At 35.1% G+C, this 72089-nt stretch overlaps 5 protein-coding genes and 1 pseudogene across 5 annotated transcripts in view; 5 read left to right on the forward strand and 1 right to left on the reverse strand.

The window, feature by feature from the left end:
* The window catches only part of LOC131395736 (olfactory receptor 8K3-like), a 942-nt gene extending 34 nt beyond the window's left edge, over positions 1-908 (forward strand). Inside the window, exon 1 of the mRNA XM_058527572.1 lies at positions 1-908. This exon is cut by the window's left edge and continues 34 nt beyond it. Within this exon, the coding sequence (XP_058383555.1) occupies positions 1-908 (908 nt within the window).
* Positions 909-8541: 7633 nt separating this feature from the next.
* On the forward strand, positions 8542-9483 carry LOC131395737 (olfactory receptor 8K3-like). Its single transcript, XM_058527573.1, has one exon. It carries the CDS (start codon positions 8542-8544, stop codon positions 9481-9483), a length of 942 nt encoding a protein of 313 aa, XP_058383556.1.
* An 8366-nt stretch (positions 9484-17849) lies between these two features.
* Positions 17850-18774, reverse strand: LOC131395738 (olfactory receptor 1052-like; annotated as a pseudogene).
* A 10443-nt stretch (positions 18775-29217) lies between these two features.
* On the forward strand, positions 29218-30159 carry LOC131395739 (olfactory receptor 8K5-like). The gene has a single exon (XM_058527574.1). The coding sequence runs from the start codon at positions 29218-29220 to the stop codon at positions 30157-30159; it is 942 nt and encodes a 313-aa protein (XP_058383557.1).
* Positions 30160-34504: 4345 nt separating this feature from the next.
* Positions 34505-35462, forward strand: LOC131395412 (olfactory receptor 8K1-like). The gene is given in 2 exon segments (XM_058527295.1): positions 34505-35047; positions 35049-35462. Coding segments are annotated over 2 exon segments (957 nt in total).
* A 22059-nt stretch (positions 35463-57521) lies between these two features.
* LOC131395740 (olfactory receptor 8J3-like) lies at positions 57522-58562 on the forward strand. Its single transcript, XM_058527575.1, has one exon. It carries the CDS (start codon positions 57531-57533, stop codon positions 58560-58562), a length of 1032 nt encoding a protein of 343 aa, XP_058383558.1. The 5' UTR covers positions 57522-57530.
* Positions 58563-72089: the final 13527 nt, after the last annotated feature.

Raw genomic sequence — 72089 nt, forward strand, 5'->3', positions numbered from 1 at the left:
TCATTCTTATGGGAGTCACAGACCGCCCAGACCTGCAGGCTCCATTATTTGTGCTGTTCCTCATCATCTACATGATCTCAGTGGTGGGCAACTTGGGCATGGTCATCCTCACCAAGATGGACTCCAGGCTGCAAACACCGATGTACTTCTTTCTCAAACACTTGGCTCTCACTGATCTTGGTTATTCAACAACTGTAGGCCCCAAAATGTTAGCAAATTTTGTTGTGGATGAAAATACAATCTCCTATTATTTTTGTGCCACACAGCTGGCTTTTTTCATCATGTTCATTATTAATGAACTTTTTATTTTGTCAGCAATGTCTTACGACCGCTATGTGGCCATCTGTAACCCTCTGCTCTACACAGTCATCATGTCCCAAAGGGTGTGTCAGGCACTGGTGGCAATCCCCTATCTCTACAGCACATTTGTTTCTCTTCTAATTACTGTCAAGATTTTTAATTTATCTTTCTGTGGTTATAATGTCATCAGACATTTCTACTGTGATGCTCTTCCCTTGTTATCTTTGCTCTGCTCAAATGCACATGTAACTGAATTGATTATTCTGATTTTCTCAGCTTTTAATTTGATTTCATCCCTTCTGATAGTTCTTTTGTCTTACCTGCTCATCCTTGTAGCCATTCTCAGGATGAACTCTGCTGAGTGTAAACGCAAGGCTTTTTCTACCTGTGGATCCCACCTGACAGTGGTCACAGTGTTCTATGGGAGTCTGATATTTTTGTATGTGCAGCCCAAGTCTGGTCATTCCTTTGACACTGATAAAGTGGCTTCCATATTTTACACCCTCATTATCCCCATGTTGAATCCCTTGATCTATAGCTTGAAGAACAAAGAAGTAAAATGTGCTCTACGAAGGATATGGAAAAAACTATGCAATATCTTTTCTTAAAGCTCACTGTCCAACGTGATTCTTAGAAATCAAGTTATAACTTTAAGACTTGTTGTGTGTGGCTTCAGCAGCAAGACAAACACAAATAATCTCATCATATATTTAGATAATGTCTTCTATGTGCCAGTCACACTTATAAGTGCTATAAATACATTACTGAGCAGAACAGTAAAAATCTTTGCATTCTTTTAGGGGAAGAGATGAAATGTAAGCACAAAAATTAAGTAAATTTTATAGTACAGTAGAATGATTTAAGACACATAAGAACAGGTAAAGAGAGTGAGTGTGCTGTGTGAGAGTGAGGAAGAATAGTAGATACAGAAACGGCATTAAAATGACTTGTGGATTATTCTGTTAGAATTAAACTCCCAGTGTCTATGTGTGTGCTTGTGCATGTGCATGTGTTTTTGTGTAAGCATCCTTCTGTTTTAGGCTTCATACTCTTCCATGGCATGCATTAAAATCAAACTCACTGTGGTTTCAATCAGGTTCAGTGTAGTACTATGATTTGAAATCATCAGTCACATGAATTTGCTCACATGCTCCCATACCATGTGGTCAAACTTAGGATCCTGCTCCTTTCTCATCAGTGCAGTTGCTTTAATATATGAGCCTTAGAAAGTATATTGTCAACATACTTAACAATTCAGTAACTCACAAGATCAGTGCAATGTCTTTATTTTTCTGAATCAGTCCATTTCTCTATACCAGTGGATATACCAATTAAGATAAATTTCCTTGATTATAGTTGACAATACTGTACTGTGTCCTTGAAAGTTACTAAGGGAGTGAATCTTAAATGTTCTCACAACAACAACAAAAAAATGGTAAACGTGAATTGATGGAGACGTTAGAGCGCTATGTTGTGATCATACTGCAGTATACGTGTACCAAATCAATACACTGTATACCTTAAACTTACACAATGCTATATGTCAGTTATATCTCAATAAAGCTGGAGAAAAAAAATTTCTTGAGTCTCCCATGGAAGCTTCCAATTTTTTTTTATTTCGTATTTTATTGAGATCTTAGTTGTAAACTGCTTGTTTTTGTCTAATGGGATTCTTACGCTTCCTTATCTTTCTGAAAACCTAGAATACTTCTTGTTTAAAATTCATATTCTCATTGTTTTTGTATCTTTGCATAAAAGGTCTACTCTATGTTGAATTAAGTTTTTGCCTCTTTCATGGGGTGACTTTCCTCAATATTGGTTCATATGAGTGTAATATATTCTCAGGAGGATTCCTTGTTTGCATGGATTTGACAATCCCTCTTGTAGAAAGCAAGAGGAGATAATTGCATCACTTGGTCTATTCTATATTCCTAGTGAAAGTAGTAAGATATGTAGCAATTTATATATATGCTATGTCTTCTGGACAAACTTCCTCTTAACCCTCTTAATTTCAACATTTTTGTTTATTTTTTACTATTTTCCACATTCATGCAACTTTATTTACATCATAGAAAGACTGGACTGTTTTCTTTGTCCTCCATCATAGAATAAAATTTTCTATGTAGTCAATCAAATTTAAATAAAAATAATTTATTGGAATAAAAAATGTATATTTTCATGGGTGGATAAGTATTACTAAAATCGTACAGTTGATTTTTTTAATTATTAAGAAAAAAATTCTACTGAAAATATGTATGTGCTTTGCAAATATAAATATTAGAAAATATTTTTGCTTTCTAGAAAATGTATGTTGGACAGAGAAACAGTGAAATATTACATTAGTTATTAGTGGCCACTAAGATTGCAAAAATGTTTAAATTAATATTTTTTGGTTATATATTTTCCCAAATTATCTTCAGTGAATAATTACGACTTTTGTAATAGGAAATGGTAAAAGTCTCAATTATCAGGATTTAAGAAAATAAACTGTGACTAAACATATGTTGGAAAATATCTCACATCTAAAAAAATATTGGTATGCCTTCTATATAACTTTGATATTTTATGCATTTTAAAAGCTAGTCTTCATTTCATTATTAAGTCCACATATAAGTTATTTCAGAAAGTTTTATATTTTTCCATAACATATAAAAAATTCAAAAAATCAGGAATTGGTCCATACCTGAAATTTTTAATATGATATTATGAAGACTATAAGAATTTAATATATTATGCAATAATCATTCAGAAAGATTAATAAAACAGAATAGGAAAAGTACAGAGAATTTAGAGATGCTAAAGACATCTATAAAAAAAAATCTGTGCTTTCGGGTAGGATCATAAGAATGGGTGTACTATATATTTTCATATATATGGACACTTAGAAATACAGTATAAAAAATCTATGATGAAAAGAATCTCAATATGGAAATATGTATGAGAACTAATCCTCACTAATTCAAAATTGTTCCAGGTATCTTGACTGGGGAACTCTACTAAATATTTAGGGAAAATGAAGTAACCAATTCTAGTTTTCTTCTAGAAAACTGAAGTGGAGGTGTATATCCCAACTTTCTTTATGAGGAGAGATTTCCCCTGATATCAAAAGCAGACAACGGTATTATAAGAAAAGAAACCAACAGAACAATATCAGTCATGACCATTTATGCAGCAATTCTAATAAAAATTTTAGTAAATTTAATCTAGCAATATGTAAAAACAATAATGCACCATGTTAGGTTTACCTCAGAAATGTACAGTTGGTTTAATATTCAAAAATAAAATCATCTGGGTAAGCCCCTGAGTGTAGTGGTTAAGTTCAGCACACTCTGCTTCAGCGACCCAGGGTTTGCAGGTTCAGATCCCGGGCGTGGACCTACATCACTCGTCAGCCATGCTGTGGCGGTAACCCACACACACAATATAGGAACATTGGCACAAATGTTTGCTAAGGGCTAATCTTCATCACACAGACACGCACACAAAATCATCATATTAAGAAACTAAAAAGGAAAAGTTTTCAGACATCTCAATCAATGCGGCAGACAGAACATTTTAAATTTTCAATATCTGTTAATAATAAAAATTTTGACCAGACAAGTATAAAATGGGACTTGGTAAAATTGATAAGGGGCACCAGTAAAAAACCTACAACAACATCATATACCATATCAAAAAATCAAATACAGTTCCACTAAGATTAGGAACAAGATGAGCAGTATCTTCTTTCTAATTCTATTCAACATTGTACTGGAGGTTGTACCCAACACAATATGGCAAGAAAAAAAAGTAATAGAAAGTATCCAGTTGGAAAGGAGGAAGTAAAACTGTGTTTATTAGTAGATGACAAGACTGTGCACCTAGAAATCTAATGGAATCTATAGAAAAAATTGATTAAACTAAAAAGTGAATTTAGTAAGACCAGTATACAAAACAATTTTTATTTCCATACACTACCAATAAAAAATTAGAAGTGAAATTTTAAAATACCTGTTACAAATGTATCAAAATTATAAAATACTTAAAAATAAATCTGAAACAATATATAAACAAGCCTGTACAATAAAAATTAAGAAACATTTTTGAAAGACAGTATATAAATGAAGGATATACCATATTCATTTATTGGAATATTCAATATTGTTAAAATATCAAACTTCCTCAAATGTATCTATAAATTCAATACAACCTCCGTAAAAATCCCAGCAGATATATTTTTTTTGGTAGTAATTGGGAAGCTGAAGTAAAATATTTAAATAAACAGAAAAGATCTAGTATAGCAGAGTTAACTTTATAAGAGGAACAAAGTTGTAATACGAACACTAAGACAAACACTGATTTCCAGTTTTATCCCAAGCTATAGTTATCAAAAGAGTGCACACCAATGAAACAATATTCATAGACCAGAAATAGACTCATGTATATATAAAAAATGAATTTTCCACAAAGCAAAAGAAAAAAGATCATTGGTCAGGAAAAAGACATTTTAACAAATAGTGATGAACTAATTAGATATACAAACAAAAATATTGAATATTTACCCATAACTCATGCAAAGATTCACAGAAAATGGATCACAGATGTAACTGTAATACCTAAAAGTCTAAAAATTTCAGAAAAAACCATAATGGAAAATATTCATGACCTTAGATTGTGTAAAGTTTTCTTAGATACAACACCAGAAGTAAAACTTATAAAATTAAAATTTGATACATTTGACAACATCAAAATTAAATCTTTAACTTTTCAAAAGATACTCTTTGGAGGATGTAAAACCAATGTATATTCTGGGAGACAATATTTTCAAGTAATGCATCTCAGAAAGGTCTTGCTCCACAATATGTACAGTGGTCTCACAAGTCGATAATAGTAATAACAATAAAAAATGGGCAAAACATTTGAATAATCTCTGTACCAAATAACACATAAAGGTGGTAAATATGCACATAAAAAGTTGCTCAGCATCATTATTTATTAATGAAATTCAATTTAAAACCTCAATGAGATAACACTATATACCATATAATGCGTGTATGATAACGTATATATATATACACACACACACACACACACACACACACACACACACCCACCCACCCAGAGGAACAGGAACTTTCATACATTGGTGGTGGAAAAGTAAAATGGTATAAATATTTTGAAAACAATTTGTTATAAACATCAGTGTCTTAAAAATTAAACATACATCTAATATAATATTTAGCCATTCCATTCCCGTGTATTTACCCACGAAAAATGGCAGCATATTTCCATATAAGACTTGTATACAGATGTCCATAGTAACTAAAGGAGTACAGGACCTGTCACTCCAAAATAGATTGTTTTGTCATACTGATTATTTTGAGCTCAAGACACTTGAAAAACAGCAGGAGCAAGAAGGACACTCTGAACTCCCTTTTCTTCTGAAAGCAAGAGATGAAACTCTCATGTCAGAGGTACCCTCTTTCTATCAGGAGAGAAGAAACATTGCACGGGAGATGGAGACTTGAGGCCAAGAGAAATCTGTGCAAACCCATGGTTAAAATATCTTATATGCCTGTAGTCTTCCCATATATTTTAGTTACTTTTCTACAATTGTCACTTTTGTTTCAACCTCATATATAAGCACTTAGGCTTAGCCACTTCTTTGGATCTTCATTCTTCTTATGAGGACTCCCACATACATGTACAAATTCGTAAATAAAGTATGAATGCTTTTGTCCTGTTTATCTGTTTTATGTTAGTTTAATTCTTACACCCAGCTAGAACCCCTAAGAGTGTAAAAAGTAGAAACTTTTCTTCCCTTTCAGCTTTATTGAATGTTTATTTGTAATGGCCAAAAACCAGAAACAGTCTAAACGTTCATCCACTTGAGAATACAAAAACAGATTGCAGGATATACAAACAAATGAATGTCACCAGCAATGAAAAGTAATGAATTATGGTACACACAAATATATAGATGCTCTCAAAATAATTACACTGAGTGAAGGACATCAGAACAAAAAGATTAAATAATTTATAATTACTTATTCAAAAAAAGTCTAAAAATGCAAAATCATCTACAGTTACACAAAGCAGATCAAATAGGATTTCCCAGAAAGTGCAAGAAAAGGACATAAAATATATACAGCTTGCTTGAAAAGGAAGAAATGAAAGCTTCCTTATATGCAAATGATGTATTATCTAATAAAAAAAATTCCACTAATCTGAAGAAAAAATCTGGGACAAACATGTGAGTTCAGCAAGGTGACATGATACGTGATTAACAAACAAATAATAATCAGATATATAGAGAGACATGTAAAAAACAACTAAAAAATAAAACCCTTTATGTTCACCCCATATATACTATAATATGTAGGTAGAAACCAAAAAAACAAGTATAAGATCTGTACACCAAAAAGTACAAAATACATATTAAGGAAATTAAAGATGATCTGAATAAATTAGTAGACACATTGAGTTCATAGATTAGAAGACTCAACATACTAAAGATATCAATTCTTTCCAAACTGATCTATAGATTTAATGCAAATTCAACTAAAATCCCAGCAAGATTTTTTATACAGGCTACTTTTTACTGAAATTTATACAAAGGGCCAAGGACCTAGCATAGACAAAACACACTTAAAATTAACAATAAGAAAATATTCTATGTTGAGATTTACAATATAGCCACAATAATCAAGACTGTGGGATGTTGGTGGAGATACAAACACATAAGTCAACAGAACAGAATAGACCATGTAGAAATAGACCTTTGAGGTAGTTCAACTAATTTCTCATAAAGGTCCAAAAGTAATTCAATAGAAAGAAGATAGGCTTTAAAAATATGGCACTGATGTAATTTGGAGTACACAGGAAAAATAATAAACAAACAAATAATGTTGACCAAAACCTTATACAAAAATTAACTGAAAATGAGTAACAAATGTAAAATGCTAAACTATAAAATGTTTAGATGTAAACATAGGGGGAAATCTATATCCAGGACCAAGGGTTAGTGAGGAGTGTATACATGTGACATCAAAAGTACAACCTATAACACATAAACATTGATAACTGGACTTCATCAAAATTAAAACAACTCGCCAATCACACTCTTGGATACTCATCACAAGGGAGTGAAAACTTATGTTCATGCAATCATATTCTAGTGAATGTTTATGGACGTTTTATTCATCATAGCTGAAAACTGGAAAGAATCCAAATGCCTTTCCATCATTGAATGTTTGAACAAATGTTATCATCAATACCATGGAATACTACTCAACAACAATAAAGGAATAAATGATTTATACACACAAAACCACAAATGAATCTCAAAAGAATTACATTGAGTGAAAAAAGCCAATCCCAAAAGTTTGCAAATGGTATAATATTATTTATAAGACAGTTTTCAAATCACAAAAAGTATAATGATGGAAAACAGATTAGTGGTTAGTGATTAGGAACAGTGTCAGAGGAGGATGAAGTGGCATCCTCAATTCAATGGCAAAGCCCTAGCAAAATGTGACCACTTCTGATTCAGTTCTCTTCACCTTCCTCTCCTCCATAACGCCTGAGCAGGAAGAGGACCCCTCTCCTTTTCTCTTCATACTAAATTTTTGAGTATTTTCACATGGGTTGACAGACTAAATGCTCAAAAGCATCTTTGAAAAAGTCATCATGCCATTGCTTATAAAATATTTGTTTCATATAAATAATTATATCTTTAATGCAGGCCAAAACTGAGAACTAATGAAACATAATTAAAGAGACATGAATTTTTTTAATTGGTTAAATTAAGAAGCTGCAGGTATTCAGTCTCTCTTTTTGATATTCTTCCAAATTCTTAGTTATTTAGTGACTCTAGGCTCTCTTTTGTGACTCTCTCAATTAAATTTAATATTTCATGATTATTTAAATAAATCTATAAATATGGTTCTTTCCATATATCTTGATGAGGCAAAAGAGGATTTTCATTTCACATTGAAATGTGAAAGCATTACTTGGCTATTGATAGACTTTAAGTACCCAATTTTACAGTAATGGTACAATGTTCAGCATGTTCTTCAATTTCAAATGGTATCTGACAGAAAGCAGATATAATTATCTCAAAGAGTGTAGCTCTAAAAAAACAGCAATTGGCATTCTACAAAGATGTTAAACTGTAAAAAAGCAATCTGGTTCTTTCTGCAGAATGCTAAAGCTTGTGAGGAAAAGAACACTTGTTTTTGTTTACCTTACAGATAAACGTGCATGGAAACACCAAATCTAACAGTGCCAAATGAATTCATTCTCATGGGAATCACAGGCCGCCCTGAGCTGCAGGCTCCACTGTTTGCGCTCTTTCTCATCATCTACGTGATCTCATTGGTGGGCAACTTGGGCCTGGTCATCCTCACCAAGATGGACTCCAGGCTGCAAACACCCATGTACCTCTTTCTCAGACACCTGGCTTTTACTGATCTCGGTTATTCAACAACGGTGGGACCTAAAATGTTAGTAAATATTGTTGTGGATCAAAATACAATCTCCTATTACTTTTGTGCTATACAACTAGCTTTCTTCCTTATGTTCATTATTAGTGAATTTTTTATTCTGTCGGCAATGTCCTATGACTGCTACGTGGCCATCTGTAATCCTCTGCTCTACCCAGTTATCAAGTCACAAAGGATTTGTCAGGTGCTGGTGGCAATCTCCTATCTCTACAGCACATTTGTTTCTCTTCTAGTCACTGTAAAGATTTTTAAGTTATCCTTCTGTGGCTACAATGTTGTTCATCATTTTTACTGTGACTGTTTCCCTTTGTTATCTTTGCTCTGCTCAAACACACATGAAACTGAGATGATTATTCTGATTTTAGCCAGTTTTAATTTGATTTCATCCCTTCTGATAGTTCTTGTTTCTTACCTGTTCATTCTTGTAGCCATTCTCAGGATGAGCTCTGCCGAGGGTAGGCGCAAGGATTTTTCTACCTGTGGATCCCACCTCACTGTGGTCATAGTATTTTATGGGGCTTTGATATTTATGTATGATCAGCCCAAGTCCAGTCATTCCTTTGACACTGATACAGTGGCGTCCATATTTTACACCCTTATTATCCCCATGTTGAATCCTTTGATCTATAGCTTGAGGAACAAAGATGTAAAATATGCACTGCAAAGGATGTGGAAAAAACAACTCAATCTTTGTTCTTAAAGTTTGTGTACTATATGATTTCCAAAAATTAGGTTATGGGACTTAAAGTTTGCTCTAAGTGCCTCCAAAAGAAACAGGAGGCACAAATGTGTTCAACATATATTTGTAGATTGTTTTCTCTATGCCAGGCACTTCAAGTTTCTGCAAACAGATTAATGCACAAGATAGTAAAAATGTTTACCTTCTTTGAGGAAGAAGACGGATTACATATATAAAATAAGTAGATGTTACAGTACAGCAGGCTGTGTTAGATGAATACAGACAAAAAAAAATGCTCTCAAGGATGCCGGTGTTTTTCTCATTTACTATAATAAAATTATACCATCTGTGTGTATGTGTGCGTGCCTGTGTGTCCGTGTGTGTGTAAGTCTTTTGTGTTCCTTCTGCTTTAGCCTTCATACTCTTCCTTAGTATGTTTTAGAATTATACTTAATATCGGTTGTTTCTGTGATATCTGATGATTTGAAGTAAGTACTCAGTCATATTAGTTTGCTCAAATACCCTTATTCTAAACATTGGGATCCCTCTTTTTCCTCATCAATGTCTTTACTTCTATATATGAGTCTGTTACCTGAACTTACTTTGGAATTCAGAAATTTGTAGGTGCTGACTGATGCCTGATTTTGTCTCAATCAGTCCATTTTGTCGACATCAGAGGATATTCAAATTAAGATAAATTTTTGAGGCCCCTCAGAATGTCCCAGGTTTGTACTTTTCCCCTCCAAGTGGCTATCTTGCTTAATACTGGCTATTTGGTTCAGAAGACTGTAACGTTTCCTTATTTTTCTGAAAAAAAGTATTTGTCCATGTTTAAAAGTTATGTTGCAGTTGTTTTGGGTAAGAGGACTATTCTATGATGAATTAATTGTGTTGTCTCTCTTTCCTTCGGTTGATGTTTCCCAATTTTTATCAATATTGATTATGCACTGTATTTTAATTCACTTTCATTGTTTAACTATAGCTCCAAATCACTCTCCACATTTTCCCATGCGCTCATTTTTATTTTTTATTTCCTTTTGCTTATTTTTATTTTTCTTAATATTTCTAGGATTTTATTGAAACTATTAGTCTACAATATTTGCTTTGTTCACCATCATGCAATAAAGTTCTCTGTTTTACCAATGAACGCTTAATAAAAATAATATATTAGAATAAAATTTAAGAAGCACATGACACAAAGCAATCAAGATGTCCTTCAGTAGGTGTATGGGTAAATAAACTAGGGTAATCCAGACAATGGAATGTTATTTGGCACTAAAAATAAATGAGCTATTAAACCATGAAAAGATAAAGTGGAAACTTAAATGTGTGTTGCTAAGTGAAAAAAGGCAATATGAAAAAGCTACATACTGTATGATTCCAACTCTATGACATTCTGGAAAAGGTAGAACTATGGAGACAGTAAAAAGATCAGTGGTTGCCAGGAGTTGGGGCAGAGGAAGGGATGAACAGAAGGAGCACAGAGGATTTTTAAGGCGGTGAAAATATTTTGTATGAAACTATAATTGTGGATACAAGTCATTATATATTTGTTCAAACCCATAGAATATACAACACCAAGGGTGAACCCTAACGTAAACTATGGAGCTTTGGTGAAAATGACGTATCAATGTCGGTTCATCAATTATAGCAAATGTACCCCTCTGGTGGGGATGTGGATAATGGCATGGGGGAAGCTATGCCTGTGTGGGGCAGGAAGTATACGAAAAATCTCTGTACTTTCTTCTCAATTTTGCAGTGAAGCTAAACTTCTCTAAAAGGTCTACAGATCCAACAAAAGGCGCACGGCACGGTGTCATGGGAAGATGAATGTTATCAAAGTGTTGAGGCAGTTAAAAAGTATGTTTACAATAGTCATAAAGACTGCCGGGTAATAATTTCTCACACTTTGGAGTACTGTATGACATGCATTCCTCATATCTTGATGAATTTAATCATCACAACAGCTCTGTGAGACAGGTTCTATTAAAATTTCCATTTTTCACTCTATCAAATGGTGATTCAGAGAGGATAAGTAAATTCTCAGTGTCCACAAAGGTACTAAGTGTTAGGACCAGGTTTGAAAACCAGGTGGTCCAGTTCATGCTTGAGGACTTATGCTCTTAACAAGTACCCTATATTGTCTCTTAATGTCATTTTTATACTTTGCTTCTGTCATCCCAGAGATGACAGAGAGCAAAACTTCACTTTCACAGATGTCAGACTAGAAGAAGAGAAGATTAAAAAAAGAAACATGAAAGCCATTTCTGGCACAGAAAGTAAATTCAAGAAAGATATAACTAGTCAATTAAAAATAAATAAATTGACTCAGAAATATAAATTAATCAGACAATTTTGGATGAGTTATTTGCTCAAATAAAAAGCCATAACAAAGTGAATGTAAGAAAGAGTCTGAGTAGATCCATAAAAAATTGGAGGATGGGCAAGAGTCAGTATTAGGTTGTCAGGAACATGCTGAAAAAGAAATAGACAAGGAGGTTCCCATTTTAAGAAATGATTCCTGTTCTAAGAAGTTCAATTGCCACTGAGAAATGAAGATTGAGGAGAAGCAGAATTCCAAAAAAGCCAAATGTGTATTGCTAATGATTTGTAGGAGGAATTCTACCAGGGAAAACCTAAGAGATACATGTTCTTTCCCAAAAAAGAGAGATCTGTGTGAGAAATATTCAATCTCCATCATCTTCTGCTTCTCAGAAGGAGAAGATTTTGTTTGAAGAAACTTTTCATGTGAGCTTCAGCCATTTGGGAAATTAATTTAAGGATAAGAGAATATATTGACTCCATTATTGTTGAGCTACCAAACCAATGAAAGCCATGAGGCCCAACATGTGATCACTTTCTTTTTTAATTGTCTTATTCTTATTCCTTGAGCCAGTATTTGTTGAGTGACCCCATATGTGCATGAGAAAAGCATTCCTATATGACACAATGGGGAAAGGCAGAGTGCCACACACAGTTGTGAAAGTCAGGCACCATATTATTTTAGAGTGCATCAAGCATATGGACTAAGATGTGAAAAACACCTCCCAAAGATGTACAATATGTGAAATATATCCTTGATTCATGTGAACATCCAAAAGGCCACCCACCACAGTCATTAGACAGATAAAAGCAACAACATACAACTCATGAATATCTACCAACTTCATGAAAAGAAACTTCACTAATCAATCTAAGAGTTTGTCATTGAAAGAGACCCTGAAAATATGAGAGAAAGAGAATACTAATTAAAAAGTTTGAGTATAAAAGTTAAACGTTATTATCTTTAGGATAAGAAATAATCTGTGATTCACTAAATGTTTAATAAGCCGCAATAATCATAATATTCCCAAGTGCCAAATTGCATCTGCATAGGGTTTATTAATTGGAGAGAGGTATCCCTGGGAAAGGAGAGATGTATAGGAAATGACAAATTTGTACCACATATATCTTGGGATTCCCTGGAGACAGAGTAACCACTGGAGAGCTGAATGGGGATGCCAGGGGAGAGAGGTCTCAGAAGTCATGTAACAGGAGGAGCTATACTGTAATTTCCTCTATATGTGAATGGCACAGCCTGGAACTATGAGGGGCATGCCCTTCCGAAAGGCATGTGGTATTTCTCTCATTGCCTACTGTGTCATATTTGAGCAGAAGTTTACATTGTATTTACAGTTAATCTTACTTTTATTAGCCCCTTGATGATAAGGAATAAAATATTTTCTATGATATTCTTTAAATCCCAACAAACATGCATAACATAATACATGAAATACAGCAAAATATATGATCAGATGCATCTGTCTGTTTATATAATTCATAGCTCAATATATTGGTTTATAACTCAGAGTAGTAGAAATCAGTCAACCATAGAACAGACAGAGTAAAATTTCAGTTTTTATTGTCATAGAATATGTTGACGTTTTTAATACTTAACCTCTTCATGGAGTTATTCCTTGGCTATCACAGTCCACATCAATTCTATAAAAATTATGGATGTATTTTCAAAAAAATCGAAATAGAAATAGAACAATATGAAGATTTCTTTCAAGATTTTATTTTTTACAAAGTTATTAAATTTTCACATATTCTGTCCAGCCATGAAGAATTTAATATCTATCGAATAAACATGGTTTCTGACGCTTGCAGGGTGGATTCTACATAGATTAAACTTTTGATTCCAGATCTAGTAATAGTCATGTAAATTGACTTTTCTTCCTATTGCTAATTTTATTTTTATAGTAGTTTTATTGAGCTATAACTCACAGACGATACATTTCACCCATTATAAGTGTACAATTCAGTGATTGTGGTATAGTCACAGAGTTGTGCAACTAACACCACAATAATGGGGCTGAAATCAGGGGTCACTAGACCTCTGCTGTGGGGTTATCCATGCTGTTATGTCTGTCCTGTATAGTTTCTTAAAATTAAGTAAATTTAATGCTGACATCACTCCCCTACAAATATTAAAAGTATAATGTGGGAATGTTATGAACAAAGTTTTGCCCATGAATTTGAGCCCATAGATGAAGTGGGCAAATTCCTTGAAAGACTCAAACTACAAAATGCACTAATTTGTTATAGAGAAACTGAAGGGCTATTCACCTATTAAAAGGATTGAATTCATAACAGAAAAAATTCCAAAGGAAACTAGTGGTCATAGGGTATCATTGAAAAAATTCTACTAACATTTAATGAAAAAAAATCCATGTTGTTTCGTCTAATAAGCAGGAGAGGACAGATCACTTCCCAACTAATTTTTTGAAGTGAGTATCATTTGGACACCCAAACCAGAAACAGACAGCACAAGAAAAGAATATTACAGATCACTATCTCTCATGATCATAGACATAAAAATCCTCAAAAAAAATTAGCAAATTTAATCATATACATATTTATTCTGTTGATATAATATTACATTATCAATATTTGAACGTTGAACTAGGCTTATGGTCCTACAGGAAATGTAAAGAAAAAAGAAAAAAATATGAATTTCTTAATTGATGCAGGAGAAACGTGTTAAAATTCAGTATCCACTTATAGTATAAAATAAAATTAAACTCTGTTATCTGGAAATAGAAAGGAACTTCCTCAAAAAATGATAAAGGATATCTACTATAAACCTACAGTTTTACTGTAAATAAATGAAAGGAACAATGTTTTCCCACTACAATTGGAAAAAGGCAAAGCTATTTTCTCTCATTACAACTATTATAGGCCATAATGGAGATACCATCCTGTGCAGTAAGATGAAGGAAATAAATAAAAAGACATATAGATTTGAAACAAATAAATAAAACTGTCCCTATTTGTAGATGACATGATTGTTTATGTAGAAAATGAATCTGCAAAAGTTACTAGAACTAACAATTAAATATAGCAAAATCACAGCATACAAGACCAACAAACAGAATTTCATTGTATTTTTGTATACAAGCAATAAGCAATTGGAAGTTTCAATAAATGTATAATTTATTACAATAAAATCAAAAGATTTAGATTTATAAATCCAACAAAACTTGTGAAAATTGACATGTTGAACATGGCAAAACACTGATGAAATAAATCAAAGGTATGTAAATTTAGAACAATATTTTGCTCATGGATTGGAAGACACAATATTGTTAAGATGTGAAACGTCTAGTAATTGAATGGGAGAAATCTACAAGCTGATTTTAAAATGTAGATGGAAGGGTGAAGAAATTAGAATAGGCCAAAGAATTTGCAAAAAGATAAGAACAAAGTTGGACAACTCACATACTACCTTTACTTTTTTTCTTGCTGTATGTATGTAACACACTTAGAGTAAGGCAAAATGGAAACTAATTATTCAAAACATAATAAAAATAGCAATGTTAAATAGTGACTGAAATAGAATAAGACTTCTAAAAAGATTGGGCAAATTGATGTTTTGTTATCTGAGGGTCAAATTTTATACATATGTTGCTCTACCTAACATCATGATGCAAGGCTGCCAGAGCATAATGATATTTTATTGTCAGTACCAAAATCTGAAGTGTTTTATTCTGGTATGTATATTGCCATTATGCTTTATTAATAATATTATAAATATGATTGTCATTATTATTGTTGGAAATAATTCTATGGCGTTAGCTTCTTATCCCTCATGAATGATTGTCATATATATTTTAAATCTATCCATATCCATCTCATATACATTCCAAAATATATTTGTAAAAATAATCATTTTACAATTGTATTTTATATTATAGGAATGCCTAAAACTAGTTTTTCTTATTTATATAGAGAGATTGTTAGCAAGTTGAATATGCTTGACCTGTCAATTGTAAACTAGCAACAGTAAAGTTCTTTGAATATTTCTTCAACTGTCTCATGCACTTTAAGAATCTCCGATTGCCTCTAATAATCTTGATAGTAATGGAACTCAAAAATACAGAAAAATGTATTTAATTAAATTTAGTGTTAATGCAAATATACTTCCCTCCTTTTGTTTGTTAATGGTAAAGGTTGACATTATTAAATGAAGAAAAATTATAGAGTGAATACTTACAGAACTAACTCAATAAGTAGATATTAGTTTATATAGTCTGATTTTAAGTGTATTCAATGGAATTTCTGTAAATGATAAATTTCCAGAATGTGAAATATCTTCTTGGCAATTTTTTGTTTTAAATCTTGCCTGAAGAGGAAAAAGATGCTTAAAAGGAGAGATGGAATTGGTTTTAAAATTTAAGTACTCAAAAATTACTCTTTAAGACATCCTACTGTATGTCACTAACATTTTAAAATCTGAAGTTTAAATCTTGAGGCTTCTGTTATAATCTCAAAAGTAATCATAGGTACACCCACCCTAGTTTTTCAGAGATTAAGACCTACAAAAAATAAACTAATGACATAATATGATTTAGGAAAAGCTGAAGTTGAAAGTTCTCATTATATTTGTGTGGGGGTCTACCACTAATGATTCTGCACCTAAATTCTGATGTGTGTGTGGGGGGTTCCCACATTTTTTTCACAGTTAATGGCTTTATGTAATCTGCAGCCAGAACATCACATACCAGTGGACAGAAATGAGCTCTTCTGGCATTAATCAGATAGGTTTTGGCAGCCTGAGAGGTCTCTCACTCTTTTCCTTTTAGCCTCCACTGCTGTTCTCTTTCTGCTGCAATCCAGGCAGCAGCAGATGGTCAGCCCAGTTCTGCTGAGGTCAGTGGCAAGAAATTCTCGGACAATAGCCAGGAGTCCTACAATTCAACCCAATTCTGACACTATCTACCTGGAGACAGCATCAGATTCCACAGGTTGAGGGCTCAGTCCCACAATGCTGCTCCCCCCCCTTCAGATGCAAATCACAAGTCCAAAGGTTGTGCTTGTGCTTCTGCCCTGGTGAGAATAATTCAGAGGTTTCCATGGCCTCCCTCCTTGGGTTCCATACATTTGCTGCAGTGGCTCACAGAACTCAGGAAACCAGTTTACTCACTAGATTACTGGTTTATTACAAAGGATGTCAAATGATATAAACCAACAGTCAGATGAAGAGATACATAGAACCAGATATGGAGCAAAGAAGCTTCTGTCCTCATTGAGTTTGGGGCCCAGCACATGTGGAAGCAGTCTGGTTCAACAACCTAGAATCTCTCTGAACCCATTCCTTTTGGGGTTTTATGGAGGCTTCATTACACAGGCAAGATTGATGAAACCACTGGCCATTGATGATTCATTCAAACTTCAGCCCCTCTTCCCTCTCTGGAAATCAGGTTGAGGAACTGGAAGTCCCAAACATCGATGAATGGTTGCTTCCTGCAGTAACTAGACCCATCCTCAGGTGCTTTGCAAAAGTCGTCTCATTGACATAACAAAAGACACCTCTATGACTCTCATCACTTAGGAAATTCCAAGGGTTGTAGGAGCTCTGTGTCAGAAACTAGACAAAGACTAAACATATATTTCTTCTTACGAATTGTAATATCACAACCATTCTTTAGACTAGTTAAAATATAAGTCAATGAAGGCAAATTTCAGCTATATAATTATATCTACATTCTTGGAAACTTAAGAATAAATTATTTTTCTCTTAGTAAGTACCCTATTTCTATGTCCTTAAATACAAGTATTATTACACAATTGTTTTCTTCAAATAACAGAAATATATAAATGTAACACTGTCTTTTGTATTGATTCAGAGATTCATAACCTAGAATATCAGAACTACAGGACAGGCTATTGTTTTTGTGATGCAGATTTATGAATTAAACAGCTTTCCCTTTCTGGCTGCCTCCTCATATGACAAATAAGTGTATAGAATGAAAAATCGTACAAGCCATAGAAGCTTTAACATTTATGGAATTCTTGGAAATAAAAGCCAATTGATAGAATGTTGTAGGATTAATAGGGACTTGTAATTAACAGGGGAAATGTTTCATTTCTATGGCCCTTCTCACAGCAGCCTTTATCTCCTTGTTTCTCAGACTGTAAATCAGTGGGTTTAACATGGGAATCACTAGTGTATAGAACACAGAAACCACCTTCTCCTGTTCTACAGAAAATTGAGAACTTGGTTGAATGTAATTAAAGCTTAAGGTACCGTAGAATATGGTCACAGCAGTCAGATGAGAGGCACGGGGGGAGAAAGCTTTCTGTCTGCCTGATGCTGAGCAGATCCTCAGGATAGCCACAGCAATGAATATGTAGGAAATGACCACAATCAAGAAGGTAGTTATGGCAATGACTCCAGAGAAAGTTAAGAGCAACAACTCATTCATGGAGGTGTCAGAACATGATAGCTGTAGGAGGGACAGAACATCACAGAAGAAGTGGACCCACAAAAGGATAGTCTCCCTAAGCTCACTGTGTGTGTCCATGAGTTAATCATTCTACCTATGGATGACCCAATGAGCAGCCCTACACACTTCCTCTTAGACACGGCTGCAGTGTAAAGCAAAGAGTTGGCAGTGGCCACATAACGGTCATATGCCATCACCGACAGCAAGAAGACTTCTGTGGAGATAATACCCCCCAAAAAAAATGCTGCACTATGCAGGCAGAGAGTGAGATGGTTCCCCTCACAACTAAGAAGCTGATCAGCATTTTCGGTGCAATAGCAGATGAACAGCAGGTGTCTAAAATGAAAGGCAGTTCAGGAAAAAGTACATGGGTGTGTGGAACTTGGGGGTGACTTGGATTAAGAAGATCATGCCCAGATTCCCCACCAAGGTAATGGCCTAAATCACCAGGAATGACACAAAATAACATGACTTTCAGTTCAGCACGGTCTGTCAGTCCCAAGAGAATAAACTCAATAACTGCCGTAAAAGTCTCTTTAGCCATTTGTTTATTCCTTATCGAGAAATCTGAGATGAAAATGATAAGGGGATTAGAATGGACACAGGAGACTCTGATATTTATTAAAAGCAAACAGAGACATTTACAGCCTTGGGTACTTGGAGAAATACATTATTTTGTTGAACCTAAGTCTCCTCATTTATAACAGTAGGAGTTGACTAGATTGTCTCAACTTTTCTTCAGTGCTAGCTATGATTCTATCCTATAAGGAAATATGTGAAAAAGCATTTTGACTCTCAAAAATTTTAGTGTCTCTAAAGTGCCTGCCTCTACAGGAAGATGATACCTACATGAGGGACAATGATGGAGAGTAAAAAGAATCTGCAAAATTAAATTTAAGCCCTTTTTTGAACTCTTCATTTTGGATATAAAAGAATTAATTTCAAGAAGATCTAAAATTAGGCACACTATTAACTGTGCAGTTAATCCACAAAAGCACCATGATGTAACGAGAGAATTGGCAAGGATTATGAGGCAGTGAGCCTGACCTCCAAAGATGATGCCATGATACTCTGTAAAGTGCATAAACCTCTGACCTCTTCTGACACCTCCTTATCAGCAGCATGGAAGGAGACTCTCAGTGGAATCATCCAGTGATGAGACTCAGAGCAGAGAAAACTATGTCTTGCTTAAAAGAAGCAATTAGAAGCATTCATAAGTTATCTGAGGCCCTGAATAAATAAATTATATACTTATTTTTGCTATTAACTTGTTGTCATATAAATGCCTATGTAGATGTTTGCTATGTACATGCATATACAAATATAAGTATATGTATTTATACACTCACATACACACATATATAGAAAAGATAAAATTTAAAATGGATATAATCACAATCACCTATTGCTCTGGAATACTTTCTCATATCTTTCATGTGATGATACTTGTGTAATGACTATTACGGGTTTCTAAATCCAGTTTTCATTAGATAGTTTGGTTACTTACGCTTTTTATTCTATTATATTATATTTCTATAAGAATTGATACGCCCGTAATAAAACTCTCTCTCCCATATTCTATATTTAGGAAAGAGAGTGTAGTTTTAGAAATAAAGAGATAAAAACAATGATAAATTTTGGCTTATATATGTCAATTCTATCAATTTATTTTAATTAAAATGTTTTAATTTACCACAAAAGGAAAATGGTTAGCAGTAGCTCAACCTGGGATTAAAATATGTTGCTGTCACTTTTTGACTCATTGACTTTGGGAAACCTCTTTATCTTCTTTCAGCCTGTGCATGTTACACCCACATCTCATGATCGTTGAAAAGAAAATAGGAGATATCGGAAGCAAAATGCTAAGTGCTGCTTTGGTGTATAATAAGTACTGAAATTATAGGTAGTAAGATAGTAGGCAGATAAGTAGGTAGATAAGCAATATATTCATCAATGATTGATACATGAGTTTCTTTAGGGAGGGTGTAGATGAGTGTAACTCCTGAAAAAATGTACTATAATTAACCAATTACTTTCCCTCTATTTTAAATCTCTGGTTCATTTTATTTAAAATGATAATTAAGTGGAAATGCAGAGGGATGGTTTACAACTTTGTTTGATAAATTATTAGCCTGTAAATTTTCACAATTTTTTCACAGCTGCTTAGAAACTACCAAAATATTTGCTAAAATGCATGAGTTCTTTCAACAAATAATGTTAAGCCAGAACATTTCAAAACTGAATATAACGTCAGTTCATCGCATCTGAACTGTCCAATACAGTAGCTAGTAACTTCATGTGAATATTTATATAGAAATTGAAACTACATAAAATTAAATAAAATTAAAATTGTATTTCTTTGAACTAGTCCCAATTCAAGTGCTTAACAGCCGTATGTGACTAACAGCCACTATATTTAACAGCAAAGATTATAAACGTTTCCATCACTGCAGAAAGTTGCATTGGTTAGAGCTCTCTTCTAACACTGACTCATCTTTTTAGAATACCAATTGGATAAGATTTTCTCAAGGAAGGATTATCTATTGTAAATAGTTTTCATTATGAGCATAATTAGGGGGAATAGGATTTCCAAATGGAATTTAGAAATTCAATTATATTACTTATTCAGGGATGCCCATTTTCTGCAAAATTTAAGGAGATATTGTAAACAAATTTGAATGATAGGATATGGAGTTGGATCAAAGGACCTCTAATATTCTTATCACTCATATGATTCTATTAGATTTAAAACAAACTTTCTAAATGATCTATTAAACGTGAGAAAAATCAAAAAGGAAAAATCAACTTTAACAAAATAAATTTAACTTACCAAACGAAAATATTTTAAAATTTCAACTTTAGAAACTTCATATCATTTTCCATGGTTTCCTAACCTTTACTCAAAAAGAATTTCAGTTAATGATTATACAATATGCAGCATTATTAAATATTTGAATAGTAAGTAGCTGAAGATAACTCCAGGAAAAATAATTGAAGATAAATCTTAACTTTGAATACACAGAAAGCAGAATAACAAATTAAGAAATAAAGTCTTAACATATTTATTCTTTTTCATCTAAAAGGACAAATTTGGATAGAAGGGACAGCTATATATATACATTTAACTAAGTCTGTAATGAGCTCTGTCACAGCTTAAACATTAAGGAGTAATAAATTAAACCTTAGGAAACACTTTATTTCTTAAGGGATTTTACATTTGCCCATCCCTCATATATCTCCCTAGAGGATATAATTGACTAAAATGCTATAAGAATTTAAAAAAACATCAAGCAAAATATGGGGGGGGGGATTCTTGAATTCAGTAAAATATAATAGGAACAATAATTGAAAAGGATTTGATCAATGGAACAGTGAATTACCTAAGTGATAAATGCTTAGATATTACTAGGTTTATTGCAAACCTTGTTTTTATGTAGATATGCAAGACAAGGAACCTGACAAATGCTACTACTTTTAAAGGTTTCTTTAAAAGCAACATGGACACAGAGTACAGCAAATTTCTGATGCTGAGGATGTTTACCTTTATTCTGACTTTAACATGCAGAATGAGTTGGGAAGAATCCTGGTAGAAATCTGGTTTAGATTCAATGCTTACACTCATCAAACTAATGGATGATATACTCTAGGCACTATGTAACACACTAGAGATAAAGGGGTTATCACACATGACTGAATATTCATTTTTAGAAAGATTGAAGAATAAATATACTTCCAAAGACATTTATATCAGAATATCTAGAAATCTGTTCTAAAAATGGATAATCATCATGGGTAAAAATGAGACAGATGATAAAAATTAGACTGATAAGGGGAAATTTATAATATGCATTTCCTGAGGGCTTTCGTCAATCTTTGTAACTGGAATCTTGGATTTTAATAATTCTCCTGTTGAAAACAACTGGAAAATTGGAGAACACACATGTAAGAAATGTTTCCAGATATTTGACAGTTGGTGGCACAGGACTATGATCTGTGAGAGAAGGGACACATTTGCTGGTCCCTGACACAGGGCGGTGGTGGGGCACATGAAGAACACAATAGGTATATTGAGCTGAAGACACAAAATTAGATGAGGCAGGGCTGAGGTGCCTGGAATATGTGGAGGAATGAAGAGACTTAAGCAGACAAAGTGGTTAAGATATTGGCGTGAAGTCAGTTTGAGACTGAATGATTCCTAAGCTGCACATATGAACGTAAGACTTCATAAGAGCAGATCAAGAACAACTACCAGGGAAAGAGAAATTACCAGAGAGGTCTATGATGAAACTGCCAGTTCATAAAGGATTGGGATATGGTCAAATTCTGTCAAATATTAGTGAGGAAACTCAGTGAATATTTAGGGTATTCAATGGAGACAGTAGAAGAGAGAAATTGCTTCAGAGGAAAGGATTCATTAAACTCCACTCTAACAGAACTCAACATTAACTCTCAAAAAGATTAAGCAGATTTGCAAGTAAATAAACTGCCTGCCAAACAAAACTCAACACTGTTTAAAAAACAATTAAAAAATTCTGACAACTGCAGAATGTCTGCAATGTCCAGCATCCAAAGAAAAATTTATTTTCACGTTGAAGAAGAATGAAAATGTTATCCCTAACCATGAGAAAAATAAATCATCAGTACTAGACCCAAGAATACTAGAGATAATGGAATTAGCCGATAAGAACTTTAAAACAGTTATAAGTAGTTGTAGGAATATAAAGGCAAACATGATATTAAAGAGAGAAATAGCAATTATAACAGAGAACCAAATTGAGTTATTAAAGCTGAATGTAAAGTTGGAAACAGATATTTCATTGTTCATTTGTTAAAAATGATAAGACAGTGCAGAAAAAAATAGTGAATTTGAACACAAGACAATAGAAACTATCTACACTTAAGTACCAAAAGACACACAAAAAAAATTTAAACATTTAGAAGACCTATGGAAAATACATCGCATACAGAAAAAAAAAAGATAAGAATGAACACAGACTTTATGACAAAACTAATGTGAGCCAGAAGAAAATTAAGTAACCTATTTAAAACATTGTAAAAAAATATCAAAGCATAATTCTGTATTAGGTAAAAATATAATTTAAAATCTGAAATAAATATATGATTTCCTGATCTGTTTCTGGTAATGACGAAGTAAGTTTCATTAAGACAAACCACCTCACAGTTAAAAACTAATAGCTTAGAAAAAAAAAAAAAACTGAAAGTACGGGAGAGAAACCGAAGTTAGGTAGATTCTGAAAGATATTAGACACTAAAGGAATGGGTGATTTTCCCATTTTTCAACTTCTATTTTAAAGGAAGGCCCCAGTCTGCACCATTCAAATAAAAATCTTACATATAACCTTATATATAACCTTTCTGATCTAAAGAACACGAAGACAGAGTTTGGGACAACCACAGCTATAGGAAAATTATGGATGAATTCCAGAAAGGAGACAACCAAGGAAACTTAGACCCACATTCAGTGTTCACTGAACCTGAGCCATGTAGGTGTGGGCAGATTCCAGTAGCCCAGACAAGGCTAAAAATATGAACCAATTTTGTATTGCAAACTCTGAGACACTGTTTGCAGTTTGAGTCAAACTATGTTAATTTACCACTAAAATAAAAAGAGAACATACAAAATCAACACTCTTAAGAAGAGTATAACAGAATTCTGGCATCTTCACAGTGTAATTCACAATGTCCAAGGTAGAATCCAAAATTCCTTGACACACAAATGTACAAGAAAATGAGAGCAAGTTTTGAAGTGGTAATAGATACTGGTTCTTAGTTCTACTTTTTTTTCAGTTTAAGGAGAGTTCTGTGTACCTTGGGTTGTGGCCTTATTAGCTTTCTGGCCTCTCCTACCCACTCCATCCCTGCATCTAAATTTGTTTTTATATGTGGATCTCTCAGGTGGGAGAAAGTTTTCTGCCCTCCTTAGTGATAGCACAACTCTGCTTTGTATCACTGCAAGATCTTGGGCCAAAGAGCTAAACATTATAGCCAAAACAATAAAATTTCTAGAAGAAAATTTGGAAAAGCAGTTTTACCTAGAACATATATAAAAATTTTTAAAAAATTAATTAAAAAAAGAACAACTCAAATGAAAATGGGCAAAAGTTCAGACTCTTGACAAAAAAGATACATGAATGACCAGGAAGTAGATAGAAAAGTGTACATTATCATTAGTCATCAGGTAAATAAAAACTAAAATCACAATGAGATATAATTGTACACCAATTTCCACTTCTAAATTAAAAAAAAATTAAATAATAATAAAATTAATTTTAAAATTTTTAAAATTTCCACATCAAATACTGGCAAGGATGTAGAGAAAATGAAACTTTCATACCCAGCTCTTGGTAACGGAAAATGATACAATAAGTTTGGAAGGCTGGCAGTTTCTTATAGTGAAGCATACATTTACCCTATGATCTAGTAATTCCACTCTTAGACCTATAGCAAAGAGAAATTAATGCATATGTCCACAAATATACTTAATAGGAGTGTTCATACTAAATGTTTCAGCAATAGGAGAATAGTTAAAAAATTGTGGTATATTTGTGCAGTGGAATATCATTCAGCAATATAAACACATGATGAATTTCAAAATCACTAGGCTGAATGAAAGAAGCCAGATTGAGAGTAAGTATTGTGTGATTCCAGGTAAGAAATTCAGAAACAGGGAAAATATGTCTAGGAGTAGAAGCCAGAGTGCTGGTTGTTGGGTGTAGGAGGAGGATGTTGTTTGAGAGGTATGGTAGGAGGAAAATTTCCTTATGGTAGGAATGGAATCCCCTACAGTGTGGGGATTATAGAGCAAAAGGGAATTTTCTTTGATGTTGAAAATATTCTCTATCTTGAATTAGGTATTAGGAACAAATGAAATGCTTTTTCAAAACTTATCAACATCTACAATTTAGATCCATGTTTAACTGCATGTAAATTTTCCTCAATTCTTATACATAAAGAAGTTATAGAGAAAGAAGACATAGGTAAAATTTGTGAGACATGGAATGTACTACCTTATATTAGATTTTACTCCCAATAAAGTTGTACCGAACTATTTAAGCGTGATGGGATCTCAGCTCAGGAGACTCTACACTTGAGACACTCATTATAGTAATACATATAGTAACACAGTAATTGTTATGGGTTCACCATATGAAAGGACAAGGCATATATATCACTCACTTAAAGATGAGACATTAATATCAAATCTTGTAGTTATCGATCATGTGACCTTGGGCAAATTACATCATTTATCTGAGATTGGTGTCCTCTGAATATGAGAATAGTAATATCTATCTCACAAAAGTTAAATGATATGTTTTAAATCCAGTATTTACTACATATTTCTATTGGAACAATAAATCCAAATGAAAAGTTCCATGTGATGATAATGTCATTCACAGTTTTGGAACTGCTCTAGTTTCACTGGGGTAAAGCTGATGCCAACGTACTTTCCTTTGTTACTTTAATCACTGACTCTGTGTGAGTGACTACCTTTACATCACGTAGGTCTCCACAGAACTGCACAGATCATTTATGTTGTTTTGTTCCTTTCCTTGAATTGTCCCTCACATCTTCTCACTAGGGAACATGTAGGGTGTTTTGCATAATTAGCAGGCACCAAACAGCAATTTTGAAAAATCTTTCAGATGATTTGAGCATAATCATCTGAATAAATTACATGCTGCTTCCTCAGGGAGCATCACAAAGAGAGGGGAGAAGCATAAATTCTCCCTACCCAAAGAAAAGGTAAGAGTAGTTTGGGAGAAGAAAATCCAGTTCTTCATTAAAGGTGAGTGACTAGGAATTGTTGTTGATTAAGATCAGCACCTGGGTGTTGGTAATTTCCCATGATTCCTGGCTTCTGACCGTGGACACTCTTATGGTCACTGGCAGCTGATACTCTACACCACAAAAATTCACTATGTCCTTTGTTAACTGGGTTCCCTGGAGGAGTATGGGATTTTTAGGACATTAAACCCTAGGAATTCACTAGATGTCATAGATCCATTTGATTTATGATAGTCAACAGTGGCATTTGGATATTGCAAGTGAAGAGAAAGTTAGAAATGTCTGAAAAAATCATGACCAATTTCGTCTATTAGAAACTATTACTATTAGGATTTGCAGATAAAATACAGAATGCCCAGCTACATTTGAATTTTAGATAAACAACAAATAATTTTTAGTATATGTCCTTTGTAACATTTGATAAGTATTCTTTTATATAAATATACCCAATGCAATACTTGGAAAAGAATACTTTAAGATATGTGTTTTGCAGATAATGTTTTATAAACTGCAAATAATTTTAATATAAGGACATATATACCCTTATATAAGGATAAAGTCCCAAACCTGAACTTACAGATTTTTTAGTTGTTTGCTTATTTTACCTAGTGCTTGTTTACTACTCAGTTTGGTTTTTTCAGAATGGACTTTACAGACTGATTGAGTAGACTGACCAATAAATAGAAAGATTTTTAAGATTTATGGAGAAAGCCCTGAACCTCAAACAATTCCTAATTGATATCACCATGTCTTAAGATTGAAAAGTCACTCATCCCTTTGCATGCTTCTTATATCTTGTCTCCTCTAATGGTTAGCCCTAAATGGAACTATTTAAAATGTTGTATCAAGATGTTCAAAACTGATCAGAGATATCCTTTTCCAGATAAGAAGAAAGTGCTGGGTATTACTATATTTTAAGATCCTGATAGCAAGTCTTTTCAATAAACACCCAGAAGTGGGATTGCTGAATCTTATGGGAAGTTGTTAATTAACAAGTATAAAGTTTCAGTTATAGAAGATGAATAAGATCTAGAGATTTGCTGTACAACACTGTGCCTATAGTTGACAATACTGTATTGTACACTTAAAAATCTTTTAACGGGGTAGATCTCACGTTAAGCATTCTTACCATAATAAGATAAAAATTGAAATAAAAAAAGATGAGTGAGCCAGGTGAAAGAATCCAGACATCTGGGAGAAGGAGATAATAACTAACAGTGAAAATAGAGATAAAAGTCAATGAACACTAGAATAATTCTTAGCAAAGCACTGAAGACTTCAAAGTGATGGGATTGGTACCAGAATTCTGAATTCCTTTGCTTAATCCAGTGTATCTCGTATTCTACAGGAAAACCCGTGACAGCAGGCCTTGCAACATTTGGTTCTTATTTGTGAAAGAGGAAGGGACCTGAGAGCAGAGTGGGACTCAGTGGAGAAACAGCAGACGACTTCAACCAGGAAAGAGGGGTAGCAGTGGCTCACCAATCTCCAGTAGAGCCTTCCTTGCCATCCCCGTTTCCTGGATGGACTGGCTAAATCAACACCCAAAATTAGAAGATTCCTAGAATTCTGCCAACTGCCACAGTGTGGGACCAGATTCAGCTGCTGCCAACTGTAGATTTGGACCTTGTGGTAGGCTTCCAGAAGTTTCTACTTGACAGTAGTGCAGGCTAAAGCTGAGCATTACATTACATTATAATAATTTTATCTTGTATTTTAATGGACAGCGTTTGGAGCTCCAATCACTCCTCCAATTGGAAATCATGCTCACAGAGTTCCATATTTTGTTTGAGGAGAAACTGAATGTGAGAGAAATAAAATACAATTGGTTTAAGCTAAAGCACCTTCACTATCTTTGATCAGAGCAGTTCCACTTTGTTTTACGGACTTCCCATGTAAATTTTATGAAATGGAGAGGTCAAGATTTATCACTGAAAAATTTGAAAATCGTAGTGTTATACTCTATACGTACTTCATTGTACAATTTGAGAAATAAGTTGAAAATAATGTAAGATGTAATAAATGCTCAAATAATTATTTTAAATGCTTTATATACCTATCATATCCACAGTGGAGGAATTAATTTACGCATATAAATAAACATTTAAAGGAATTACAGAATATAGAATTAAATATTCAAAATCGCTGAATATTGATGTAAACCACATATTTTATCAGGAGTTGATCCAGATCTTTTGCATCTTAAAGCTTATACTAATTTGAGGATTTTCTTTTCAAAAAAAGAAACAAAATTGTACATATAAGTTGAGGTATAAATGTGAATATTTATTTAGAATGGAAAAAGAGTTTTAAAGATTCAGTTTTAAAGAAACTAATACTCACAAACATCATAAAATTTATAAATACAATATTTTTATTAATGAAATTCCAGACACTTCTCAGCATATTGGGTGACAGGAGTGTTCTTAGAAGCCATTCCTATACGAAAATACATAGCATTATTCAATGACAAATGTCATCGATTTTGAATCGTATAAACATACCCACTAAATATCAAGTAACTCAATCTTCCCTTAGCTGGACCCTACAAATGCCTGCAGACATGCCAGGGCCTCATGATATTAGTTGAAGTGTGATGGAGCAAAAGCTGAAATGGAAAGAGAAAGTGAGCTTAATGGATCAAGGTTAAAACGTTTTATATTTGAAACTTTTACAAAGATAATTCTCTTTGTGAATTTGTTGCTAAGGCCCCACCCAGGGCCTTGAAAGTACAAATGAAGGACCCTAAATCTTAAACTTCATTAGCTTCACATTATCTCTGCATGTCTCTAAGAATATCAAAATTCCACAAGAATTCTGAGACAAAAATGGAAGTGTAGTAAAGAAAACTTGTTATGCCATTGCGTAGAGAACATAAAGTCTGATATTTCTATATTAAATCCTATATGGCTTTTTTAAATCAATGCATATGTTCCAAACATTGGAGTCTACTTAGAGTTTAATCTGTCACAATGGTACATATGTTTTATTTGGATCCCTCCTCTTGGAAAGTAGAATATTCTATCATTTATTTTAGTTTTAAAATCAGGGAATTATTTTTCTACTCTTTATGATGAAGAAAAATCTCCATTCTCTCTATAGATATAATTTATTTAGATGGCACTACATGAAAGCTATTAACAACTTCTCTGTTTCTTCCCAGAAGAGCTAACTGGATTAAATGGGCCAGCAGAATCTAACACTGCTCACAGAATTCATTCTGATGGGAGTCACAAGGCGGCCTGAGCTGCAGGTTCCCCTCTTTTGGATCTTCCTCATCATCTACACAATCACAGTAATGGGCAATCTGAGTATGATCATCTTGACTCAGGTGGATTCCCGCCTACATAAACCTATGTATTTTTTTATCAAACACCTGGCTTTCATTGATCTTGGTAATGCTACTGTCATTTGTCCCAAGATGCTGGTAAATTTTGTTGTGGAGCAAAATACCATTTCCTATTATGCATGTGCCACACAGTTGGCTTTCTTTCTTATGTTCATCATCAGTGAATTATTCATCTTGTCAGCCATGGCCTATGACCGTTATCTGGCCATCTGTAACCCTTTGCTCTACAATGTTATCATGTCCCAGAGACTTTGTCATGTACTGGTAGGCATTCCATACCTCTACAGCACCTTTCAGGCTCTAATGTTCACTGTCAAGATTTTTACATTGACCTTCTGTGGCTCTAAAGTTATCAGTCATTTCTACTGTGATGATGTTCCCTTGTTACTTATGCTCTGTTCAAATGCACAAGAAATAGAATCATTGATCATACTATTTTCAGCATTGAATTTGATCTCTTCCCTCCTGGTAGTCCTAATGTCCTACATACTCATTCTGGTAGCCATATTTCGAATGCATTCTGCAGAGGGCAGGAAAAAAGCTTTCTCCACATGTGGTTCTCATCTGATGGTGGTGGTTGTATTCTATGGGTCTCTACTGTTTATGTACATGCAGCCCAAATCCACTCATTCTTTTGATACTGATAAGGTGGCTTCTGTGTTTTACACTTTAGTGATCCCCATGCTTAACCCCTTGATCTACAGCTTAAGGAACAAAGAGGTAAAAAATGCCTTCCACAGAGTCTTTAAGAATCAATGCAAACTTTGTATCTAATATTCAATATGGAATGTTGTTCTAATAAACTATGATAAAGGCAAACATCACTTGATAGTATTTTTCATAGATATAATTACATTCTTTTTGGCTCCAGAGCAAAACTTATTATAATGTACAAATAGATTGGTCCCTTTATATTCAGCCAAATTAATTCTCCTATTTTGGAAATCAACTAACTGTCACTCTGTCCCCAACATTCCTTATTTTTGACTCAACGTTTCCTTTAGTGATCCCACAGAACCTCTCATTTCTCCCAAAGGACACGCTTATTAAGCTCTACATCAGTAAACTACGTTTGCTTCTGTCAGTATTTTTAAAGCACGTATCTTTTCAATCTTATTTTCATTGTATTTTGTGAACCTAAAACAAAAATGTAAACAAAGTGAGTCTCTTGCAGACTCAGCATATAGTTGGATCATGATTTTTTTTAATCCATTCTGCCAATCTCTGCCTTTGGAGAATTTAATTCATTTGCATTGAAAGTAATTACATTACAAGATCTCCTTGAGTTTGTGCCTGAACCCTAACTTGGGCATGTCTACAGTGAAAGTCCACAAGGCTGTTAAAAGACTGATCATGGAATTGTAAGCTGAACAATTCCAGAAATCACATAGAGCAGGAAGACATTAGAGTTCCAATAAGCCAGAGTAGAGAGTCCTTGTTCAACACTGGGGCATCCAGGAGAGATCTTAGAGGTAAAAGCTACTTTAGACCCCTGCTCATATAGTTTGAAAACAAGTCTGAAAAAGAGCAAACTGATCCTTGTTTAAAACATTTAACATTCTTTTAGGAAGACAGGAAAAAGCACTTATTAACATAAAATTTATGATATTCAGCATTCAAACACAAATACTAAATCTGTCTGAAAGCAAGCAAGAACATGTGATGCCACTCAGGACATAACTAAAAGTAGATCTTTAAATGACAGTGATGATAGAATTATCAGGCAAAGACTTTAAAATAGATGATAAATGTGTTCAATATACTGAATGATTTAAGAAAACACTAACATTTTGAGGAGACAATTGAAAGATTAAAAAATAACCAGATGGGACTTGTAGAGATTAAAATACAATGTTGGATATGAACAAATATTTGTTGAATGAAAGTAACAGCAAATTATACACTGGAAAGGAAATAACTACACTTAAACATATCACAGTAAAGACTACCCAAAATGAAGCCAGAAAGAAAACAAAACACTAAACAAAAACCATGAAAATGTAATCTCAGTGATCTGTAGAACAATAACAAGCTCCATACCGTACATGTAAATGTAGGTCCAAGTAGAAAGAAGAGACTGTATGGGGCAGAAAAAACGTTGGAAGAAATGCTGGCCAGAATTTTTTCCAAATTAGTTAAAAAGAAACAAACTATAATTCCAAAAACAGAAAAAGCTAAAATAATTCTAAGCAGAATAAGTAGAAAGGAAAATATGCCAAAGTACACACATCACAATCAACTTTTTGAAAATCAATGACAAAGAGAAATCGTTAAAAACAGGGATAAAAAACAGTTTATGAAGAGATGAAGAAAAGATTTACCACTGATTTATTGGTAGAAACAATACAATTCATAAGGTGTTGTCTTATGTCAACCTATAGTTATATATCCAACAAAAATATCCCTGGTCAATGGATGTTGTATTATCAAATATTGCATAATCTTTTTCTAGGAAGTCATTCTTTTGTTTACTCACATGTTGTGTGTGTGTGTGTGTGTGTGTGTGTGTGTGTGTATAATATACCTAATATGTGCATGATATTGTGTAACTGAGATGCCCACAAAGACATATTTATGATTTCCAGTGTTTAGCGATATCATATAATTTATTTATTCAGTTAGACTCAGGCGTGAAATACTTTTGGTTTTTCCTAATGGAACAGTCTGAGAATAATTAACATTTAACCAAAGCATTCTCCCTTCAGTAATTATGTGCAATTTGTTTATCCTTGAATCAGATTAAAGTTTCCACAAAATGAGTCTCAAAGGGGTAGAGAAAAACTTAAATCCATTCTGCAACAACTGATAAAGATTAAAACAGCAGCAAGCCCAAGCAGATTCTCTATTTAGGTGAGTAGGAAGGATGGGTCTTTGAAAATTTCTCAGGGCATCCGGCTTAGACTGGATCATCACGAAAGCTCTTGAGGGGTACTATGCTCTGAGGAGCAGGTTCTTCCTTTGCAACATACTGTTCTGTCATCAATAGGGTTACTGTGTGGGACAGACCTGGGAGAGAGTCCCTGATCCTCTGTGCTGTACATTGAGATCTTAGTTCTCAAATACATTTACAGCTTCAGTCGTCTGTTCTCACAAGGCTCAGTGTCCATCCTTATTTACCTGGAGATTCTCCTGTCCTGCTTTCCATTTCGTCTGCTCAGGGTGACCTTAGCAGAGAGGCCTCCTACCTCTGTCTTATGTTGATGAGAATATATTTTGAAGACAGAATGATTTTGTTTGAATCTTGACTCCACCACTTACCATCTGAGTGACTTTGGTTAAGTTATTTAACACCCTGTGCCTTAGTTTCCTCGACTCTCAAATGGAGTTGGTAACGCTGTCTATTTCCTAGAGTTGTTGTGTGGATCATATGAGTTTACACATGTAAAGTGCTCAGAAAAGTGCCTGGAACAGGATGAGTTCTCTATCAGTGCTTGACAGTCATTTGTACTCTTCCTGCTGGGCCTCTACATGAATTTCCATTAAGAGATCATAAATCATCAGAGTGGCCAAGTCCTTTTTATGCAGAAGAGGGATGTATGATTGGAAGATCGTTAGAAGTGATTCAATAGGCAGAAATGAGAGATGTGGCAAATGTGGACTAGATATTAATAACAAAATTCTAAAGTTAACATGTTATAGCATTAGATTTTGTGTTGGGCAGACAAGCCAAACTTATAGCGAGAAGTATAGAAATATATGTTTAATGGTCAGAGGTTTCCTAATCACTACCTGATTCGTCACTCCAACAGTTTAGAAAGTCTTTTTATTTGTGTCTTGCTGCTTTTAAACACATTTGATGATGGTCAATTATTTAAGGTTTATAGTTTAGGTGTAGATGTTTGTTTTACAAATTACTTGAAAATTTTAAAAAGCTGAAATATAATTGATAGGTCTTTTGACACACTTAAAATTTTGGGGTCAAAAGAAATAGATCCTAGTAGCTGTATCAAAACAACCACTTCAAAATATCTTGCCCCTTTTATTTTATTTATTTTGTTTATATTTGTCTTTGCTCAGGAAGATTCACCCTTAGCCAACATCTGTTGCCAATCTTCCACTTTTTTGCTTGAGAGAGATTGGCCTTGAGAGGTAACATCTGTGCCAATCTTTCTCTATTTTGTATGTGGGTCACTGCCACAGCATGGCTGATGAGTGGTGTGGGTCCATGCCCGGGATCCAAACCCAGGCCATTGAGGTGGAACACACTGAACTTAACTACTATGCCAAAGAGGTGGCTACCTAACTTGCACCTTTTAAAGTGTACTTTACCAAAGTTTCAATGAGTGTGCATTTTGTATCAGTCTCAGCCTATGGAAAGTGATGCTATCAGCTAGGAACGCCTGGGGCCACTCAGCTGGGCCTGTACTAGTTGTGGTGAGCCCCCAGAGATATTTCCCCCAACCAGATACAATATTGTGGCTAGACAATGTGTGCTAGACAATGTTGTGGCCCTTGTGGTTCTTATGATTTTAAGACATGCCTCAGCAACAACAATCAGGGAACCGTGAACAAACAAGATTTATCACCCAGGTCATGGAGGATGCATAGCATGACTTGAGCCACACAGCGAGGTTGCGGGTAGAGAGAGAGAGAGTGCAAACCTAGGGTTCTGCCTTTATTAGGTTGAAGGTGGGGGCATAGGGTTTTGCACTGGGTTTACTTTTCATTAGTGAATTTAAAACATAAGAGCAGGAATTAATGCATGGGAAGGGAAGAACAGGGCCATTCAAGCAGTCACTTATCTAGGTCAACCAGTGATTTCTAAAAGGGGAAGTTCAGGGTGCAGCAGCCTGCCTCTTTATTTAACTGTGTAGCTGGCAATATGTTTCTTAGGGATGAATATCTTTGAAATGGATGCCGTGGCAATCAGAAGCTTAATATCAGGTACTTACATTATATTCAAAAAAAGCTAATTTTCAGGCACTTACCCTACAGTATGAGTCCAGGTGTATGTAGCTTTGGCCTGATGGGAAGAGGAGTCTCTATTTATAATTTGAGACAAAATGTCTCTATATCTCATATATCATTGTATGTATGTTTTAAATTCTCTTAGAAGATAGCATCTTAAATATAATAATTATTAATTTGATACCTTGCATAGGTTACTAAGGTGAAATATATGGAGAAACAGAATCATACTGCAGTGACCAAAGTGACTGAATTTATTCTCATGGGGATCACCAACAACCCTGGGCTGCAGGCACCTCTCTTTGGAGTCTTCCTCATCATATATTTGGTCACAGTGATGAGTAATATGGCCATGGTTATCCTGACTCATTTGGACTCCAAGCTACATACACCCATGTACTTCTTCCTTAGACATTTGTCGATTACTGATCTTGGTTACTCTACTGTCATTGGTCCAAAAATGATGGCAAACTTTGTGGTGCACAAAAATACAATTTCCTACAATTGGTGTGCCACCCAGCAGGCATTCTTTGACATTTTCATCATCACTGAACTATTTATTCTATCAGCGATGGCCTATGATCGCTATGGAGCCATCTGCAAACCTCTTCTCTACGTGGTTATCATGGCAGAGAAAGCGTGTTGGGGGCTGGTACTTACTCCTTATCTCTACAGCACATTTTTGTCACTATTTCTCACAATTAAGTTATTTAACTTGTCCTTATGTGGCTCTAACATCATCAATTATTTTTACTGGGGACAGCCTCCCTCTGATATCCATGCTTTGCTCTGACACACATGAATTAGAATTGATCATTTTGGTCTTTTTGGGCTGTAATTTGCTCTCTTCTCTCTTGATTGTTCTTGTATCTTACATATTTATTCTTGTGGCCATTCTCAGAATGAACTCAACTGAAAGTAGGCACAAAGCCTTCTCCACCTGCAGCTCCCATCTGACAGTGGTGGTTGTGTTCTATGGAACATTATTGTTTATTTACCTGCAACCCAAATCTAGCCATACTTTTGATACTGATAAGATGGCCTCTGTGTTTTACACTTTAGTGATCCCTATGCTGAATCCATTGATTTACAGCCTAAGGAACAAGGAAGTAAAAGATGCTCTGAAGACAAATTTAACTAATCGATGCAAAAATTCCCTTTTAATTTAATCTTAATGTTCAGTTGCAAAGGTGGGTCCAAAAATGTTTGTTTAATCCTTTTTCAGACCAATTATGGCATCAAAAAGTAGGAATATTTTACTAGATTTTTTCCTCTTTTTCTAGATAAAACACTTTCTAGATAAAACACTCAACATACTTTTCTCCACTTGAGTAGAATAAATAAATATTGTAACCAGGTAATGTGAGTCCCAGGTGATTTTCAAGGTCATATTGGTACCTATTTTATTTAGAAATAAGGAAAATCATACTAAATTTTTGGTGGAACTTAGATTTACTGACATAAAAAAGTCTTAAGTACTCACCATAGAAAAAAATTAACCAGAAAATTAGTAATATATATTTTATAGCAGTCACTGTGTATTGAAGATAAATAAGATTGAACTATGAAGACTATGTAGACTCGATAGGAGACAAAATAAATAAATGTGTGATTATAAAATAACGTAAAAATACTGATCCAAGAATCTAGGCTAAATAGAAAATAAATTGTAGAACCTCAAAATGAGATTTTCAATCAGATTGAATTAATATTTTATATCTCAAGGAGAGAGTGTGCATTTGGGAAAATTTTTGATTAGGAAGCTTGAGAAAAATATTGGCTAATTGTGGGTCCCCCTTGACAGATCTCCACAATATAGCTAATTTCAGTTTATGATAGGCTCTTGATAAATAAGCTGACTCATTGGTGAAGTCAAAATAAACGAGTTATCTGGTCACCTACCGGAATGACATTAATATTTTGAAAAATCTATCACAGTGACAAATATTAAAGATAAATGATGCACTCAAGGGTTAATTGCATTTTCTTTCGTGTCTATTTGACTCCTTCATGAGCTTTTATACACAGTGACAATATTTTGCATGCATTCTGGGCTAACACAATGCTTCGTTCAGGTTGTATACTCATTTAGCAACTGCACAGATTCCTTACATCTTAGTATTCTCCTGATATGAATAGGCATTTTTTTAGATTTGTAAAAATATATATGCTGCCCCAATCATGCTTGTTTCAACCTACCCTAGTATTCAAATTGAAAATTGTGCAGAATTATGAAGCAGAATCTCTTTATCCCTGACACATGAATTTTGTTTATTTTTTCCCTTTTTTAATGTACTGGAGTTTACTTTATTAAAGAGAGTTGACCTTAGGTGTTCTTACCACAAAAAGAAAAAATTGTAACTGTATGAGGTGATGGATACATTAATTAGCTTGATTTTGGTAATCATTTCACAATATATACATATATCAAGACATCATGTTGTACACCTTAAATATATACAATTTTTTTTATTGCCTGTAACCTCAACAAAGCTGGAAAAAATTTTTACTTCATTTTTTTTTTTTTTTTTTTTTTTTTTTTTTTTTTTTTTGTGAGGAGATCAGCCCTGAGCTAACATCCGCCAATCCTCCTCTTTTTTTGCTGAGGAAGACGGCCCTGGGCTAACATCTGTGCCCATCTTCCTCCACTTTATATGGGACGCCGCCACAGCATGGCTTACCAAGCAGTGCGTCGGTGCGCGCCCGGGATCCGAACCAGCGAACCCCGGGCCGCCGCAGCGGAGCGCGCGCACTTAACCGCTTGCGCCACCGGGCCGGCCCCTGGAAAAAATTTTTAAATCAAAAAATAAAATAAAATGTAAATTGAACAGAGTAGAAGAAATAAAAAATTACATTCTTCAATCACATCAATTTGTTTACCTCATTAGTATATTTTTCCCAGATTCTATCATTTCTATGACTATTCAGAAACCAAAAGTAAAGTAATATTAACAGAATTTTCCAAGAACATCCATATAGAAAGAGCTTTAAAAAAAATCATAATGCATCCTCTTCCCTGCAACTCATTTTCTTACGTGAGAATTCATCGTCAACATCTTTCTTAGCCAATAAACATTAAATATTATTTTAATATCAGCATAAATGTTGTTTTCAATATACAGTGGAGTATAGATCAATCACTTGGTATTTGGCCATTCTTTGACTGACGAACATTTGATTGTAGGCAGCTTTTTATTTATTTTGCTATTAAAAATGCTGTGATAAGTAGTCTTGTGTTTATAACATGTTATACCATTGCTTTTTATTTCTAAAATAGATGTATAAGATTTCCTCCACATGCTAATGATGTGTTGTTTGATCAATGTTTTACAAATATCCATAATAACTTGAAATAAAAAGAAAACACTGAGAAAAAGTTCTATGCATTGTGATTTTTTGCCAAGTAGTATTTTCTCTTTTTTTATTTTCAAAGAAAGGGTACTAAGATTTACTGACATATCGTTTTCATTGTGTGACAATAAAATTGCAAAATGGTGATAACAGGTGGGTAGTATCACCTATTTGATATCATAGATACAACTCGAAGTGTTCTAAAACAATTCTACAGAAAGCTTATAGTATTCCCAACCTAACTGGACAGGGCCGTTGTCCCTTATTGCCACAAAGCACATTTTCTCATCATCACTATAATGATGAATAGTTTAGAAATAATGCTGCCTCAAGGTGCATTTCCTACATGGACTCTGCAGTGATTTCTTCAATTCCTTTCTCATGACTTCCTTATGAAGGTAGCAAGACATACTCTCTTTCTTGACGGGATTTTCTCAAAGATTTCAAATTTCCTATATGGAACAGGAAGGCTTCTGGCTTTAAGAGGCTGGAGAGAGATAGCTCAAAAAGGAATTATCTCTTTTAATATCTTATCCTTAGGTTCCAAGTGGTTCTTCCCTTAATTTAACACTGTAGTGTTGAGACCAAGGTAAAACTTTTCACAAGACTAAATTTTAAGGTACAGATCAAATTTTAATAGTCAATTAATTTAATAACCACTACCAAAAGGGATTATTCTCAGAGCAGACAGATATAGACCCAAGCTTATGGTATACAATTGTTGCAGCCACGGGCAGGCCACTCTAAAATATCCCACCATGGCCGATTGATTATTTTGAATTAAAGTTACTTGAGAAGCAGTTAAGGCAAAAAAAAAAAAAAAAAGAGACATTTTAACTATCCTCTCTCTCTTCCTCCTGAAAGCAGGAAATAAACCCCACATGTGAAAGGTGCTGTCCTTACATTTTTATCACCAAAGTGGGAGAATCAGGGCCAAGGAGCCTATCCAAACAAACACTATTACTTCTTTACTAATTTACTACCCTAAACCCAAACTCTGCTTAAATTCCTTACTAATTAAGTACTCAAACCTCAGTTTATTTGTCCCATCAAATCATCACAAATTTATTGCTACTTTGGGCAAAAAAAGTATATAAACTACCTGCATTGTTCACTCTTTGAGCGTCATTTTTTACGATGGCCCATGCACATGTATTAACTTGTTTTTTCAGCTGTTGATCTGGTCTTGTGTCAATTTTATTGTTAGTCCAGCCATAAGAACTCAAGAGGAATAGAGAGGGAAGATTTCCCCTTCCCAACCCAAAGTGCCCCATGTCTGGCTTTACGCCTGACTCTATACAGTAGAGAAAAGATCCAGAATAGCTAAGACATCTTGAAAAAGAGCAAAATTAGAGAACTTATAATATTGATTTAAAGACTAAGTATAAATCCATAATAATCAAGGTAGAACAATATTTTATGAAGACAGTAAATAGAACAACGGAAAAGAAGAGAGTCTAAAACACTTGCACATATGTATGTACAGTTGATTATCAGCTAAGAAGCCAAAGTAATTCATTGGGATCTAAGATATGTATGAATATTCTCCACAAATCAATAACAAAAAGAGAAACAACCTAGTAAAAGTGGGGGAAAAGTCTGAAAAGACACGTCACAGAAGAAAACATGAATGGTCAATAAACACCTTAAAAAAGCCTAACATCCTTAGTCAACAGGAAAGTGAAATTACAGTAACAATGAGATATTACTTCCCACCCACTAGTCTTGATAAAATTAAAAATACTAGATTACCAAATACAAAGTATCATAACAACTACTATGTTCAGCTCCCGAAAGTATCATACATTGCTGAGTGGAGTGCACAAAGGTACTTCACTTTGGAAAAGAGTTTTAAAGAAATTAAACACATTATTACCACATGACCCAGGAATTCCCCTCATGGATCTAAGTCATGATGAATGAAAACATATCCAGAAAAATATGTGTATATTAATGTTACTGATGGCTTTATTTATAATAGTACAAAATGGAAATATTTCAACTATCCATCAACAGATAAAAAGATGAATTGTGATATACAAACAAAATGGAATACTGCCATCAGTAAAATGGAATGAACTGCCCATTCATGCAATAGCATGGATGAATTTCAATAGCATTAATGTGAGCAAAAGAAACCAGACATAAACATATTATATTATTCCATTTATATGAAATTCTAAAACAAGTAAAATAAATCTATGATGATAGAAATCCTCGTAATTGTGACCTGTGTTATAGTGTGGGGCAATTTCCTACAAAGATACATTGAAGAACATTTTGAGGTATTGGAAATTCTGTCTTGTTGGAAGCAGTAGTAACACAGGTGACATCATTTTTTAAGTGCCATCCGTGCATGCTTGGCATATTATTGTACCTAAATTATACTTTAATAATTTGCTGTTTTAAAAGAAACCAATGAAATATCACCTTATTAATGATGTTTTTAATTTGTTTCTCAGAAGCTTTTGAATTTCTATATAATCCATATGGACAATGTTTTATAAGATATATAAAATTATACTAAAATATATGTCTATAATTTATCTGATAAATTTCCAAACTATATATTTAGTCCAGTATTTCACCATAATAATAATACTGTTATAAGATTTTTGTATATTTTAATAATTTGTATTACATCTGCAGAACAGATTTCCAAGGGCAAGTTTTCCATCTAATGAAGATATGCATGTTTTTAACTGTTTTTGGACCTAAGGCAAGATGTTTAGAATAACTGCATTCCTCAGTTCATGACACTTTATCATTATTGGGCCAGGCAAAGCCCCTCTCTTTTCTTAATTTATTTTTTATTCCAATTTGTTATGGACTGAATTGTATCCCACCAAAATTCATGTGTTGAAGCTCTAATCTGCAGTATTGCAAAACGTGATCATATTTGGAGATAGAGCCTTTAAAAAGGTAGTTAATTAAAATGGGGTCATTAGGTGGGACCTAATCCAATATGATTGATGTTTTTTATACAAAGAAGAGATTAAGACACAGAGAGAGACACTAGACATGTACAAAGACCCAGCAATGACCATGTGAAGACTCGCAAGAAGGTGACCCTCTGCACCTGGCTACCTTGAAAAGAGAGGCCTCAGAAGAAACCAAACATGCCAACTCATTGATTTTGGCCTTCTATGCTCCAACTGAGACAATATATTTCTATTGTTGAAGCCACTCTGACTGTGGTATCTTGTTATGGCAGAATTAGCAAAATAATACATCTTTCATCTTTATTTCTTTCTCCAGTCCCCTCTACCACAACCAGTAACCATCCCAATATATTTAAAGTGAATCTGTTTATTTTCTTGTGTTCTTACAAAATATGCATTACCTTTCTATGTGCATGTGTTTATATAAATATCATTTTGCCATAGATCTCAACTTCCAGCTTTAAATTTAAAGCCTATAGAGGAATATCTTATGCCTCAAAAATAAGTATTGCTGAGTGGTTGGTCTCAAGATGGCTATGAAGGTGAACTCTGAACTCACATCCTCCCATAGACACTAAAAATTAACAGCTACTCTTGGAACAATTACCCCGGAGAGAGAACTGAAAACTGGATTAAAGAAAACCCACAACAAGGTACAGTCCTGACTGAGGTGGGAGAGGCAGAAAATCCTTTCTGGAGAGAAAAAAATTCACCTTCACAAGCCACAGTGCTTCACGGCAGCCTGGGAGCAGTCCAAATGTACGCAGCCTCCACTAGAGGAATGCGAGACCTGAGCGGTGGAGCATCACCACTATAAGCATCTTTTGGTTCCAGCACAACTGAGATGAGTATCATAATATCTGGCTTTTCTGGATACTAACAACAATGGAGAATACCCTCAGAAAAGCTACCAGACATAAGGAAAAAAAAAAAGACAGCTGTTGAAGGGCCCATGCACAAATTCACCCATTTCGGAAGGCAAACTAAAATCACTGGTAAGAAAGGTACACAGTCCTTTGGTGAAAAGAGACTCACCTGATAAGCTTTGAGTGTATCTCTGTGAGAGGTGAGGCCTCTCCAGGGACTGAGACATTAGTGGCAGCCATTATTGTGACCTAGTACCTGTGTGCTGACACAGACACTGGCAGACACCATTGGAGTTCTTCCCTTGGCCTGCTAACCCAGAGTCTGCACCACCCACTAGGGCACTGATTTAATCCTGCTCATCCAGGGAAGGCAGCCCAGCCTAGGGAGTGGCCCATCCCCAAAGCAAGCCATCAGGCACCTGTTAGGCCTGAATAGGATCCTCTACTGCTGAGCAAGTGGGCCCACCACTGAGGGGCAAGGCATGTGCAAGGAGTGGGTGGAGTGTGTATGTCCTCTGCAGTGGGGTGACTGGGTCCATTTCAGGGGGTCAGGGTGCATGCATGGGGCAGGACTGTGTTGATGGTGTGTGGCCTTATGCATGGTGGGGCTTGTCAGCTGCAGAAGACTTGTGCTTCTAAAACAGTCACATAGGGCATCAGCCCCACAACTCTGAAGCCTGAAGCAACTGAGTGCTCCCATGCTGGGGGCCAGCCCCACTCAGCTGCAATTCTGAGAGGTGAAAAGAGCATTGTAGGCCAGAAGCCTACAGCAATTGTAAGCCCTGGAGCCTAACAACCAGCCACACTGGGAACCTACACACTTAACAGAAAAACTGCAACAGGATTGTGCTATTAGACCACGCAGCTAATGCTGGAGCACCCCACATCCAATAAATTGACTGAAGTGTCCATAGCAACCACATGCAGCTGAGAAATACAACCAGCCATCCAGGGAGACAGCCTAGCCTCCCTGGGCACCTGCAGCAAGAACAACCCTGCCACAACAGAAGGACACATGTAGCCCACACAGAGGTCACTCCTAGAACATTTGGAACTGTTGATGAGGGGGAAGCACAGTGCAGGGCCTCATAAGGCATCTCTTAGGTAAAGCCACCTCTCCAAGATCAGGAAATGTAGCTGACCTACCTAATACATAGATATAAGCACAGAGAAAGAGGCAAAATGGGGAGGCAAAGGAATAAATTCCAAGTAAGGGAACAGGACAAAACTCTAGAAAAAGAACTAAATGAAACAGAAATGAGCAAACTACCTGATGAAAAGTTCAAACAAAAAGTCATAAGGATGCTCACTGATCTTGGGAGAAGAATGGATGGCCATAGTGAGAACATCAACAAAGAATTGGAAAGTATAAAAAAGAACCAATCAGAAGTGAAGAATACAATACTGGAAATGAAAAATTCACTAGAGGGACTCAAAACCAGAGTAGATGATGCAGAAGAATGGATCAGTGAGCCAGACAAAATAATAGAGGAAATCATCCAAGCTGAACAGCTAAAAGAAAAAAAAGAAATAAAAAGAGTGATGACAGTCCAAGGGACCTCTGGGACAACATCAAGCACACTAACATCCATGTCGTAGATGTGCCAGAAGGAGAAGAGAGAGATAAAGGAGCAGAGAATATATTTGAAGAAATAATAGCTGAAAACTTTCTTAACCTAAGAAAGGAAAAAGAAATCCAGGCACAGAAAGCACAGAGTGCACCAAAAAAGGTAAACCCAAACAGGCCCACACCAAGAGACATCATAATTAAAATGCCCAGAATTAAAGATAAAGAAAGAATCCTAAAAGCCACAAGAGAAAGGCAAGTTACATACAAAGGAAATCCCATAAGGCTAGAAGAGAGTAGCATGATATATTTAAAGTGCTAAAAGGAGAAGACCTACAGCCAAGAATAGTCTACCTGGCAAGGCAATCATTCAAAATGGAAGGAGAGATAAAGAGGTTCCCAGACAAGCAAAAATTAAAGGAGTTTATCACCAAGAAACCAGTCCTACAAGAAATGACAAAGGGACTTATTTATGGGGGAAAATGGAGACCATAAATAGGAAAAAAAAATCTATTTCCATGATAAGAGGGTAGCAAATACAAATGCATGAAAAAGAAGTTAGATATGATATCAAAAACATAAAATGTGTGAGGAAAGGAGTAAAAGAGTAGAGGTTTTAGCAAGAGGTCAAACTAAAGAGACTATCAACTTCATATAGATTGCTATGTATGTAGCTTAGTATTTACGAACCTCATGGTAATCACAAACCAGAAACCTATAATAAATACACAGAGAATTAAGAGACAGGAACCCAAACATAGTACTAAAGAAAGCCATCAAACCACAAGAGAAGAGAGCAAGAGAAGGAAGAAACAGAGGAGAACTACTAAAACACCCAGAAAAAAAGTAACAAAATGGCAGTAAGTATATACTTATCATTACCTACTTTAAGTGTCAGTGGACAAAATGTTCCAATCAAAAGGCGTAGGGTGGCTGATTGGATTAAAAAAACAAGACTCATATATATGCCACATACAAGAAATGCACTTCAGACCTAAAGACACTCACAAACTTAAAGCGAAGGGATGGAAAAAGATACTCCAAGCAAGTGACGGTGAAAAGAAAGCTGGGGTAGCAATAATTATATCGGACAAAATAGACCTTAAAACAAAAGCTTCAACAAGAGACAAAGAAGGACACTAAATAATGATAAAGGGCACAATCCAAAAAGAGGATATAACACTTGTAAAGGTCTATGCACCCAACATAGGAGCACCTAAATATATAAATTATTAACAGACATAAAAGGAGAAATAGTAACACAATAATAGTAGGAGACTTTAACACTCCACTTACATCAATGTATAGATCATACAAACAGAATATCAATAAGAAAACATTGGCCTTAAATGAAACACTAGACCAGATGAACTTAGTACATATATACAGAACATTCCACCCAAAAACCAAAGAATACACCCTCTTTTCAAATGCTCATGGAACATTCTTTAGGATTGATCACATATTAGGCTACAAAACAAGTCTCCATAAATTTAGAAGATTGAAATAATACCAAGCATCTTTCCTGACCACAATGGTATGAAACTAGAAATCAACTATAGGAAGAAAATCAGAAAATCCACAAATATGTGGAGATTAAACAAAATGCTACTGAACAACGATGGGGCCAATGAAGAAATCAGAGGAGAAATCACAAAATACCTAGAGACAAATAAAATTGAAATTATGACATGCCAGATTTTATGGGATACAGCAAAAGTGGTTCTAAGAGAGAAACATATCAATACAGGCCTACCTCAACAAGCAAGAAAAATAAACACTCTAACAGTGCTCCTAAAGCAACTGGAAAAAGAGAACAAACAAAGCACAAAATCAGTAGAAGGAAGAAAATAATAAAAATCAGAGCTGAAAGAAATGAAATAGAGAGTAAAAAACAATAGACAAAATCAATGAAACCAAGAGCTGGTTCTTTGAAAACATAAACAAAATTCACAAACCTTTAGCTAGACTAAACAAGAAAACAAAGGAGAAAGCTCAAATAATAAAACCAGAAATGAAAGAGGAGAAATTACAATGGACATCTCAGAAATACAAAAGATGATAAGAGGATACTATGAAAAGCTATATGCCAACAAATTGGGTAATCTAGAAGAAATGGATAAATTCTTAGAATCACACAACCTTCCAAAAGTGAATCAAGAATAAATAGAGAATTTGAATAGACCAGTCACGAGTAAGGAGATTGAAACAGTAATCAAAAATCTCCCAAATAATAAAACTCCAGGACCAGATGGCTTCCCTGGTGAATTCTACCAATCATTCAAAGAAGATTTAATGCCTATCCTTATCAAACTTGTCCAAAAAATTGAAGAGGAGGGGAGGCTTCCTAACTCATCCTACAAAGCCAATATTATCCTAATACCAAAGCCAGGCAAGGCCAACACAAAAAAAAGAAAATTACGGGCCAATATCACTGATGAACATCGATGAAAAATCCTCACCAAAATACTAGCAAATTGAATACAATAATACGTTAAAAAGATCATACACCATGATCAAGTGGGATTTATTCCAGGGATGCAGGGATGGTTCAACATGTACAAATCAACCTACATGATACAACATTAAGAAAATGAAGAATAAAAATCACAAGTTCATCTCAATGGATGCAAAGATAGCATTTGGCAAGATACAGCATTCATTTATGACAAAAACTCTGAATAAAATAGGTGTAGAAGGAAAGTATCTCAACACAGTAAAGGCCATATATGACAAACCCACAGCTAATATCATTCTCAATGGTGAAAAACTGAAAGCTATCCCTCTAAGAACAGGAACCAGACAAAGATGCCCACCGCCACCACTCTTATTTAACATAGTTTTGGAAGTCCTAGCCAGAGCAATCAGGCAAGAAAAAGAAATAAAAAGGATGCAAACTGGAAAAGAAGAAGTGAAATTGTCGCTATTTGCAGATGACATGATTTTATATAGAGAAAACCCCAAAGAATACATCAAAAAACTTTTAAAAATAATAAATGAATATGGTAAAATAGCAGAATCAACATACAAAACCAACGTACAAAAACCAGTTGTGTTTCTATACACTAACAACAAAGCAACAGAAAGAGAAATTAAGAATACAAGTCCATTTACAATTGCAATAAAGAGAATAAAATACCTAAGAATAAACTTAACCAATAGGCAAAAGACCTGTACACTGAAAACTATAAAACATTGTTGAAAGAAATTGACAAAGACATGAAGAAATGGAAAAACACACAGATCAATGCAACAGAATTGAGCGGACAGAAATGAACCCACACATCTATGCACAGCTAATCCTCCACAAGGTTGCCAAGAACATACAATGGAGAAAGGAAAGTCTCTTCAATAGATGACGCTGGGAAAACTGGACAGCCTCATGAAAAAGAATGAAAGTAGACCATTATGTTACACCATAAACAAAAATTAACACAAAATAGATTGAAGACTTGAATGTAAGACCTGAAACCATGAAACCTCTAGAAGAAAACATAGGCAAAATGCTCTTCAACATCAGTCAGCAATATATTTTCAAGTACCATGTCTGACTGGGCAAGGGAAACAATAGAAAAAATAAACAAAAAGAGTTACATTATACCAAAAAGTTTCTGCACAGCAAAGGAAACCATCAGCAAAATGAAAAGACAACCTAACAATTAGGAGAAGATATTTGCAAACCGTATATCTGCTAAGTGCTTAATATCCAAAATATAAAAAGAACTCATACATCTCAACAACAGCAAAAGTAGCAACCCAATTAAAATGGGCGAAAGATCTGAACAGACATTTCTCCAAAAAAGATATACAGAGGGCCAACAGGCACATGAAAAGATGTTCGACATCATTAACTATCAGGGAAATTCAAATCAAAACTACAATGAGATATCACCTCACTCTCCTCAGAATGGCTATAATTAAGACAGGAAACAACAAGAGTTGGAGAGGATGTGGAGAGAAGGGAACTCTCATACACTGCTGGTGAGAGTACAAACTGGTGCAGCCACTATGGAAAACAGTATGCGTATTCTTAAAAAATTAAGACTAGAACTACCATACAATCTAGTTATTCCACTGCTGGTATTTATCCAAAGAACATGAACATATGAATGCATACAGATACATGCACCCTATGTTCATTGCAGCATTATTCACAATAGCCAACACTTGGAAGCAACGTAGGTGCCCATCAAGGGACGAATGGATAAAGATGTGGTATATATACACAATGGAATACTACTCAGCCATAAGAAACAATGAAATCCAGCCATTTGTGACAACATAGATGGACCTTGAGGGTAATATGCTAAGCGAAATAAGTCAGAGGGAGAAAGTCAAATATCGTATGCTCTCACTCATAAGTCAAAGATAAAAACAACAACAAACAATCACATAGAGTCAGAGATTCGTTTGGTGGTAACCAGAGGAGGAGAGGGGAGGGAGGAAAGTGAAAGGTATAATTAGGCATGTGTGTGTGGTGACGGATTGTAATTAGTCTTTGGGTGGTGAACGTGATATAACCTATACAGAAATATTAATATAATGCTGTACACCTGAAATTTATATAGTGTTTTAATCAAATGTTACTGCAATAAAAAATAATAAAAATAAAAATCCAGTGAACAATGAAAAAAAAGTTTTGCTGCAAAGAAGCCCCAAAGAACAAAATTGTCCCAGGGCAATTTGCTTTTTATACAGTTCTATTAGTCATAGGTGTGTTTTAGCATCACATATACTAAAATTTGAATAGTGTAAAATTATATTCATCATTACACTCATAAAATATATATATATAAAATAGTCAGTATTTAAAAAAGCATTTGTGTGACAGGGAATTTATAGACATGTTCACATATAACAGAAGGGCTTCATTTTAAATATTCTGTTTGGCTCTTCTCTCATAGGTATATTCTACCTATCTCACCTGAAATATAATCATAAAAAAAGAGTAAAACTAATAATTTTATTACCTAGAGAATTTTTTTGGAGAACACAGCTTCCTTTTAACATCCACTTTACCTCATTCCTTGAAATAATGACTATGCTAATTGTACAGTAAAAGTGGAAAGTGAAAGGGAAAAAACAGGAGAATAGCATTATAAATATACTATTTACCGATAGTTTGTCCTAATTTCACTGCTAGACCATTGGTTTCCAGCTCTTCAATATTATGCTTTTGCAATAATGAATTTCTGAATGCAAATGAGTTACTTTGAGAGTCACACTTTAATCACCATGCCCCTTAGCTGTCATGGACTTGAACCCACTTCAATAATGTAGGCCCAAATTGCAACAAAGACTCCTGGGGTATCTGGTTGAACACCTAAAGGAAGACCTTGTTGAGGAACCAACCCCAGGTGGCATCTTCCCCAAGGATGTAAAAGGCAATTTTTGGATTCTTGACTCTCCTGTTCTTCAGTGTTTGGGTCTCAAAGGTTTATAAAGCCCCATAAACTCTCACGCCACAGCCGCGTAGAGATTCTCCCTAAGAACCTGAAGCAGATTCTCCAGTACAGGTGTGTATACAATATTTATCTTATTATTGTATAATGGCCCTTAAAAGACGCAAAACTCTATGTTTAAATAAACCACTTCATTTTTATTTTAGAAGGCACTGGGTATTATATATAACCAAATAATATGCTGTTTAAACTAAGGTTTATTTCCAAGATTTACAACTGTTTTGGGGAACACAGAGTGTCAAATATGATCCAGTTTTTATGTTTCCAAATTAGAGCTGCTATCATTGTGTCCTATGTAATTAAATAAATTATCCCTACTGAAACAACGGATTTTTGCTCCCTGAGATTGTTCATATCATAGTTTTATTTCCACAATATTACCTAAAATGGGAAACAGCAAGTCATAGAATATCTTGTGAAAGAAATCTGGATACACAACCACTCAAACTCCAAATGATGCTCCTTTTTTGAGAATATAACTCTAGATCACAAGTTTTTTCAGAAAAAAATTTTCTATTAACTCTGAAAACATACAGACAAGTGTATATAGAAGCATGATAAGCAATCAATGCAATAATGTAACATGTATAGATAAACCATCTATCTAATAGTAAAATAATCTGCCAACATTTTAGGTGAGAAGATCTCAAAATAAAGGACTTCTCCTTGAGGAAAGTCACTGCATACGCATGAGCAAGGCTTTAAGAAATGCAGACCCGTACATTCCTGATTTGATAGAACAGAATCTCTATAACATTGTCTAGAAGGAAGTAAAACCCAGAAGAAAATCTTCATTTCCTGTATTGTTCTTCGTTCCACTGACCTAAAATAGTATGTACAAAATAACTTTATTTTCTTTATATTCTGCCTTATCATTTTATAGTAAAAATAATTGTAAGTACATAGAAACTATTTCCACAAACACTTTTTAATGCTACTATTATACTTCGTTAGACATAAAACATTGGTGCTAATTAAAAACAACTCACCTATCTCTTTACCCTCCCTTTAATCATTAGTATTCAAAAAAGATTGTAAATGGCTAGAGAATGATCAGGAATGACATTCTTAAATACTCCAAAATCATGTTTGTTAGCCTCATTTGACACTATGTTCATTTCCAGTTTCTGATTGCACAGAGCCACTGCTACAAATGGAGGGTAGACTCCTTTGAGATAATATGCCATTTCTCACAAAAAAGTGGAGAGATCTCAGAGGAATTAATATGAGTAAGGACATGGAGGGTCAAGATGAAAATATATGTTCAATATGTTCCTGAAAGTGTCATATGAATAGAAAGGGATATGGACATGATTGTGGAAAGCCTTGAAAATGAGGCTAAAACATATTTCAATTATCCTAAAGCATAGCTCAGATTACATATCTTAATTACTCAAAATCTTTAATGACTATCACTTGCCTATCAGCTAATGTGAGAGAATCATGACATGGAGACCAAGAAGGATACAATAGTCAATGATAGTGTTGATGAAAGCTTGAGCTGTGGAAGTAGAAGAGAAGGATGCTTAGGACAGGAAAGTATTAACAGAAATTGGCAAATAATACCACATGGAGTTTTGAAAGAGAAAATTAGAGGATGGATGCATGTTTGTGATTTAAAATGGTGCTTTTGAAAGTTTATTATTGCAATTTAAAATAAAGTATATAACCAGCAACATACTACATTCAGCTGAAATAGAGGAGCTGATATAATTTGGAAGCATTTCTTTTGGGTGATAGCTGATATGTTTGCCAAAGGAGACAAAGGAGAGACTGAAGGCTGCAGACAAAATACTAAAAATTGTAAACACAGAGAAGGCAAGATGAGAAAGAGGCATGTGAGGGGACACAGAAGCAATATCCTGTAGTGTAGTGTTTGGGGATAAAAGGAAAGCTACATTCTCAAAACAGTGGGCGGCTCCTCAGTGGAAAAAAATACAGATTCATTGAGGAACATATTAGGAATTTTGTTAAAAATTTTTAAAAAGATCTTGAAATAGATGAAAAAAATATGGTACCACAATGTAAGTTGAGGTTTCTTAAGTTTGCAAGCCTAACCACACCAATGTGCTCCAGATGTAAATATTAGCCTAAATGATTGTTTAAAAATCTCATTAGCACCAAAAGCTTAACCTGTTCAAAATATCACTTTGACCACCTCATCTTAAACCATATCCTCTAATATGCAAACATGTCATGACCATTGACCTAATTGCAAAAAAATCACTGAATCTCTTCTTGATCTACCCCCCACCTGTCATTCCTTCATATCTATCTCACGTAATTCATCAATATGAATTATTTAAGGTATCACGTTGTTTCTGCTCCCAACTGTTCAGTGTGTCTTCTTCTCTCTCTCACCAGCTTCTCCACTTTGGAGCAAGTCAGCATTGTCTTACACCAGGAATCCTATAACAACTGCTTGACTCATTTTTTTAATTTCCACTCATAATTTCTACCCCTTTAATCTTATAATTCATTTTCTTTGTAACAGCAAGAGTAATCTTTTTAAAATTTAAGCTGATCATATTCATCTTCCTTAAAATTTATCAATGCTTTAGAATTCACTTAAAATAAAATCCAAACATTTATTGTGACATATATTATCTGAGTCTAGTAATTCTCCACTTCCTCATTATTATTCAGTCATACTAGCTAGCCTCCACTAAGTTTTCCCTCAAACAGAAACAAACAAAAAAAAACCTCATTTTTCTACTTCACAGCACCATTTTCAAGAAATACACTTATGCCTGGATGGTCTTCCTGTGATTTATTAAATAGTTGGTTCCAACCCATTTCTTAGGTTTCTGTTCACATGTCACCCTCGCACAAAGGCCTTTCCTTAACATGCCATGTGAAATAATACTCCGAAGTTATTGTGATGCACCTTTTTGTTAAATTTTCTTATTTTATTTAGCAATTTGCAATCATCTGTTTATATGTTCTGTTACCAGCCTTTTGTCTCTTCTGTTACTGAAAAAGAAGGTCCGTGAGTTGAGGAACCAGTAAATTATCTGAAGCTTGAACATTGCCTGGCACAAGTAGGAAATCAACAAATACTTGGTAAATAAATAAATAGAAGGATGCTTCAAAGAAATTGAGGGAAAGAATGATGTTTGGTGTCAGAAACAAACTGATATCATACACTCAACAATGTTAGAAGTTATTTTGGTCTTATTTCTCCAATTCTTTTTGCATTGTTGCTTCATTCTTTCTTCTCACTGCAGAATAGTTTTCTATTTTTCTTTATGTTGTATCCTTTTATTAAGAGAGATAATGTCAGTAACTTTGGGCTTTTACAATTCAGGCACTAATGATACATAATCTTTTTTAAAAAAACACATTATTGAGGTAAGATTGACATACAAAAAGCTGTACATACTTAATGTATGCAACTGGATGAGTTTGGAAATAAGCATGCATTTCTGAATCCCTCACCACAGCCTCTGCCATAAACATATCCTTCAACTACATGAGATTCCTCTTGCCCTTTTAATTTATTTTTATTATTATTATTTTGTGTGTATGTATACTTCAGTTTTTGCTAAAGGTTAGACCTTATGTTAAATGATGATGTAGTCTTGACTTTCTGGAACTGAACTCCAAATCTTCAGATAAGACACTAGGACAGGACTTTCCTTGAGCCAGGTGTCCCTCATGGGAAATATTAATTGTGAATGGAAGGGATTCTAATTGGCTTAGGTAGGATCAGGTGACCATCCTTCAAACAAACCTTGCTAGAAAAATATTCAATCATATTATAATAGCATAATGATTCTATGACAAATATATCCAAGATAATTATCATAGAAACTCTATAAAATGAGGATGTTTAATATTGTGACCATAATGAAAAATATCAAAATGTGAAAAAGTATCAAGAAAAAGATCAGCTAAAAATTAAGGCAGGGTATATTTTATAAATTTTTAAAATAATATAAAATTATATAAATAAAAAATACTAATCAAAAATAAAAACACAGTGGATAGAATATTAAGAATTGCGTTGGGCCAGCCCCATGGTGTAGCAGTTAAGTGTGGGTGCTCCGCTGCTGGCGGCCCGGGTTCGGATCCAGGCGTGCACTGATGCACTGCTTGTCAGGCCATGCTGTGGCAGCATCTCATATACAGTAGAGGAAGATGGGCACAGATGTTAGCCCAGGACCAGTCTTCCTCAGCAAAAAAAAAGAGGAGGATTGGCATGGATGTTAGCTCAGGGCTGATCTTCCTCTCACACACACACACACACATACAAAAAGAGCTGCATCAACTTTTGGGGCAAGAAGAAAAAGTTATGAGAGGGAAGCAAAAGGGAATTGAATCCAGTAAAGCAAAGTGCGATGGAAATGCAAAAGTGATATCATTTTCACAGATAGCATTTTCTCAAAGCCGATAAGGGAATCAGTAAACCGAAAAATATATATGAAGAGATATATTCGTGTATTTTTGTCTGAGTTAATAAAATGGAAAATGCAAAAAAAAGCAGTTAACAGATATGGATGGTAGAATTCGCAAGTTCAATGTACATCGATTAGAAGTTATAGAAAAATAGAGTAAAGGAAATGGAGCAGAATTGTGGCTAAATCATCTATTCTTGAGATAAAGCAAGAAATCTCAGATTAAGAAATCAGTAAACGATATTGAATTGTTTGAGGCATACAATTCATCATGCCTTTCTCATAGTCAATGCAAGAGACATAAGAAATGAATCATCACTTCTAAAACAGCTGAAGTGAATCTATGCTCCCTGAGATTGTTCATATCCTAGTTTTATTTCCACAATATTACCTAACATGAAAACAGCATGTTTCATAGACTATCCTGTGAAAGAAACCTGGATACACAACTACTCAAACTCCAAATGATGCTCTTTTTTGAGAATATAACTCTAGGTCACAAAATTTCTCAGGAAAATTTTCCATTAGCTCTGAAAACATACAGACAAGTGTATATGTGGAAGTATGATAAGTGATGAATGCAATAGTGAAACAGGTTTAGATAAACTGTCTATCTTATGGTAAAATAATCTGCCAACATCTTAGTAGAGAAGATTTCAAAAGAAGGACTTCTATTTGAGGAAAGTCACTGCATAAGCCAGAGCAAGATTTTAAGAAATGCAGACCTGTGGATTCCTAGTTTGGTGGAACAGAACCTCTATAACATTCTCTAGAAGGAAATAAAACCCAGAAGAATATGTTCATTTCCTGGGTTGCTCTTAGTTCCACCAACCTAAAATAAGGTGTTCAAAAATAAATTTATTTTCTTTATATTCTGTCTTATCATTTTATAATAAAAAATTTCTAAGTACATAGAACTATTTCCATAAGCACTTTTTAATGCGATTATTACACATTAGCCATAAAATATTGGGGCTAATTGAGGCAACTCACCTATCTCTTTACTCTGTCTTTACCCATCAGATTCATAATAAGATGGTAAATGCCTAGAACATGACCAAGAATGACATTCTTAAATACTCCAAAATCCAGTTTGTTAGCCTCATTTGACATTATGTTCCTTTCCAGTTTCTGATTGCATGGGGCCACTGCTACAAATGCTGGGTAGATTCTTTTGAGATAATATGCCACCTCTCACAAAAAAGTGGAGAAATCTCAGAGGAATTAATATGAGTAAGGACATGGAGGGTCAAGATGAAAACATATTTTCAATATGTGCCTGAAAGGGTAGTATGACTAGAAAGGGATATGGAAATGATTGTGGAAAGCATTGAAAATGAGGTTAAAGCATATTTCAACTATCCTAAAAAATAGCTCTGATTATATATCTTAATCACTCAAAAACCTTTAATCACTATCATTTGCCTGCCAGCAAATATGGGAGAATCATGACATGGAGACCGGAAGAATACAATAGTCAATGACAGTGTCAATGAACACTTGACCTGAGAAAAGAGAAAAAGAGGATGCTTAGGACAGGAAAGTATTTATAGAAATTGGCAAAAAATACCAAAGGGAACTTTGAAAGAGAAAATTAGAGGATGGATACATTTTTATTTAAAATTCTTGCGTTTTAAGATGTATTATTGCAACTTAAAGTATATAACCGGCAACACACTAGATTTCAGCAGAAATAGAGGAGCTAATGTAATTTGGAAGCATTTGTTTTGGCTGATAGTTGATATGTTTGCCAAGGGAGACAAAGGATGATGGAAAGCTGCAGACAAAATGTTAAAAATTTTAAACACAGAGAAGGCAAGATGAGAAAGAGGCATGAGAGGGGACACAGAGGCAATATCCTTTAGTGTAGTGTTTGGTGATAAAAGGAAAGCTACAATCTCAAAACAGAGGTTGGTTGCTTAGTGGAAAAGAAAGCAGACTGATTGAGGAACATATTAGGAATTTTTGTTAAGAACATTTAAAAAGACCTTGAAATAGATGAAAAAAGAAAACTATTGTATCATCATTTAGGTTGAGGTTCCTTAAGTCTAAAAGCCTAACCACATCAGTGTGCTCCAGCTGTAAATATTAGCCTAAATGATTGCTAAATGTCTCGTAAGCACCGAAAGCTTAACTTGTTCAGAACATCACTTTGACCACTCCGTCTCAAACCATATCCTCTAATATGCAAAAAATGTCACAGCCATTGACCCAATCGCAAAAAATCACTGAAGTCTTTCTTGATCTACCCCTAGCTGTCGTTTCCTCATCTCTCTCTCACATAGTTCATAACATGAATTATGCTGAACATGTCTTGTTTCTGCTCCCAATGGTTCGATGCACCATTCTCTCTATCTCTAGCTTCTCCCCTTTGGCCAAAGTCCGCATTATCTTACACCAGGAATCCTATAACAACTCATTTTTTTATTTCCACTCATGATTTTTACCCCTTTAATCCTGTAATTCATTATCTTCATAACAGCAAGAGTAATCTTTTTAAAACTTAAAGCTGATCATGTTCACCTACTTTAAAACTTATCAATGCCTTACAATTTACTTGGAATAAAATCCAAATATTTGCTCTGACCTACATTATCTGATTGTAGTAATTCTCCACTTCTTCATTATTATCCAGTCACACTGGCCTCTATTAAGTTCCCCCTCAAAAAAACAAACAAAACTTGTTTTTTTCTACCCCAGAGAAATACATTTCTGCCTGGAGTCTTGGAACGTTCTTCCTGTGATTTATCAAATAGGTGATTCCATCATCCCATTTTCTCGGTTTGGGCTCACACATCAAGCTCTCAGAAAGACCTTCCCTTAACATGCCGTGTGAAATAATTTCCCCGGTTATCATGATTTATGTTTTTGTTAAATTTTCTTATTGTACTTACTACAATCTACAATTGTCTTATTTATATGTTTAGTTACTAGTCTTTTGTTTCTTCCTTATTATTAAAATAGAAGGTCCATAAGGTGAGGGATGAGTAATTTATCTGAAGCTTGAGCATTTCCTGTCACAAATAGGACATCAGCAAATACTTGGTAAATAAAGAGGAGGATGATTCAAGAAATTTATGGAATGGTATTTGGTGTCAGAAACAAGCTGATATCAAATACTCAACAAAGTTAGAAGTTATTTTGGTCTTATTTTTCTGATTCTTTTTGCATTGTTTTTATGTTCTTTTTTCTCACTGCAGAATAGTTTTCTTTCTATTCTATCCTTTTTTAGGAGAGACTATATCAGTAACTCTGGGCTTTTACAAGTCAGGTGTACATGATACAAAGCCTTTTTTTAAAAACACCACTTTATTGAGGTATGATTGACACACAAAAGCTGTACATGTTTAATGTATACAACTCGAAGAGTGTGGACATAAGTATACATCTGTGAAACCACCACCACAGTCTATGCCATAAACACGTTATTGACCTCCATTAGTCTCCTCCTTTACTCTTTATTTATTATTACTATTATTATTATTATTTTATGTTTATGTATACTTAAATTTTTGTGAAAGTGTAGATCTTGTGTTAAATTATGATATATTCTTGACTTTCTGGAACTGAACTCCAAATCTTTAGGTAAGAGATTATGACGGGATGTATTTGGGCCAGGTGCCCCCACTGGAACTACCAATTGTGATTGGGAAGGGACTCTCATTGGCCTAATTGGAAGCAGGTGACCATTCTTCAAACCACTCTAGGAAAATATTCAGTCATATTATAGTAACATGCTGATTCTTTTGCAAATATACATAATGTAATTATCAAAGAAACTCTATAAAATAAGTATGTTTTTTATTATAAAATAATGGAAAATATCAAAATGTGAAAAACGTCAAGAAAAGGTCAACTAAAAATTAAGGCTAGACATATTTTATAAATTTTTAAAATAAGGTTATAAAACAATATAAATAAAAATTACAGATTATTAATAAAACCACAGTGGAAAATTTTGAGGAATTATATCAAATTGTGGAGTAAGAAGGAAAAGAGTTACAAGAGGGAAGAAAAAGGAAGTTGAATCCAGTAAAACATAGTGTGATGGGATTGCAAAAATCATAACATTCTCACAGATATCATTGTTATAAAGCTGAAAAGAGAATCAGTAACTTGAGAAATAGATCTGAGGACATATCTCTGTGTATTTTTGTCTGAGTTAATGAAATGGAAAATGAGAAAAAGTAGCTAACAGATATGGATAGTAGAATTTGAAAGTTCAGAGTACATCTAATAGCAGTTATAGAAAGATCGAATAACAAAAATGTAGCAGAGTTGTGGCTAAATCATCTATTCATGAGAAAAAGCAAGAAATTATAGAGTAATAAATCATAAAGCAACGTTGAATTATTTGGGGTATACAATTCATCAAGCCTTTCTCATACTCAACAAAAAAGACATAAGAAATGAATCGCGGCTTCTATTGTTTGTGACCTAATAAAATATTTATAATTGAATGAAATTGTGAGGAAGCAAATCCTCAAAATATGCATGATGCTGAATCATCTATTTAACTTACCACACTTACATTTTCTCTCTACCAAATGATTGCAAATTTTATTTTATTAGACCTAGAACCTTGAGTTTAATAACTGAGATTAATACATGATTGCAGAAAATCTCACTCGAGTAATTGTCCTTGCCATCTAATGACAATCTTAAAAAAGAATTCCTTAGAGTTTGTAATCACTTCTCCTTTTCTTCCCCCAAAAGACGACTTTCCAAACTCTTACATGGATCTTAGAAATTTCACCTGGGTCACTGAGTTTATTCTCACAGGCATCTCAGAGCGTCCAGACCTCCAGATCCCACTCTTCTTTGTGTTCCTGGTCATCTATGGACTGACCGTGGCCGGGAACCTGAGCATCATCACTCTCACCATTGTTGACCCTCGACTTCAGACCCCCATGTACTTTTTCCTCCAACATTTGGCTGTCATCAATCTTGGCAATTCTACTGTCATTGCCCCTAAAATGCTCATCAATTTTCTTCTAAAGAAGAAAACCACCTTCTACTATGAATGTGCCACCCAACTGGGAGTGTTCTTGGTCTTCATTGTAGCTGAGGTTCTCATGTTAGCTGTGATGGCCTATGACCGCTATGTGGCCATCTGTAACCCCCTGCTCTACCTGGCGATGATGTCTCGGCAGATCTGCCTTCTGCTGGTGTCCTTCACATACCTCTATAGCTTTTCCACAGCTGTTGTGACTTCATCTTCTGTATTCTCTGTGTCTTATTGCTCTTCAAATGTCATCAATCATTTTTTCTGTGATATTGTCCCTCTTTTAGCTTTGTCCTGCTCTGACACTTACTTTCCAGAAACAGTAGTTTTTATATCTGCAGCTACAGATCTGGTTTTTTCCATGACTATAGTTCTTGTATCTTATTTCAACATTGCTTTGTCCATTCTAAGGATACGTTCATCAGAAGGAAGGAAAAAAGCCTTTTCCACGTGTGCTTCACACATGGTGGCAGTCACAGTTTTCTATGGGACACTACTATTCATGTATGTGCAGCCTCAAACTAACCATTCAATGGACACTGATAAAATGGCCTCCGTGTTTTATACACTGGTGATCCCCATGCTGAATCCCATGATCTACAGCCTGCGGAATAAGGATGTGAAGGGTGCCTTAAAGAGATTTCTGACAAACCCATGCTGTTCTTTTAAATCAATGTGAACTTAGAACTCTATAGATAAGTGAAGAGAGGGTTAAAATAAGCTGCCATTATGTCAGAGAAAGCAAAGATTAGCTGGCTAACTTATAGGTTTACAAGAATGTCACAACCCTGAGAATTTAAAGGGGCTAGGATTTGGGAAGCAGTGATTTAAAAAGCACACTGAAGGTCTTGGAGTTACGAGGTTGATAGAGAAAGAAAGCATTATTCACTAATTTTGCCAAGTAATATGATGGTAGAAAGATTAAAAGTAAAATTTCCAGTATCAGGAGACATATATGTTAAAAAATACATAAGTTTTATTGGACAAAATATGAATATTAATTAATGAAAATGTTAGAAGAAATTATTTAAGAGATCAGAGGTGACAAAATTATCTACTGTGTTAAAAATTTGTGAAACAATTTCCCTGAAGGAGGTGGGGCAAAAAGTGCTAACCTAAGTAACACTGGAAATGAGCGCAGTGTGTAAGACTAAAGGCAAAAATAATCACATGTAGCACTGTACTCCAGTTATAGAGTTAGTTCTCATGTGGATATGGTTTAACAATTCTGGAACCATTATCTATGTTACTGCAATTAAACAATTAAGTAAATGGGTGGCAGGTAATGGGGGACAGCTTTCTCATTGTTGTGTAGGAGGTTACAGAAAAACAGAGAGGAAACCAGGATGATCCATACGATAATGGATTAGTGTCACAGATCAGCATGAACTTACTTTCAGCTAACTATAGCTACTGTGAGTTGTAAACAGAAATAGTCATAGACACGTATATCTGTGTGAGTTAGCATAGACATGTATATTTCCTTAGTCTGTTAGCTGAGAAGGCCTAGAATCTTGTGGACATCTCACTAGCAACAAACACATCTACTGCCCAGATATTAGTTTCTAATAGCAGTCTTCAATATAAGGAACTAGGGCTCCTTTGAGATTTGACTGTTTCTAGGACTGGGTGAGAAATTTATATGATGAGCAAAGAGCATATTATACAGTTTGAAATTAAGAAAGTGCCTAGAAAGAAAGAGAGGAAACAAGTAAGAAAAGAGGGAAGGCAGGAAGGCAGGAAAGAAGGAAGGAAGGAAGGAAGGAAAAATAATGATGGAATATGTCAAAATGATACAGGAGCCAACTGAAAGTGTTTCCAATGGCCAAAGCCAGAACAATTTGAGCAACAAAATAAAGTAGAATTTTAGAGCTGAATTATTATCCCAAGTATGAAACGTTTCAATAACACACTGATGTGAATAAATGATTGAACAAATTATAAATAGGGGAAAACATTCAAATCTCACAGGCAGAAGAATTCCAAATGATTTATGTAGATACTCCGCCCTCAAGGAGGTACAGCAGAACTCTCCACTCCTTGTGTGTGAGTTGCACATAATGACTCCTCTCCAAAAATTATAATATAGAAAGAAGAAGGGAATAACTTTATTGTGGAGAAAACTGACAAATCCTCCCTCAGCCAGGTCACCAAGGTTAACGTCAGCACTGACAAGCCACGTTGATAGTATGTACTCTTCTTATGCGATGAGATTGTCAATTCACTTCCATGGTTTTCCTCCCCAAAACTCATTACCCCAGTCTAATCTGTTGCGAAAAACATCAGAAAAACCCCAATTGAGGGACATTTCAGAAAACACTTGATCAGTACTCCTCAAAATTGTCAGGGTCATAAAAAACAAGAAAAATCTGAAAAACTGTGACAGTCATGAGAAAAGTAAGGAAACATGAAGACCAAACGTCAGGTTCTATCCTCCATGTGCACTTGGAACAGAAAAAGACTTAGGGTAAAAACTAAGAAAATCTGAATCAAGGGTATACTTTAATTTATTAACAACAACAACAAGAATATCTGACATTCGTCAAATCACTCAGGTGCCTGAGTCTTACTGTGGCATCTGCAGATTCTCTTCCTGTCAGTAAATTGACTTTTAGTTCTAAGACAAAAATCTGAAGGATGCACCAATGTATGAAACCAATTCGAGTATTTTCTTTAGCACAAATACTTGGGGTCTCTTTATTCTGGGAGAAGAAAGATAAAAGAACAGATTGGGCCATCAGGAAGCACGGATTTGACTCCTGAAAGAACGACATGCTGAATGACATTCTGGAAATGGATTAGTTTTCTCTCTAGGCTTGCATTTCCCCATGGGTATAATTATGATATTGTGCTAGACATATGGTTTGTTATTATTTGTATATATATATAATTATTTTGTTCCCAAATTAATCCTTACAAATAACACTAATCAGCATACTGCTCTGATTGATTGGGGTGGCAGGCACAAAGCTTTGCTGAACTGTCTGTCTCACACAGTTTTCCTGAGGTCTTTCTCTCAGGTCACTCTGCAGTGCTCCGAGTCGCTCCCACAGAATCCTATTACTGCTCAAAGCACTGCCCGGCGTTAAAGATCCTACAATCAAAAAGGGAATTCTGATGGCTGGGAAAATTTGAAATCCAATGGTTCATATTTCTTGCAGAAACAGTTGTTCTTTTTGAAATTTCAAGGTTTACTTTATGTTCAACAACGCTTCTATTGCACAATTGAATTCTGAAAGTTATGGGTTTCTGATCTAAAATTTGATTTCATGTATATTGAAGTCAATATCACTGACAAATTTGGGATTCCAAGGATTTCATTTTTCTATTGTTGTCATAATCAGTCATTAAGAATGAAAAAATCTCTAAGGACTATAATGTATTTACTTTATTCTCACAAATTAATTCAATGTGATAACTCAGTAGGGATTTTAAGATAAATGGCAATGTCTCAATTGTACTCTCTCAGTAGAAATTATGAGAAATGTGTAACTTCCTTAAAGAGCTCCTGGGAGGTCTTCTGTTTATTCACGACACTATGCACTATTAATCTTGTTTGTGACAAGAGAGGAATTTGGTGTGGCCTTGCAACCTAAGCTGTGAGTTGCATATGGACACTTACACCGATTGTACAATTCGAAAGAAGCCTATGAACTTAAAGTTCAACAAGTCTGTTATGTGAAATTTATGGGTGATTCACTGTATACAGTTTCCGAACTCCTGTACAAAAAGCTGTGATATGTTTTTCCATGACTCTCTATAGAACGCCCACTTTGAGTGATGTTTTATGTAACTGTTTACATTAATATTGCATTTTAGGCCAAAAACTATTAGGCAATCAAATTTAATTTCTGGAGAGAGATATATATATATATACACACCACTTAATTATAGAGATGAATGGCCTTGTCTAGGAACACTATCTATGCTCCTGTGTTAAGCACCCCAGTTATTAATTCACCATCTAATATTAGATCATAAGTCATGACATTTTATAATAAGAAACAAGCAGAGATGGGAGATTTGACCAATTGTGGTACATTCTTTTGTAAATTTAATTAATGAAGGAAAAACAGGCATTGTATATTCACAGAATAATTATTTAATATCCTAAACATATAATTCCTGCCTATATAATTTTGATCTTAATCATAGCTCATAGAATGTTATCAGGCTGTCACTTTTAGGTATTTGACACATTATATGTTTCAGCAAAACTTTCAGCATCTAGGTATCATGTAAACTGAAATGTAATATTCTGATCCTTTCCCCATTGTATTGAAGCCCAGTGTTATAATAGTTGGAAGTGTCTTTAACAGAAAACTATGTGGTAGATTTACCCCATAGATATGTTCCTTTTGGATATAAATCAATTTAACAAATTTCTAAAAGAAATTTTCTTATCTAGCTACCTATTGTAAGGAGAAAGGGGATAAAGAGAAGTTCATGTTTTCTCTTAACAAAAATATACAATCAAAAGATTTGGTACTGGTCCTAAGGGTAAGGAGATGACTACATTTTATGTCAGAAAATCAGTAAAAGAAATGTCTTGGAGGATGGGAGATGTTGCTCTGAGATGGTTCCAGGAAGGATATTTATGTTTGTGTTCAGGAAGAGGAGAGAAGTCTAGACAGGGGTTTCTTCATAAGCACAATTAGCATATTTCACAATTTAGAGAATCTTGGCCAGGGTCCCCTTGATGAAATAAACCAAGGGATTTATTTGAGAACAGAGTAGAGCAGAACACAAAATAGAAAAAAATTAGGGCATCCCATGTAATGAGAGGACCTAAGATATGAGCACAAAACTTGAGACTAGAAAATGATTGCCATGTTTTGAAAACTGCTAGAATGCCAATGCGGCTGGACTGTAGTGATCCAGACAGAGATGTGGAGAGGAGTCCGCCGTGGAAAACAGGGCCCTTTGAAATGACAAAACAAAGAACTATCATTCTAGAGTCTTGTTCCCCTACAACCAGCTGAGTGAGCTCAGGCAATTTATCGAAACTCTTTGTCAGTTCCCTATGGCCATTGAGTGTCATCTTTATGTTGAAATAATTGTACCGGACACCAACACACTAGTCAGCGATGTTGAATCCTCCCCCAGGTAAGAGGAGCAGAAAGTCAATAAAACCCTCTCTCTCCTTCACTGGAATGTCTTCGCCCATGTCTTTCTATCAGTGAGAATGGAAACACCAGTAAAAGAAAGCTTGTCTAATAAACTCTTCCTTACTAATTAAGTTATCCTGAGTATTTTCTACTAACTTCCCTGGAACTTAGGGAGAAGGAACCTGAGGCATCCCAGAGAAAAGTTTTGTTTTATCAGCTGCACTAACATTGTGACAAAGCCTTTAGTTGATACTTCACATTGTCTCCTCTTTCTTTATTTTATTACAAAATTACTGATGAGTGATCCTAGTTTAAGAATGGGCAGCTGGAGCAGAAGATTTAGTAAGCAATGGAGCCTCGTAGTCCTTTGGAATCTTTTCATTTCCTGAAATTAGGTATGTGAACTCATAAATCCACTATAAAATAGGAAAGAACGAAATTATTCAGTGTCATTTAGTATACACCCACTTGTTAATCAACGTAAAAACATTGATAGCTTTATCGTAATAGTACAAAATGGAAATACTTCAACCTTCAATCAACAGATAAAAAGATGAATTATGGTTTATAAATAAAATGAAATACTACCAGTGATAAAATGGAGTGAACCATCCATACCTGCAACAGCACAGATGAATTTCAATAGCATTAAACAGAACAAAAGAACCCAGATAGAAACGTACTTTATCATTCGTTTATACGAAGTTCTAAAACAGGCAAAATGAATCTATGGCGATAGAACCCATAGTAATTGTGGCTTTCTATACAGCGTGGAGCAATTTACTGAAAAGAGATATTGAGGAACATTTTGGGGTGGTGGAAATTGTCTCTAATTGCCAGTAGCAGTAACACACGTTAGCAGTTTTCAAATGTCACCCACGTACACTTGGTATTTTATAGTACCTAAAAGACACCTTAATAATTTCATGTTTTAAAAGAAACCAATGCAGATGACTTTTTAATGCTTTTTTAAATTTATTTCTCAGAGGAATTCTTTGAATTTTCATATAATCCATGTAGACAAACTTTAAAGGATATATAAAAGTATTATAAATATATATGTGTACAATTTACTTGATAAATTGCCAAACTGTATATTTAGTTTCCAGTATTTTGCCACACTAATAATACCTATAAGGATATTAATATGTTATAATAATGTTTATTACTCTGCAGAACAGATTTCCAGGAGTAAGTTTTATGCCCAGTGAAGACCTGCATGTTTTCAACTGTTTTAGGACCTAAGGCAAGAGGTCTGGAATAATTATGTTCCTCAGTTCATGACTCTTTTCATTATCAGGCCACGCAAAGCCCTTCTCTTTTCTTAATTTATTTGTTTATTTATTTTTTTTAATTTTTTGTTTATTGCAGTAACATTGGTTTATAACATTGTATAAATTTCAGGTGTACATCATTATACATCTATTTCTGCATAGATTACATCATGTTCACCACCCAAATACTAATTACAACCCATCACCACACATGTACCAAATTATCCCTTTCGCCCTCCTCCCTCTCCCCTTCCCCCCTTCTCCCTGCCCCCTTCCCCTCTGGTAACCACCAATCCAATCTCTGTCTCTATGTGTTTGTTTATTGTTGTTATTATCTAGTACTTAATGAAGGAAATCATACGGTATTTGACCTTCTCCCTCTGACTTATTTCACTTTGCATAATACCCTCAATGTCCATCCATGTTGTCACAAATGCCTGGATTTCATCGTTTCTTATGGCTGAGTAGTATTCCTTTGTGTATATATCACACATCTTCTTTATCCATTCGTCCCTTGATGGGCACTTAGGTTGCTTCCAAGTTTTGGCTATTGTGAATAACGCTGCAATGAATACAGGGATGCATGTATCTGTATGCATTGGTGTTTTCAAGTTCTTTGGATAAATACCCAGCAGTGGAATAGCTGGATCATATGGTAGTTCTATCCTTAATTTTTTGAGGAATCTCCATACTGTTTTCCATAGTGGCTGCACCAGTTTGCACACCCACCAGCAGTGTATGAGAGTTCCCTTCTCTCCACATCCTCTCGAACACATGTTGTTTCCTGTCTTGTTAATTATAGCCATTCTGACGGGCATGAGGTGATATCTCATTGTAGTTTTGATTTGCATTTCCCTGATAGTTAATGATTTTGAAAACTTTTTCATGTGTCTATTGGCCATCTGTATATCTTCTTTGGAGAAATGTCTGTTCAGGTCTTTTGCCCATTTTTTAATTGGGTTAGTAGTTTTTTGTTGTTGAGATGCATGAGTTCTTTATATATTTTGGAGATTAACCCCTTATCAGATGTATGGTTTGCAAATATCTTCTCCCAATTGTTAGGTTGTCTTTTCGTTTTGTTGATGGTTTCCTTTGCTGTGCAGAAGCTTTTTAGTTTGATGTAGTCCCATTTGTTTATTTTTTCTATTGTTTCTCTTGCCCGGTCAGACGTGGTGTTTGAGAAGATGTTGCTAAGACTGATGTCGAAGAGCGTACTGCCTATGTTTTCTTCTAGAAGTTTCACAGTTTCAGGTCTTACATTCAAGTCTTTAATCCATTTGGAGTTAATTTTTGTGTATGGTGTAAGGTAAGGGTCTACTTTCATTTTTTTGCATATGGCTATCCAGTTTTCCCAACACCATTTGTTGAAGAGACTTTCTTTTCCCCATTGTATGTTCTTGGCTCCTTTGTCAAAGATTAGCTGTCCATAGATGTGTGGGTTTATTTCTGGGCTTTCGATTCTATTCCATTGATCTGTGTGTCTGTTTTTGTGCCAGTACCTTGCTGTTTTGGTTACTATAGCTTTGTAGTATATTTTGAAATCAGGGAGTGTGATACATCCAGCTTTGTCCTTTTTTCTCAAGATTCCTTTAGCTATTCGGGGTCTTTTGTTGTTCCATATGAATTTTAGGATTCTTTGCTCTATTTCTGTGAAAAGTGTTGTTGGAACTTTGATAGTGATTGCATTGAATCTATAGATTGCTTTAGGAAGTATGGACATCTTAATTATGTTAATTCTTCCAATCCAAGAGCATGGAATATCTTTCCATTTCTTTGTGTCTTCTTCAATTTCTTTCAGCAATGTTTTATAGTTTTCGGTGTACAGATCTTTCACCTCTTTGGTTAAATTTATTCCTAGGTATTTTATTCTTTTTTTGCAATTGTAAATGGGGTTGTATTCTTAATTTCTCTTTCTGCTACTTCGTTGTTAGTGTATAGAAATGCAACTGATTTTTGTATGTTGATTTTGTATCCTGCAACTTTACCGTATTCGTTTATTACTTCTAAAAGTTTTCTGGTGGATTCTTTAGGGTTTTCTATATATAAAATCATGTCATCTGCAAATAGTGACAGTTTCACTTCTTCCTTTCCAATTTGCATCCCTTTTACTTCTTTCTCTTGCCTGATTGCTCTGGCTAGCACTTCCAGTACTATGTTAAATAGGAGTGGTGAAAGTGGGCATCCTTGTCTGGTTCCTGTTCTTAGAGGGATAGATTTCAGTTTTTCACCATTGAGGATGATATTAGCTGTGGGTTTCTCATATATGGTCTTTATTACTTTGAAGTACTTTCCTTCTATACCCATTTTATTCAGAGTTTTTATCATAAATGGATGCTGTATCTTGTCAAACGCTTTCTCTGCATCTATTGAGATGATCATGTGATTTTTGTTCTTCATTTTATTAATGTGGTGTATTATGTTGATTGATTTGCAAATGTTGAACCATCCCTGCATACCTGGAATAAATCCCACTTGATCATGATGAATAATCTTTCTAACGTATTCTTGTATGTGATTTGCTAGTATTTTGTTGAGGATTTTGGCATCGATGTTCATCAGAGATATTGGCCTGTAATTTTCTTTTTTTTGTGTTGTCCTTGTCTGGTTTTCGTATCAGGGTAATTTCGGCTTCATAGAATGAGCTAGGGAGCTTCCCCTCCTCCTCAATGTTTTCAAAGAGTTTGAGAAGGATAGGTATTAAGCCTTCTTTGAATGTTTGGTAGAATTCACCAGGGAAGCCATCTGGTCCCGGACTTTTAATTTTTGGGAGGTTTGTGATTACTGTTTCGATCTCCTTACTGGTGATTGGTCTATTCAAATTCTCTACTTCTTCTTCATCCAGTTTTGGATGGTTGTATCATTCTAAGAATTTATCCATTTCTTCCAGATTGTCAAATTTGTTGGCATATAGCTATTCATAGTATTCTCTTATAATCTTTTGTTTTTCTGTGGTGTCTGTTGTAATTTCTCCTCTTTCATTTCTGATTTTACTTATTTGTGCCTTCTCTCTTTTTTTCTTGGTGAGTCTAGCTAAAGGTTTGTCAATTTTGTTGATCTTTCCAAAGAACAAGCTCTTGGTTTTATTAATTATTTCTATTGTTTTTTTAGTCTCTATTTCATTTTTTTCCACTCTGATTTTTATTTTTTCCCTTCCTCTACTGATTTTGGGCTTTGTTTGTTCTTCTTTTTCCAGTTCCTTTAGGTGCATTGTTAGATTGTTTATTTGATATTTTTCTTGTTTATTGAGATAGGCCTGTATTGCTATAAACTTCCCTCTTAGAACCGCTTTTGCTGTATCCCATAAATTCTGGCATGTCGTATTTTCATTTTCGTCTCCAGGTATTTTTTGATTTCTTCTTTGATTTCTTCGTTGACCCAGTCGTTGCTCAGTAGCATTTTGTTTAATCTCCACGTATTTGTGGCTTTTCTGATTTTCTTCCTATAATTGATTTCCAGTTTCATACCATTGTGGTCAGAAAATATGCTTGGTATTATTTCAATCTTAAATTTATGGAGACTTGTTTTGTGGCCTAATATGTGATCAATCCTGGAGAATGTTCCATGTGCATTTGAAAAGAACGTGTATTCTTTGGTTTTTGGATGGAATGCTCTGTATATATCTACTAGGTCCATCTGTTCTAGTGTGTCATTTAAGGCCACGTTTCCTTATTGATCTTCTGTTTGAATGATCTACCCATTGGTGTAAGTGGAGTGTTAAAGTCCCCTACTATTATTGGTTTACTGTCTATTTCTCTTTTTACATCTGTTAATAATTGCTTTATATATTTAGTTGCCCCTACATCAGGTGCGTAGATATTTACAAGTGTTATATCCTCTTGTTGGAGTGTTCCCTTGATCATTATGTAATGCCCTTCTTTGTCTCTTTTTATAGTTTTTGTTTTAAAGTCTATTTTGTCTGATATGAGTACTGCTACCCCAGCTTTCTTTTCATTGCCATTTGCGTGGAGTATCTTTTTCCATCCCTTCGCTTTCAGTTTGTGAGTGTCTTTAGGTCTGAAGTGTGTCTCTTGTATGCAGCATATATATGGGTCTTGGTGTTTTATCCAATCACCCACCCTATGCCTTTTAATTGGGGCATTTAGTCCATTGACATTTAAATTAGCTATTGATATCTATGTACTTACTGCCATTTTTTAACTTTTTTTCTCAGTGTTTTAGTATTCCTTCTCTGTTCCTTACTCCTTCTATGCAGAATTGATGGTCTCTTTAGATTGACCTCTGTCTGAAAGCTCTACTCCTTAACTCCCCTACTCCCTCATTTTATGTTTTTGATATCATATCTAACCTCTTTCTTGTGCATTTGTATCTATTGCCCTCTTATGATAGAACTAGATAATTTTTTCTATTTGTGGTCTTCTCTTTTCCCCTTAAATCAGTCCCTTGAACATTTCTTGTAGCACTGCTTTCTTGGTGACAAACTCCTTTAATTTTTGCTTGTCTGGGAAATTTTTGATCTCTCCTTCCATTTTGAATGATGATTTTGCTGGGTAGACTATTGTTGGCTGTAAGTTTTTCCCTTTAACACTTTTAATATATTGTGCCACTCTCTCCTAGCCTGTAAGGTTTCTGCTGAGAAGTCAGCTGATAGCCTTATGGGGTTTCCTTTGTATGCAACTTGTCTTTCCCTGGTAGCTTTTAGGATTCTCTCTTTATCTTTAATTCTAGACATTTTGATTATGATGTGTCTTGGTGTGGGCCTCTTTGGGTTTATCTTGTTTGGGGCTCTCTGTGCTTCCTGGACCTGGATCTCTGTTTCCTTCCTTAGGTTAGGGAAGTTTTCATCTATTATTTCTTGAAATAGTTTCTCTGCCCCTTTGTCTCGCTCTTCTCCTTCCGGGACACCTATAACACGGATGTTAGTGCGCTTGATGTTGTCCCAGAGGTCCCTTAGACTGTGCTCACTCTTTTTAATTCTTTTCTCTTTTACCTGTTCAGCTTGGGTAATTTCTTCTAGTCTTTCATCCAGCTCACAGATCTGTTCTTCTGTATCCTCTACTCTGCATTTGAGTCCCTCTAGTGAATTTTTCACTTCCAGTATTGCATTCTTCATTTCTGATTGGTTCTTTTATATCTTCCATTTCTTTGTTGACATTCTCACTGAGTTCATCTATTCTTCTCCCCAGATCAGTGAGCATCCTTAAGACTCTTTGTTTGAACTCTCTGTTGGGGATGTTGCTCATTTTTGTTTCACTTAGTTCCTTTTCTGAAGTTTTGTCCTGTTCCCTTACTTTGAATGTATTCCTTTGCCTCCTCATTTTGCCTCTTTCCCTGTGCTTGTGTCTACGTATTGGGTAGGTCAGCTATGTCTCCTGATCTTGGATAGGTGACCTTATACAAGTGATGGCTTAGGAGTCCTGCAGTTTCCTTCCCTCAGTTCTCAATGTTCCAGGGGTGACCCCTATATGGGCTATGTGTGTCCTTCTGTTGTGGCCTGTTTGCTCTCCCTGTAGGTGCCCAGGGAGGCCGAGTTATGCTCCTGGTCAGCTGTAGTAATGCTCAGCTGTTTGTTGTTGTTGTGGGCCCTTCAGTCTCTTTATCAGGTGTGGGAAGCCCCAGCACAGTTGGCTGCAAGTTCTAATACCACATTTGTGTTGCAGTATTTCTTTTAAGTGAGTAGGCCGCCAGCGTGGCAGGTTGTTAGACTCAGGGGCTTACAATTGCTATAAGCCTCCAGCCTTTATGTTTCTTGTCAGCTCTCTGAGGATTGCAGCTGGGTAGGGCTGGCCTCAGGCACAGGAGCACCCAGTTGTTTCAGACTTTGGAAAGTGGGGCAAACTCCCTATATGGGTCTTTGAGAAGCACAAGTTTTCTGCAGCTGACAAGCCCTGCCGCCACAGGTCCACACACACAGTCAACGCAGTCCTGCCCCATGTGTGCACCCTGACCTCCCGAAATGGACCCAGACTCTCCATGGCGGGAGCCCCACACACTCCACCACTGCCCCACGCTCTCCACCTGCTCCTTGTGCACGCCCTGCCCCACTGAAGTTGGCTCAGTTGCCAGGCTGCAGAGAATCCAGTCACCAACCTATGCAGGCCCACAAGTTGCCTGAGGGCTTTTTGTTGGGTGGGGCCAGTATCTAGCGTGGGCTGCCCGTCCTGGCTGAGCTGGATTAAATCGGTGCTCTAGCAGGTGGGGCAGACCTGGGCTAGCAGGCCCCCGGGAGAACTCCAATGGCATCTGTGTCAGCACGCCCACACCAGGTCACAACAATGGCTACCGCCAATGTCCTAGTCCCTGGAGAGGTCTCACCTCTCACCGAGATGCACTCAGGCCCTATCAGGTGAGTCTCTTTTCACCAAAGCACTGTGCACCTTTCTTGCTGGGATTTTAGGATGCTTTCTGAAATGGGTGAGTTTGCGCATGGGCCCTTTAAGAGCCGGTTTTAATTTCTTTGTGAACCAGCTTTTCTGGGGGTACTCCGCAATGTTTTAGTAGCAGGCAAAGTCAGATATTATACCACTTGCCTCGATTGTGCTGGGTCCACAAAATGCCCACAGCGGGGGCACTCCCCGGCTCAGGGCCTCGCTCCTCCAGGGATGGCTGCGTACCTGTGGGCTGCTCCCGGGCGGCCTTGAAGCTGGCGGCCTGTGAAGGTGGTGTTTTGCCTCTCCAGAAGGGAGTTTCTGTCTCTTCCACCTCAATTAGGATTGTCCTTTGTTGCAGGAGTTCCTCTTATCCCGTTGTCAGTCCTGTCTCAGGGGTAATTTTTCCACGAGTAGTTGTCAATTGGCTGTGTTTGTGGGAGGAGGTGAGTTCAGAGTCTGCCTACGCAGCCATCTTCTCTTTTACTCTCTATATCATACATTTATAATACAGTTAGATACATTTATCATAGTATACTTTTCTCCCTGGCATTTGCTGACAATCTGGTTAATTTTTCATTAGTTTACATATAAAATTTACTCTTTATGATGTACAGTTCTATGAATTTATGACAAATGAATAGAGTCAAGTAACTACCACCTCAGTAACATGTGGAACAGTTACTTCACCCTAAAACTTTCCCTGTGTGTCTCCTAGGCAAATGCTCTCCCCTCCCCCAAACTTTGATCAAATCTACAGAACTCTTTTCCCTAAACATTAAGAAATAGGAAGATAAAACTTTCACTGGGAAGAAATCTTAATAACGTATATAAAACTAACGTTGAAAAAACATTATAAAAACACAATCCTAACAAATTGTGGTTAATAACTTCTTTTCACTGTCATTTGAATTCAATCTAATTTATATGCATGAATTTATATAGAGATTTCTTCTTAGTTATTATTCTTACATCCTACTACCAGGTACCAAGTCATGGCATTTTATAGCAAGACATAAACAATAATGGGGCATTTTACCATCTGTATTAAATATGCTTGCGAGTTTAAAACAAAATTAAATACTGGAAATTTATAAAATAATTATTTAATATTTCAAACATAATTCATGCTTATACATGTATTTTTCTTAACACTGACACAATGTGATCATATTAGGTTGTGATCACTAAGGAATTGCTGCTTTTTCCTTTGCAGTGAACCAGAGTGTTAATGCATCATTTACAAACAATTTCACATGCTGATACTCCCCCCTCACTGTGATGAAACCTAGAGTTACAGTTGGAAATTTATTTTGTAGGAAACTACGTGGCAAATATTATACTCAAAGCCAGTATATGAAACAGACAAGTCCACCTCTGCTTACCCACAAACCATATTCCCAATAGTTTGCTTATCCATCTTCAAATTCAGAGTCCTGGGGGATGTCATTTTCTCCTTGCTTTGGACGCGAGGATTTGTACCAGATGCTTTACTGAC

The sequence above is a fragment of the Diceros bicornis genome, chromosome 31 (assembly GCF_020826845.1).
Source record: "Diceros bicornis minor isolate mBicDic1 chromosome 31, mDicBic1.mat.cur, whole genome shotgun sequence".
Classification (NCBI taxonomy): domain Eukaryota; kingdom Metazoa; phylum Chordata; class Mammalia; order Perissodactyla; family Rhinocerotidae; genus Diceros; species Diceros bicornis.

Coding starts and splice junctions, on each gene's coding strand:
- LOC131395737 (XM_058527573.1), top strand. CDS start 8,542: ATGGAAACACCAAATCTAACAGTGCCAAATGAATTCATTCTCATGGGA.
- LOC131395740 (XM_058527575.1), top strand. CDS start 57,531: ATGACAATCTTAAAAAAGAATTCCTTAGAGTTTGTAATCACTTCTCCT.
- LOC131395739 (XM_058527574.1), top strand. CDS start 29,218: ATGGGCCAGCAGAATCTAACACTGCTCACAGAATTCATTCTGATGGGA.